Source organism: Neomonachus schauinslandi, chromosome 13 (assembly GCF_002201575.2).
Source record: "Neomonachus schauinslandi chromosome 13, ASM220157v2, whole genome shotgun sequence".
Lineage (NCBI taxonomy): Eukaryota > Metazoa > Chordata > Mammalia > Carnivora > Phocidae > Neomonachus > Neomonachus schauinslandi.
Window position 1 is genome coordinate 61,755,508 of NC_058415.1, and position 72,089 is coordinate 61,827,596.

The window sequence follows — 72,089 nt, forward strand, 5'->3', positions numbered from 1 at the left end:
CCAGATGGAAAGAAGGTGAGAATGTGACGAGTCTTTATAGAGAAAACAATATCTTCCCAACGAGCTCTACCTGGTAGGCTTCTTATATTTCACTGGCCAGAACTCTGTCACATGGTCATATCTAGGTGACAGGTGCCGGAGAAATTAAGATTTTTAGCTAGGTGAACTGCTTTCCCAAAGGAAATGAGGATTCTGTTCATAAAGTGAATGTAGGAATGAATATAGTTTAGGCAACTAACCATCTCTGCTCTCCATTTGGGAGAAAACTTTACCTGAGGGAATAATCCAAAAGGAAAAGCAAACAATGTACCTGGCAGGAAGACTAAGAGGTAGCATTGTGCAGAGGACAAAGCACAGGAGTGAGAGTCTCTTAGTCCTGGCTCTGAATCTGACTTGCTGGGGGCTGGTCCTTGGTTTCTTCCCTATTAAATCAAGACAGAGTAAACAAGCCTTTTTCAGAGCCTATAGAGACTGTGAAGGGAATTCACATTTACGATAGATTCTTCATGTGCAATAGCTCATTTAGACCTTACGACAAATATATGAGTCATTATCCCATTTCACACTGGGGGGATATGAAATCTCAGAGAAATCGAGTAGTGTGCACAGATCCTGCATGTAGTAAATGGTAGAACCAGCATCCCAGCTAGGCCTCCAAAGCCAGAGGCTTCTTTCCATTGCCCTCCCTTTCTCAAAAGGGGAAATCAGTACATGCATTTTTATTTATTGAATTTCAAGGTAACGCTTTCTAAACCAGTGTCTTTTAAAGTGTGGCCCAGTGACACCCACAGCAGAATCACGTGGGGACCTCCTTCAGATGAACTAATGCAGACTCTCTAGGGCTGACACCTGACACCCAGGAAGCTGCATTTTTAAAAGTTCTCCAGTGAATTTGGAGACATGTTAAAGTTTGAGAACCATGATTTTAAACTTATAATTTACTGTTCCATTCCAACGTAGTTTATTTGTGGATCCATGGCTCATGGAAATTTCTTCCTAATATCAGGAAAATAAAATTTAAAAATAGTCTGTTCCTCCTTCCTGTTCCTCAGTGTTCTAATGAAGACACTCAATTCCATGGAAAATGTTAAGGAACTGGAAGTGTGTCATAGAAGATAATCTAACACTGATTAACTGAGGTTCCGTAAGGCAAAGGCGCAGATTAACAGAACATGAATGCTGATTAGAATCAAACAGAGCCTGAAGGGGCTGGGCAAAGGAAATGGCATTAACTAAATATTTACTATGTTCTAAAAAAATGTATTTACTATGTTCTAGACGCTGTTCCAGATACATTACGTCATCTAAGGGGCCCAAGACATGTGATTCAGTCCCTTTTATTTATAAATGGGGTAGGAAGAATATTTCATTTTAAAGGGGCACCTGGGTGGCTCAGTCGTTAAGCAGCTGCCTTCTGCTCGGGTCATGGTCTCAGTGTCCTGGGATCGAGCCCCGCATCGGGCTCCCTGCTCTGCGGGAAGCCTGCTTCTCCCTCTCCTGCTCCCCCTGCTTGTGTTCCCTCTCTCACTGTGTCTCTCTCTGTCAAACAAATAAATAAAATCTTTAAAAAAAATATTTCATTTCAGAGATGAAGAATCTAATGAGAGAATCTGATGAGAGAAAGACACTTCACTTGTCTGAGGTGAATCATTCATTCATTCATTCAATAAATATCTCCTGAGCTCTCATGGAAGACACTGAGAATAGAGCAGCGAAAGAACAGTCTACAGACCTCAGGTATCATTAGGACCCTGACTTACCGTCCACATCTCCACTGAAAAAACTGGAACCGAGGGAGCAGATTAGGACTGGAGCCAGCCAGAAGCAGTCTTTGCCTGCCTTCTGGGCCCTGCGGCAGGGAGCAAGAGGAGAGCTTGCTGCTGATGGTCACCAGCAGCCAAGAGAGCACAAGAGAGCAGGCTATGCCATGTTTTTGGTAGTAGCTGCATCCCTAGGTGGGCAAGTCAGTGTATACCCACCCTCCCTTACCTGTCCAGGTAGGAGCAGTTGAAGTGTCTGGAGGGAGGGCCTAGAAATAGAACTTGAAAGAGCAGGAGGGGAACCCCCAAATCTTATATCCTCTCACTGACCGGGGGATATATTATTTCCATTTTACAGATGAAGACATGGAGACTCAGAAAGGTTAATGGACTTGTTCAAATGAGGGTCCTACACGGGAGGGGAGTAAGGCAGGTCTCAGATCCCAGCTCCAACACCCCCACCCTGCCCTTTTACAGCTCGGGAGGGAAGTCCTGGCAGGTAGGTCAAGAGCTCATGGAGGAGCAGCGCTAAAGTGATTTACAAATCGATGCTAGAGGGTGATTCTGATTCCTGCTACCAAGGTTTATTTAATTCCAAGCTCAAATCACACAGAAAATAAAATTTTCTCCTTAAACGGTTCTGCGGAAAAATGTTCTCTGTTCTATGTAACAGCCTCCTCGGCTGTGTTTGTGTCTGAAGAGAGGACTAGTCTGACAGGAAGAATTACAAATCTGGAGCTCATTTTGGTGTCCCAGAGGGAAGGTGGGTGGAGCGTCTCACAGTAAATTAGGAATTCAGAATGAAAACGTAGACGAGTTTATTTGGGTTTCTAGTGACACCTCAGAATTATTGTGCAGGCGTGTCAGAGGCAAGTCAAAGTATTGACTGCTCCCCCTCCGCCAAAGGAGAAGTGCTGCGAGCTAAGAAGGGAAGTCCTACTCCTTTGGGGGTTGGGGGTGGGGACCTTCCCTTTCCCACCTGGATCAGGAAGAGGTCAGAAGGAGAGAGTGTGGAGCCCCTTTCTGGGTCTGCTCCTTGTTCCGGAGGGAGAGAGGCTATTCCGGGAGGGGGAGGCGTGTCGGAGCTCAGGATCTGATTGAAGTCTGAGGCCAGGATTTCAGGACTTTCAGGGCCTGGAATTTGGTTGGGGTTAGACACTGACAGCGGGAGGAAACAGAAGACGTGAGTCTTATATGGAAGGCACTGAGGAAAGATTTGGGGGAAATGTTCAAAGTTGAGGCGTGGATCTGGGAAGTGGAAGTTGAAGCCTGCGTGACGATGCCGCGGATCTGGGTGAACGTGTTGGGGATTGGTGGTGCAGGGCTGTGAATGGGGGTCGGGTTGGGATTGGGGTCAGTACTAGATCTTAGGTGCTTGGAGAAGGCTAAAGAAAAGAGCGTAGAGCGGCCACAGCCTTTTTCCGAAAGCGACTCACACCCAGACACACCCCTCGCGTAACCCTAGCCCTCCCGGGCCGAAGGCTAGGCCGGGTCGGGGCGCGCTAGACCCTGACCTGACCCGGCCTCCTCCTAGCGCGGAGCGGCTCTGGCTGGGGCAGGGGTCTGGCAGCACGGCCCCTGGGGAGTCTGGGGGCGTGTCCAGAGGCCGGCGCCCGCAGCTGCGGATTGGCTGTCCAGCGGGCCTGTAGGCGGGGCTCCGGGCTGGGTCCCGCTCGGCCGCTCGCCGACAGCCGGGAGGCGGGGCCGGCGGGAGCCCGGCAGCCAATGGACGCGCAGCCCCCGAGCAGTTACAAAGGGCCGGAGCGAGGCCGCCGCGGCGGCGGGAGGTGGGGCGAGGCGAGGCTTGCTGAGGCGAGGCGGCGGCCGGGCCGGACCGAGCCACAGGCGGTGGCGGCGGGACTATGGAGGCGGCGGCCGCTGCTCCGCGTCCCCGGCTGCTCCTCCTCGTGTTGGCGGCGGCGGCGACGCTGGTCCCGGGGACGACGGGTGAGCGGCGGCGCGGCAGGGCTGGCGGGCGGCTGCGGGGCGCGCGCGGGCCGGGCCCGGCCTCTGGCTCGCTCCCTCTCTTTCTCAAACATGGCGCGGGGCCGGGGGCGCAGGTGGCGGCGCCGGCCCGGGGCCGGGCTGGCCTGGCCTGGCGGCCGCCACGCAAATCGCGGGCGGGGAGCGCGGGCGGGGCGTGGGCGTGTGTCCGAGCGCTGGTGGACGTGGTCTGCAGCCGGCAGCGGCCCCTGCTCCGGGTTCCCCCGGGGGAGGTGGCATCGGGCGGAGCGAGCCGAGGGCCGGGCTGCTTTCTGGGGAGCGAGGGGGCGCGGACCGAGGGCCAGGGGGTGTGCGGCTGGCCGGGCCTGGCGGAGCTGGGGCGCCGTGTAGCGTTGTCTGGGCACCCCACCCGGAGCGGGAGGGTGCCCGAGGCTCCCGGGGCCCGGGGCGGGGTTGGGGTCGCCAGAGGCTTCCCGGGCGGGTTAGGAACTCTGAGCCTGCCGGGCGGTGGGAGCGGGCGACGTGTGGTGGAGACCCCCGGGTCACAGGGCCGCCCTGGCTGTGGGCGCCGGCCTGACCCCGCCGAGAGGGGCTGCTTCTCCAGCCAGGGGTGGCTTTGGAAGGGGAGCCGCGAAGCTTTGTGTGAGGAGGAGGCACGAAGATGTGCGGAATGTTTCTTCTTTGGTGCGTCTGGGAAGTGTTGAAGTGAATCCAGTAACCAGAAGGCTACAGATTGTTTTCGTAGTAGAAACTTGAACGTTTGCTCACTCTGCGGGGTTTGGAATGTTTGAATGGGAATGACTCTGAATTGATCAAACGCTTTTATTTCCTCGAAGGAATATCGCTAGTGTTCCTTTTCTTGAGTGAGAGTAGTTTGAATCAGTAGTCTCTGTGTAGTTGGTTTTCAAGGGAGAATGTTTGCTCCGTTTTCCAAAATACTAAATCAGGATGGGGTACGTGGTCATGACCAATCTCCGTGGAAAGAACAGTGAAAAACTGTTAACTAAATCCAGACTAAAATACTAGAAACTGAAATATAGATCCTTAGTGTTAGAAACTAAATTACAGTGAAAGTACATTTCTGTCTCTAAAATTGAATACCAAATGTTTTAAAAACCAAAAACCTCAAGAGTGAGAGTGCCAGTATCTACTGTCTGTTAAGAGCTTACTATGATGTAGATGCATAAAGTACACCAAAGTACATTATCAAATGCTCACGATGAAACCCTCAGGGTTAGTGGCATTTGCCCCATATATAGATGAGAAAACTGAGTTTAGAACAGATTAAGTACTCAGTTACTAAGGACAGGAGTTAGGATTTGCGCCCAGAGTTCAGTGTTTCCAAAACCTATATATTAAAGTGTGTGTGTGTATACACACCTCAGTCTGGCACAACCCATATTTCTGTTCAGTCCACCAATGAGCAATTGGTCTTTATTATTCATTTTTTTATTTTACCCTCACAATATGAAAATCAGTTTGGCTTCCTCCTGACTCCTAGTACATTCCTGGAGTCCCTTCATATTGGGCCTACAGTAGAGGAAACTGGATTTTTGACATTGGCCTAAGGCGTGGGGGCAAGGTAAATACGTGGACAGGTGAGAGAATCAGTAGTTATGTATCAAGCAAAAGTAACATTTCTACGCCACTCCTAACTGTAATGGCATAGTTAACTCTTTTCCACTTAGCCAGTCACACTAAGTGTTCGTGTATTCAAGTAACAGTATTAGACTTAACTGATGTATGGAACATTGCTCAGTCCCTGCTGGGGAGAAGCTTATAGACTACACTGGCATGCATACAATACACAGCTGATCCAGGTGCTATTATTCTTAAGTCTAGACTACCTCAACTGGTCTGCCCACGCTTGTTTGTTATGTTGATGTTGATCTTTCATACATTCTGAAGAAGCTCACATGCACTTTTAAATTTATAATTTGGCTTCTTTTTTAAGACCTTGCAGTTGTTCCTTATTGTCTGGGTATCAGTTTTGTATTTCTCTGCCCAGCTTCTCCTCTTTCTAACATTGATTTCTCTAGGGAAATTGGTTCCCTGTCCCTAATACACAGATTCGTACCGTACCGTACCAGTTTGTCTACATATATATCCCATGTGAGAATCCAGTTTCCTTTCTGCCATCATGTAAGTTTTTTCTTTGAAAACATGCCTAGAACCCAACTCTTCTTTATATCAATGCCTCTTGAATGTCTCTTCCTTTCTTTGTATGCAGCCATCAATTTAGTCCTGCCTGTTATCCCTTGAATCTAGTTGCTTTCCAGTTTCTCTCATCTAGACTTTTCTGTAGGCTACTGCCAACCTAATCTTCCTCAGCCACCCTCACAAAGGGTTTACAAGATTTTCCATTTGTATTCAGCACTTAGAGCAGCACTTGAGGCTTATGATTAGAGCCATCTCTAGTATTCAACCAAAGATCTCACTTCTTGCTGCTACTGTAAACCCTCAATTCCAGCAATTTCTGTTTTTCCACGGACTCCTGATTTTTTTTAGCCTTTTAACTACATACTTAATTTTGCCCCTTTTGGGAGTATGAGGAGAGAAGTTCTCAGTTCTGGCTTCATGTACTGGTTTAGTTCCTAAATTCCTTATTTCCCCGAACTGTATAGCACTTAGGGTTTCAGTTTGTGTTGTTTATTTCTACCATCTTGCACTGTCATTTATCTATACTTTTGAATGTGTTATAGGTCCCCAGAGGGCAAAGGTATGTCTTTTCTTTCCTTTATGCTCTCAGAACCTAGCACTGTGTTTTATATTCTGTTCCACTTACATGTTTGTTGATTAAATGAATTCCATTTGAGCATTCCTTTAGTATTTCTACTGTTTTATATAAGTACAGTTTATGCAATATTAATTGACAATTCTGTGTATATAATATGGGAAAATTGTGTAATGTGATGAAAAAAGCAGTTGGTTATTAGATTTGGTTATTAGTCCCAACCTCACCTCTAGTTATGCAGAAAATCTAGATGGTACCTACTTTTCCTAATTCATGAGATCTTGAAGACCAAATGAGAAAGTTGTATTGGAGTTTGAGATTGCTATTTTGTATTGATAGTAATAGGTAGGGCTGGTGTTCGTCCAGCAATTTCCACTGGACCACGTGTGTTTTGATTGATCAGATATCCTTTCTGATCATTTGGTACCATTGTGGAGCCAGTGGTTAAATATTTTAATATCACCCCTACAGAGAGGCATCAGCATTCAAAAAGGGACATGATTAATGTAGGCTGATGTGATTGGGGGAGGCTTTCTAGACACTTTAGGACTTAAGCTGACTTTGAAGGGTAGCTCGAATTTAAATAGGCAGAGAGGGGGGATTTGATGAGTGGTAAGGCTGTCCTGGGGCCTACTCTAGGGCAGAACCAAAACTTATTGACTGGATGGCAAGTTCCTCTTTAGAGTTAAGTTCATTATTCTACACTGTGGAGTTTGGATTGGATGTATTACCCACTATTTCTTTCCCCCAATTCTGAAAACTCTGCAATATGTGACTGGAAACAAAATAAAAAGGTAATCTAAGTGGGATGAATAAGGGAAGATAATATTATGGGCTGCCCACCAGGGGTAGGCATTCGATTGGTGAAAGTTCTAAGTCACTTCAGTTGACAAGGGAAAAAAATGACATCAGAGGTTAGGTGAATTTCTCAGGGTCAGGCAGAACTAAGACAAGAATTTAGATTATCTCATTCCAAATCTGTGCTTTAAAGAATATGAAGGACTTGGAGGGGGGGAGGGCAGGGTTAATGGAGTGACTTACCTAAGTGAAGTTATCTTGAATTTCACAGAACTTATGAAAAGTGACTTCTGATGGACTGTGGATGCGGAGAGGTGGTGGTGGTGGTTGAAAGGTCCTCAAGAGAATGTCAATATCATTTTTATATTGTTGATAAAAAGCCCAGGTGTAGAGCTTATTGACTGAGAAGAGTAGGCTTTAGTAGTTTAAAAGATGGTGAAACTGTTTGGGGTTTAATTAAAATGGATGTAATTGAAAGGCCTTGCAGTTCCATGGTCTAGGTTTAGAATTTTAGATGCTCTCCTTAGTTATTGAAATTAAATAGGGAACTGACATGATCAAAGTAATCAAGAGGGAGATAAATCTGTTCCTCTGGGGAGGGCTGCTTATATGGAGAAGACCTTTGCTGAAAGGTTCTTCTAAGCCTGTTGAAACAGTTAATCTGAACTCAGCACCATTCTGGTAGTACCTTTGTAGTGCATCAAATATGTTCATTTCTAATGACCTGGGTTTTGAAAATGCCATTATTTTATGGATGGCCCTTTTGAAATGTGAGAACATGTCTCTTCAAACCACAGAGCCCTCTGCACATGTCAACAAACTGCCTGCCTTTTGCTGTTCTTTCTCGGTCGTGGCTTACGTGATGCAAGTTCTCTGAACAGATGGACTGTGCTTTATTATCATGTGATTGGGTCACATCTTTGCTTCCTGCTTCTGGAATTGAGGGCAGATGCTGGCATGTTTCTCAGGGGTTTGCATGCTTTGTCCCATAGAATTGGCTTGAGAAAACTTTCGGAATTTTCTTTAAAATTATGGTCTATCTTGACCCAGCCTAACTCCAATACTTAGGATAATTAATGCCTTTCTTAACTGAGTTTCCTCAATATCAAATCCAAGCATTATTTATAAACTTTAAGATTTGTTGCTACTTTGAAATAGATCCAGTATTAGCTGTACAGTTTTGGCCCAGATAATGCAGGTAGGTTTCTTATGGTTACCTTTTTTTTGATATGGACTTATGATTGGTTGATTTGTAGGCTTTTTGCCTTAGAAAAACACTTTCTCAAACACTATGAAGAGTGAGAGTGGAGTAAGTCTGGATTCAATTTGTATGGGTCCAGTTTTATAGATCAGATCTGGCCTTTTGTAAAGCTACTCTTATTTTGGCATTCCAAGAGAATACACATTATAAAGAATGATTTCTAACTTAAAAAAAATATGACTTGGAGGGGATACACACAAGTTGCTTTGACATTTCTTGAAGATTCAGTGGTCCATGTACCATTTTATCAATCTGAAAAGAATATATTATAAGAATATGCCAGGGGCGCTTGGGTGGCTCAGTGGTTTAAGCCTCGACTCTTGGTTTGGGCTCAGGTCATGATGTCCGGGTTGTGAGATGGAACAGGAGTGCCGTGTAGGGCTCCACACTCGGTGCGGAGTCTGCTTGGGATTCTCTCTCCCTCCCCCTCTGCCACTACCCCTGCTTCGTGTTCTCAATAAATAAATAAATAAACAAACAAACAAAAAATTCATTCTTAAAAAAAAAAGGAATGTGCCAGGATTCTATCTGCCTTATGTCATTTAATTCTCATAACCAACCCTGGATGGTAGTTGTATAATAGCACAAAATCTTCTTATGTACCAGTTAATTTCCAAAAGATTTTTTAAAAGATGTATTTATTTTAGGGAGAGAGAGCATGTGAGAGAGCACAAGCAGGAGGGGCAGAGGGGGAGAGAGAGAGAATCCCAAACAGAATCCTCACTGAGCGTGGAGCCCATCGTGGGGCTCCATCTCATGACCTGGATGCAGATCACGACCTGAACTGAAACCAAGACTTGATTCTCAACTGACTGCATCACCCAGGTGCCCCATTCCAAAAGATTTTTTTAAAGTCCATTTGTTACTAGGTCCAGGTGACCAGTGCTCAAGAGGTAACTGTAGGTTTGATGACATTGGTTCCAACCCAAGATTCTTTTCAGCTCTCTTAGATGTTATCCAAAGACGTTAATATTCTTTCATCTTTTAATCATTAATATATTTATTAAAAAAGACACTGCTTCAGATAGAATAGAGGTCTGTAGACTAACAGTAGTGTAACCACCAAGGTTCAAATGATTGTGCTTGGGTAGGCAGAGTTAACAGGATTTTTGCTCAGATTGGAACCTAGTTTGTTATCTATGAAAGTTTGTAAAAAGAAGAGCTCCTGTGTTTCCATTTTACAGACCAGGAAACTGAGGTCATGATGTTAATAAATGGTGGAACTTGCACTTGAGCATTTCAGAGGGTGTACTCTTTCCTGTACATCATGCTACTTTCATATACAGTAAATACCTTGTTTTGGTCACCATCAGGAAGGATTTTTCTTCTTCTTTTTTTTTAACCATGAGAATTTGCTTCAGCTTGTCTTAATTATAGTTTGCCTCTTCACAACTGCAAGTTACTCAGATGCTTGCAGTCTTTGGATTATATTTTTAGGTAATTTGAATCTCTCTGATGAGTCTAATGATAGTTGATCACTCACTGTTTATATTGATTTATATATTTTCATAGCAAACTCTTTGCTTTTCAAAGTAACATGAGCTCAGACCTGAAAGTAGCTGAAAATTTGAATTGAGAAAAGAAAAAAGCTATCACTGTCCATCATGAACACTTTGGCTTGTTCGACCCCCCATGCATTTTTTTAATATGATAAAACCATTTTTTAATCATTCTGTCTCTTTCAGTAGTTTATCAAAGCTAATAAAAGTGGTTTTTTTTTAAGATTTTATTTATTTACTTGAGAGAGAGGAAGTGAGAGAGAGCAAGTGAGCGCACAAATGGTAGGGAGCGGCAGAAGGAGAGGGAGAGAGACAAGTAGACTCCCCTCTGAGCAGGGAGTCCGATGCGGGGCTTCATCCCAGGACCTCGGGATCATGACCTGAGCTGACGACAGACACTTAACTCACTGAGCCACCCAGGCACACCCTGCTAATAAAAGTGTTTTTAAGGGGTGCCTGGGTGGCTCAGTTGATTAAGCATCTGCTTTCAGCTCAGGTCATGATCCTGGAGTCCTGGATCGAGCCCCACGTCGGGTTCCCTGCTCAGTGGGGAGCCTGCTTCTCCCCTTGCCCCTCACCTTGCTCATGCTCTCTCCCTCTCAAATAAATAAATAAATAAATAAAATCTTCTAAAAAAAGTGTTTTTAAGTTGGCAAAGAGCTTCAGTTTTGTAGAAGAAATAGCTCACTTAATCTTAATGAATATTTAGTAATGACCAACACAATGGGAAGTAGAGAAAGAGGCTGACTTGCTTTCAAGAAATAGGATGCTTGGGAAATATGATAAATACAGATTCAATAATAGCAACCACAGGCACTGCTTTATAGAAGTGGTAGGAATTGATCTCCTGCCTTGTGGGATGGTTAGAGTTTAGAGTGGATGAGGGGCAGAGAGAAAGCTCTCCTAGGCAGGGGAAGATGATGCATATGGAGAAGGAGCATGCTAAGTTTCAAGAATATTAAGGGGGAGGAATAGAAGTTCGTGATGTAAAGGGTGGCTTCAAAGAATTATGGGACTTGAAAATCAGGTGAATGGTTTTGATGTGCAAAATGAATGTCTGAGTGCACCACACAGGAAATGGAGCCAGGTGACTACCTAGGAGATTTTGGAATTTGATGATGGCATTGGGAATGGGAAGGGTGGCTCTATGACATTTCAAAGAAATCGGAGGAGCTGGTAGTAGGGCTTTTGCATGGCTGTCACTTTGCCTCCATACCTGCACAGCCTCCTCCCTCACCTCTTCCATATCTTTGCTCAAATGTTACCTTTTTCTCAATGAGGCTTACCCTGACCACCCTTTTTAAAATTGCCATTATCTTACTCTGCTTTTTCTTTTTTGTAACATTTACTACCTTCTGAAATCCTTTATTTACTTACCCATATTTACTTATTTTACTATGTCTGTTGTCTCCTTCTTGCTACTAGAATATAAGCTCTATGACAATGGATATTTTTGTTTTGTTCACCAGTGTAAAGTGCATAGAAAGTACCTGGTGCATCATAGGCTCTCAGTAAATGTTTGTTGAATGGCAGTAGGTCTTAGTTGTAGAAAGTTGAAGTACAAAAATTAAGGACTGCATGAAATCAAAAAAGAATGACCAGGATTTTTACACCGGATAATGCCTTTAACTAGTAATAAATTAGCTGAAAGAAAGATTGAGGGGAAATGAAATCTGGCTTGAACATGTTGAGTTTGAGGTGTAGGTAGCATAGCCAAGGGGAGCAGGCAGCAAAGATGTTAGACTGGAACATGGTTGGAAATGGGAGAGAATCTTAGGCAAAGAGGCAATTGTCAACATTTGCCTTCCACCTCATTCTCACTCTCTTTTTAATTCTGGTGCCCTAAAAAGCCACCTTAAGTGGAGTATTTATTTTGACCCTGAACTCCTAGCTTAGATCTGGGGCCTTGCTCCATTCACTGAGATATTCTTCTGTCCTGAGTTACAGATCCATGCTTTGTTCCCTTTACCCCCTACAACACCAAAGAAGTATGTATTCAGAATTATTTGTGATCTTCTGTTTGTACTGACATTAGCCTTCAGGCTCTCTTTTGACCTTTGGGAATCTGCTCTGGTTCCTGGATGAGGTAGAAGAGAGGCCAACATAGGTTCTCAACCTCCCTAGCATTCATAGCTTTGAGATGAGCACTATTTTGTAACTTTCTCATATGGGAAAAATTTATTCGCTGATTGGCTTGTGTACTCTGGCTGTTTTCCAGAAAAGGATTTAGGAAACTTGAAATAAAAACATATGCAGTAAAACCAGAACTAATGATCAGAAAGATAAGAACCAATAAATAAAAGGGGAAAAGAAAGAACAATTATCCATAACTTTTAGCTGAGGAAAGCTTTTGTAGTTGAACACAATAGTCAGCTCTGAGTTTTCTAGCAGTGAGAGCAATAAGGGAACCTGATAGTTTGCATCTCGTTGTCTATTACTGAGCATTTATGGGACGCTGCCACCTTCCTTAATAATAAGGAGCCCCAGACACAAAGATGCAATGCAGGGAGAATCTCTAAGTGGTAAGGGGTTGCTGGACCTCAGCCCTGATTCTCCTTCTCATTTTTCCTCTTCAACATGTATTGAGGAGCATGCTACCATTTTTCTTCTTCATGCAAACGCTGTGATCCAAGTATGGACACACTAGTCTTACCGTAATGCCAGTGGAACAGCTGATGTAAGGCTGCAGCGTTTAAGTCAAGCTTTGCTAAAAGCTGGAGGACAATGAATAGAGAAAGCAACATGAAACTGTTCAAGCTGGCTTACGAAAACATTTTCCTCATGTCCTTATCTTTTGGCCTGTCTCCATTTGGCAGACATCATCTGAGTGCTGCCACCAGAAGTGAATAGAGCCAGGCATTTATCTTTCTTCAAACAGGGCCAAAACAGCAAGGTCCAGAGAGTGTCTTCACTTGGGTTTCCTGTTTGAAGAGCTGCCTCCTTTCTGGGTGATGGATGTTGGGAACGATGACTTCCTTTTGGAGAGACCACACTTACTCAGAGAGTGTGTCCCTACACATGTAGGTTGCATGGTAACCCCAATATTCATATCAAAGATACGAATCTTTGTATGTGACCATGAAGGATATTCTTTGATTAGAGACATGCCGATTTCATTGGAAAAACAAGTTTCTTCCTGCTCTTGAGCAGAATCAATTATAGAAGTCTTTGTAAAAGGGGCGTGGGAAATCAAGTGAAGAGTTTGGGTTTATCACTCTCCATGACTTGAGTAGATTCACTTTCCTTTCTTATTCTGCAGTTCCAGTGTTTCCTTGTTCTAATCAATAGGGCTGAACCTCCTTATTTTTGTTCATTTGCTTCAGGATAACCATTCCATCCAGATTTCCTAGGTGTGAACCTCACTGATTACATAATAGTGTGTATTTATAGTTCTAGGACACCTTGTGCGGGCATCCTGTTACATTTCTACAATATAAGATCTTTAAATATGCATTGAAATACAAATAGCTCCCATGGAAAAAAGCAAAAACAAGTGGCTTTTTCTTTTAGAAGTGAGAACTAATATATATTTGAGAGTAACGAAAATGGAGGAGATAGTTAAGCATGAAGAGGAATGTAGAGATAGAAAGTCACTAACTATGGCTTTTCATTTATACAAACACGACAATATATGTATGGTCTTTGTTCTTTATTTTTTCCTTGATGTATTCATTCCCAAATGAACCATAATGTGCTCTAATTGAGTCTCTTTGTTTAGCACATGGCTGTTGATTTGAGTACTTTCTCCAATTGAAAAACTGACATTTTAATTTTGTTATTCAGTGTGCAACAGATTTAGATAAAAACACCAAGATTGTGTATTGTAGATTTTCTTCAACAATAATTATATGTAATTATTTTACCAAAATAAACAAGTTAAAGTAGTTTTAGCTGTTTTATCTCATTTTACGTTTGGAAAAAAAATTACAAATCAGGGACTAGAGTTTGCTTGTGTTTCTCAGTGAGCAAAGATAATTTCTGTTTGCTGGTTCTAGCCAGTTCCACCAAAGCAGTACAAAATTGATGCTAGTAAAAAGTACTGAAAATGTGAAGGGGAAGTGCAACTGGAAATAGGACAGAGTGGCTACGTGATACTAAAAAAAATTGGTAGTATTCATGAATGTGGTATCTCAAAAATTTTAAGGGACCTGTGAAGATTAAATGAGATTATAGCGTACTTCCTGCCACGTAGAAAACACAAAGTAAATGGCTGTTATTAAGAAAATTGTTTTTCATAGAAACATAGAGTTTCTAGGCTTCTAGAAAGGATCATAACTAAGGGGATCAGGATTATCATTTTGTCTCACTTTATTTTACAGATGAGGAAACTGGGGCTTAGAAGGTAGGTGGTATTTCAGGATAATCAGGATAATTTCAGGATAATAATTCAGCTAATGACTAAACAGGAATTCAGCATCTTCCTCACTTAGAACTTCACTTAGCATCCCTTTTCCTTCCCAAGTCTCCAATAGGGAGAATGATTTTTTTTTAATTTCCTAAATTTATGGAAGATCTCTTTAAATGCTGTCAAATCAGACCCTCAACAGATGGATACATAGATGGATAAATAATGATAAAAATCAATATAGCAAAATAGTAACAACTACAGAATTTAGGTGGTGGGCATATAGGTGTTCAGAAAAACTGAATGTTTGAAAATCTTGATAATAAAAAGTTGGTGGAGGATAATTGAAAAACATTATAATATCTCCTAATCCCAGATGTGTGTCTGTCACTGATCTCTCTAAATATAGACAAACCAGCAGTACTTGCTATAGCCAAAGGAAATAAAACAACCAGGGTCCAGCACCTCTGGGATATACATTCTAGGCCCTTTCTTTGACATTCTTCAAGGATTGAGAACCACACATCTGGCATGACTTTTTCTTTTCTTTTTCTTTCTCCTTTTTTTTTTTTTTTTACAAAGGATAGTTGTGCATTGCAAATTTGAAATTCCCTAATCACCAACAAACAAGCCAATTAACACAGTTATCACTGTAGATCACTTTCCTGTGAACAAATGCTCTACTTTTTTTCCCTTCACCTTTCCCATGGTAAATTTTAACTTTATTTATAATGCATTTATAAGCTTGGGTCTCTCTGCCCTCATGTAGTCTTTCTTCCAAGATCACAATTGTTTCTTCCACTTAATTCTTTAAAAAAAAAAAACCCAAAAAACAAAAAAACAGGGCTGCCTGGGTGGCTCAGTTGGTTAAGCAACTGCCTTCGGCTCAGGTCATGATCCCAGGGTCCTGGGATCAAGCCCCGCATCAGGCTCCCTGCTCGGCGGGAGGCCTGCTTCTCCCTCTCCCACTCCCCCTGCTTGTGTTCCCTCTCTCACTGTGTCTCTCTCTGTCAAATAAATAAATAAAATCCTAAAAACAAAACAAAACAAAAAAACATGGCCACATATTCTTTTAGCTAGGGACATTCCACCCTTTCTCATTGATCATTTAAGTTTTGTCAGTTCTAGCCTTCCCTTGCCTTATGATGGGAAAAGGGGAAGGAGGGAGGAGTTTCAATAAATTTGAATTTAGGAGTCAGGCAAAAACCGTAGGGGGTAGTCTTCAAGGAGCAACAGACTCAGAATTAGCTGGGCATTGCAAACAGATGGTATACTCTAAGGAAATAGCTGTTCTAAGCAGTTGGGTGTTTGCATCTAATTTAGCTTAGAGATCCTGGAACTGGAGAAAAAGTCTCATGGAGCAAATGGGTACAATCACCTATGAACCATTCTAAACCATAGCTAGGGCCTAGTAATTATTGACTTCTATATAGATGTCATCAATTCTATATATATGCTGCGTAATTCTATACAGCATAATTCTATGTTGTTATCTTCAATTCTCTGAAGACTAAATAACATCAAGCCCTGGCAGATCCTTATCTTTTTATTTTTATTTTTTATTTTTTAAAGATTTTATTTATTTGACAGACACACAGCGAGAGAGGGAACACAAGCAGGGAGAGTGGGAGAGGGAGAAGCAGGCTTCCCGCTGAGCAGGGAGCCCGATGTGGGGCTCGATCCCAGGACCCTGGGATCACGACCTGAGCTGGAGGCAGATGCTTAACGACTGAGCCACCCAGGCGCCCCGACCCTTATCTTTTAATAACCAACCCCCTACTAGAGGTCTTCTTCAGTAACCAAAATGCTAGGTAGCATCAATGCTAACAGCAATTTGAAACCCATATTCTCAAGCCTCTGGATGTTTGTATCATGATGTCTGAAAAATTTATTTGGTTGGTTCTTCTGAAAGGAGCTCAGACAACATTAGATACTCACATCCTCATGCCCCAAAAGAGGTCATGGATTTAATGGTTAGAAATATTATAAAATATTATAAAAACATGAATATTGTAAAATATTATACAAGTCCCTCCATTTGGCTGGTCTTTTCTGTCCTTGCTTGGTTTAATTTAGCCATATTCCTCTAGGAGACTGCACTTAGAATTGAACTGCTTGCTTTGATACTTTGTTTGACAAGGAAAATGAACATTTCAGGCTAGGGAAGTCAAGAAATTAAAACTTGTGTAACTATGTGTGGTTCATCAAGTTTCTGAAATTTCCCACAGTGTCTCTTCCATCCCTCTTTTAGCTAAATTCAGTAAGTTTTTGTTCTGAAGAGACTCAGTTAAGTATAGAAAGTGTGATTGCTTCTGTGGAGCGGGAAATAGGAAGGGCTGGGTGTTGGGGAGCTGCTATCTTCTTTTGTTGGGTGGGGTACAGTCTTGTAGAACTATTTGACACCTTAAACTCTATACATACATAACTTAAATAAAAATAAAACCTAAGTTAAAAAAATAGTGGTAAATGTATGGCAGTTAGTTGTCCATGAATGCTTAATAAAAATGAAGAGTTGAATTTCCCTGTTGAAAAGTCAGATTCTTAGGTTGGATTAATATGTACACAGAGGCCTTCAAACTTAGCTATTTTTTTTTTTTTCAAAAGACACCTAAAATCACGTGAAGATGTTGAAAACAGTAGATTAGAAAAAGGCAAATTTGACCCAAAAAAGGTAAATACAGTAAGATTAATACCCAACAAGATTCAAGCTACAAAAGCATTAAAAGGAAGAAAGAGGTATATTTTATATTGATGAAGTACTGTCTCTCAAGACATGTCATGAATCTTTATGCAATAATAGTGTCGAAATATATAAGGCCAGAATTGTTAAAAATACAAGAAGAAGTTGATAAATTCACTATAGATGAAGAAAAGAATACTTGAATAACATAATAATGAGGATCTAATGCATTCCAATTTTGTAATCATGAACAGTATTCTTTTAAAATACTTCTTTTTTCAGGAAATTGATGATATGAAAGTCTACAAAGAATACCCAGATTAGAAATTTACAATAACTAAAAGAAAAAGTCAAAATAAATAATATATTCACTTGGAAATATAAAATTATTCTTCTGACTAATCCCTGGGGTAAAGAAGAAGTTAGAGTTGTAATTACAAAACATTTAGAAATGAACATATCCAAACTAGTGGGAGTTTTGCTAAAGCAGTACCCAAAGGGAAATTTGGAAGCAAGATTTCAAGCTGGAGCAGGAACTAAATCCAAATCAACCTGAAGAAGGAACAACTAAGTGTGTATAAAGGAGATAAGGATTTAGAAAAAACTTCAGAAAAATAGATTTGATCTATAAAACACCAAACTGGTTCTTTTAAAGCACATTACTAAAATAGACAAATACTTGATAAATCTAAAAAAGAAAAAGACATGAATAGAAAAATGGTAAAGGAGAATGGTGTCTTTTTGACAAACTTAATGTATTTTAATGTAGTCCAACTTCCGTTATTTTCTCTTAAAGGTTAGGGCTTTTTGAATCCTATTTGATTAATCTTTCTCGACCTAATGTCTTGAAAATGTTTCCTATGTTTTCATGTAAAAGGCTTCTTGCCGTAACTTTAATGCTGAGATGTAAAGCCCATCTGGAGTTGATTTTTCATTATGGGATGAAATCTATGTATTTTTTATTCTTTATTTAAGTTTTAATTTTAATTCCAATTAGTTAACATATAGTGTAATATTTTTTTTCTCTCAAGTTTTACTTAAATTCCAGTTAGTTAACATACAGTGTAATAATAGTTTCAGGTTTAGAATTTATTCAATACTTAAATGCAGCACCTGGTGCTCATCACATCAAGTGCAGTCCTTAAACCCCCATCCCCCATCTAGCCCATCTCCCCCCCCCACCTCCCCTCTGGTAACCATAGTTGGTTCTCTGTAGTTAAGAGTCTGTTTCTTGGTTTGCCTCACTCTCTCACTTTTTTTAAATTGCACATGTGAGTGAAATCATATGGCATTTGTTTCTCTGACTTATTTCACTTAGCATAATACTCTCTAGCTCCATATACATTGTTGCAAATGGCAAGATTTCATTCTTTTTTATGGCTGAGTAATATTCCTGTGTGTGTGTGTGTGTGTGTGTATTTTATTATTTTTAAAATCTGTATGCCCAGTTGATCTAGCACTATTTGTTGGTAATACCTTCCTTTTCCCAGTGCACTGCAGTGTCACTGTTATAAATCAAGTAGTTGTATATGTGAAAATCTATTTCTGGAATCTCTATTCTTTTCCTTTGGTCTGTTTGTTCTTTTGCCAATACCACACTGTCTTAATTATTATGATGTTATGATGGGTCTTGATATCCTATAGTGTGAGTCTTCCAAAAGCATTGTTTTCTAATATTGCTTTGGTTGTTCTTGGGATGTTTTTCCATGTAGATTTTAGAATCAGCTTGTGAATTCACACACACACAAACACCCAGGATTTTGATTTGATTTTTTTTAAATCTACAGATCTCTTTGCAGAATATTGATATAGTATTGAATTTTCCAGTAAGGAGGCTGGCATGTTCTTCCATTTATAAATAAATAAATTGTATTTTATATCCTTTGTAATTTATGTCAAATAAGTAATGCTTTGAAGCTTCCCCTTTAGAGGTCAGGTCCTACATATTATTAGATTTATTTCTAGGTATTTGATTTTGGATGCTTTTGTAAATGATATATTTTTGAATTTTTGTTTTCTTTTCCTTTTTTTTTAAGATTTTTATTTATTTATTTGTCAGAGAGAGAAAGAGCCTGCACAAGCAGGGGGAGTGGCAGGCAGAGGGACAAGGAGGCTCCCTGCTGAGCAAGGAGCCCGATGTGGGACTCGATCCCAGGACTCTGGGATCATGACCTGAGCCAAACGCAGATGCTTAACTGAGTGAGCCACTCACGCGTCCCGAATTTTTGTTTTCTATTTATTGCTGGTTTAAGAAAAGCTGACTTTTTTTATGTAGCGACTTTTGTGTTTTATCATGAATAGGTGCTGAATTTTGTTAATTTTTTTTGGTTTTGTTTATGTCATGATTTATATGATCTATTTACATTTTCCTAAACTACTTCAGTCTCTTATTCCTGAAACTATGTACAGTATCTTTGTACAGCATCTCCCTGGGAAGACTTTCCTTTCTTCTTTAGTCTTCTAAGCCTCAGGGGAGGCGCCATCTTTGAGAGAAGTCTCCCTTCTCTCTGCTCTCTCAGACTTTGTGTGCGTTACCCTCTATCCGTAACATGTTGGCTCTCCACGTTACATGGTGAGCTCCTCGAGAGCAGGAATCTCATCCGAGGTATCTCTGTCCTCCTAAAGGTGTATTCTTTGTTCTTACACAGGTTGCATACACCGTTCTTCTCTGGTAAAAGATGTTTAGGCCTTACTCTGTGCTTCAAAAATGACGAACTGCTTAGTGCTACCGGCTGGTTTCTGCAGCTGTGGCTCCAGTTGGCCTTTCGCTGTTTGCAGGCCCAGGTGTGACCCTCCTCTTCCTTTAATTCAAAGGCAGCTGGTGGGTGGTTACCACTTCCTTCTCTTACCGCAGTTCTGTTTCAACTTCATTCTAGCCCAGGATGATTTGCCACTTTCATTTAGGTTCATCATTGTACCTCAGTACCTGTGCAACCAAGTCACATCACCTATAGTCACTCTTGCTCTCCAGAGGGCAAGGCTTGAGTCCTTCATCTTATCCTACTTGGGGGAAATCACCATAGATTTTCTAACGATCTTTTTTTTCCCTGTGCTTTCAGAATATATCTAGATTATGTTGATGTAACTCTTTCGGCACTTCTGTTCCCTCATCTGTAAAATACGAGGTTAAGATCAGGTAATTATCAGGTTCCTCTTAGCATGAACATTTTATGAGTTTTTGGGTTTTTTTTTTCCCCAAGGGAGGCTCCACTCTCAGCATGAAGCCCAACACAGAGCTTGAACTTACAATGCTGAGATCAAGAGTTGGACACTTAACCGACTGAGCCACCCAGTTATGATTCTTTATTAGGGATATGTGCACACTGGATGTGTTCCAACGCTTTGTTAATTTGGGTTGGAACTGAAAATAAACTTTCTTGTAGGTACATCTCATCCTGCTACAGTCAAGTTCTTGGGCATAACCCTGTTCAAAAAGTCGTATTGCTGAAAAACTCTGTATGGGTATCTGCGAGTGGAGGGAGATACAGAAATAGCTACTGGGAATGTTCACTGCTTTATGTGCACACTGTTTACATTATATATTGTGTGTCCGTGTTGTCTTCTAAGGTTGTGTAAAGGTTTGCTCTGATTCTCTGTCCAGCATAGACAACGGACTGACACGTGGTCGGTGCTATTAAATACCTGTTGAATGAGTGCATAAATTAATTGTTGAGCATTTTATGTGCCAGGTACTGTGCTAAGTATTTTTATATATGTATATGTTGTCTCAGTCCTCACCTTCTGAGATTGCTATTGTTACAAATTTAGAAAACAGGCTCAAAAAAGTTAAGCAGTTTTCCCCAAGATTACTTAGAGGCTGTCTGGCAGAAATAGGATTTGAGCTGAAATCTTTTTGTTTCTGAATTCCATTATATTAACCATACTCTTGTAATACCCACTAGTCAACATAAAATATAATGAGAAACTATAAAAGTGTGTTTAGATTGGGGAAAAATAAGATATTCAGTTATTGTTTTAGCATTAACCATCAGAAATAAAAATGTCTCCATTCTTTTTAGGGGCTAGGGTAAGTTACAGTGCGTACATCTGTTATGTATACCAACGTACCCCCTCAACTTGTTGACGTGGAAAAAAACAAGACGATCACCCCACAGCGATGAAATTGTAATCACATTGTATATGGTATTAATAGTATGACCATTTCCCTGTCCTTAGAAATGCTTCTAAAGTATCAGCTTTAAAGTCTGTATAGTATCCCATTTATGATTGTATCATAATTTATTTTGTCACTGCCCTTGTCATTCATATAGGTTGTTTTCAACCACAAAATACTGTATCAAACATCTGTGTGCTAATATCTTTGCTCTTATCTCCTGTTACTCCTTTAGACTAAATTCTAAGAAGTAGAATTACTGGATTAAAAAGAACTAGGCTTTGGGACACCTGGGTGGCTCAGTCGTTAAGTGTCTGCCTTCGGCTCAGGTCATGATCCCAGGGTCCTGGGATCGAGCCCCGCATCGGGCTCCTTGCTCAGGGAGCCTCCGTCTCCCTCTGCCTGCCACTCCCCCTGTTTGTGCTCTCTCTCTCTCTCTCTCTGACAAATAAATAAATAAAATCTTAAAAAAAAAAAAAAAGAACTAGGCTTTAAAGGCTCTTACTATATCTTGGCAAATTGTTTTCCAGAAAGAACTTTAAAGTTTTGAAATCAGCAAGAAGTGTCTGTATTCCATAGAGTAAATATCCTGAGTTGGAGTTTTGAAGATAGTATAGGGGAAAGGGATGGAGCATGGAAAGGCATTTTTAATTTTTTTGTAACTTTGAATAGATCTAATACACTCATATTTTTCTAAATTCAAAATGTATAAATAAGTGCATAGTGAAAAGTCTCCTCCCATCCCTTTCTTCTGGGTACCCAGTTCCCTTCCTTGGAAGCCAGTGTTACTTATTTCTTTGTTTTTCCAGAGAGATACTGTAATATCTGTGTGTGTGCATTTTCCCTCCTCCTTTCCTTCCTTCCTTTGCTTTTTAGCGCAGATGTTACTATATCAAATACACTGTTCTGCACTATGCAGATTTTCACTTAATACATCTTAGGGATCAGTCTACATTAATACCTAGAAAACATCAATTTTTTTTTTGATATTATGGTCCTCCATTTTATAGTGGTACCATCATGTTATTTTACTGGTTCTATTGATGCATAGGCAAGATTAGAAACAATCTGGTATAAACTCTTAGGAAATTAATAGCCATGTATGTAGGGCACTTTACACATGTAAAGTATATCTATAGGCTACATTCCTTCTGGGTCAGAGGGTATGTTCATTTGTCATTTTGGAAAAGTGTCAGATTACCTTCCATTTATATGGAGGAAGAGGTTATTCTGTATAATGGGATATCTTATATCAAATGGGCTCAAGGGAGGTACCTAAGTGAGAATTTTGGACAAATGAAAGGAGAGCATTGAGAGATGGGAAAAGGTCTTCAAAAATGAAGGTAGTAAAGGATAAAAGGATAAAAGAGAAAATTTGCTTGCTTGGCCATTTTATTGAGGACCTTGGTGGTAGCGACCACCCACATACTAAAGAGACACTCCTGGGATGTTTATGCAAGAAACATACTGGATCCTTTCCTGTGTGCCAGGATCTAGGAATGCAGAGATGCATAATGTACTCATAAAATACTAACCTAGGTCCTGACCCCAGGAAGTTCACAGTTTAATGGAGGAAATAGATGAACAATTATAAAATGAGATGCACTGCCATAATTTCTGTACCTTCAAGATGTCAACTTAAGTTCAATTAGTCAAAAAATGAAAACATGAATGTTTAATATTTGATGTAACTTATAAAATAATAGAACCTTACTTTTTAAAGAATTGTAGAGACACCTTTGGGTGGCTCAGTCAGTTAAGTGTTCGACTCTTGATCTCAGCTCAGGTCTTGATTGCAGGGCCGTGAATTCAAGCCCCATGTTGGGCTCCATGCTGGGCCTCACACTGGGCTTGGAGCCTACTTTAAAAAAAAAAAAAAGAATTGTAGAATTTTAGATTAACCTTTTACTTAGTGCAGGAGATCCCTACTTCACAAATTCTGACTATTGGTTATTAAGCGCCTGCTAAGTATCTCTAATGACAGAGAAGTCATAATCTTCTGTGAGGCAGTTAATTCATTGTAGGGAGGAGCTGTAGTTAAATGATTTTTATGAAACAAAACTTACCACATCTTGACATCATGATTTGATTTAATATTGGAGTAAGGTAAATTGACACTACATCTATAAAATGAGGTAGTTGTCTCCACAGCTAGGATACCTTTCAGATCAAACTTTGTTGATCTCATTCTTTGATTTTCTGACTCATACTTACATGGCAGATTGATGTTCAAGTAACACTTACTGATTACTTATTATTTGGACATTTGTGGAATTTTGTGCCCAGTTCTCGAGACTCTGTCTCCCCCATCACCATGGCTACAGTTAACAGTCAATGCTGTTGACTCTTCTAAATCTGTTGTTAAACAGATTCCCCAAATCTGCTAAGCAAATCTTTATCCTGTACTTGTGCAGTTTATTTTATTTTGAGCCTAAATGAAAGCCTTTGTATTAATTGCCCCTATTAAATCTCATCTTGCCATTTAGGCAGCCTATTCTTAGTGTACATTTCTCTGATACCATTTAACATTATATCAACTAACTAATTCCATGGAGCTCAGGAGACTAGAAAATGGAGGTGTTGTGGAAAAACAAGTGATTAAGAATTTAGGTGTGCCCCTGGTCTTCCAAGTTGGAGTTGTATGAATCAGAATGATGTTTCTTAAGTGCTTGGACTTTCTGGAGAAATGTCTGGATAAACCATATTTTTGTTGTGAAGCCCTAAATTTGAGAGTGCAGTGTTATCTAGACTAGACTAGAGAATTCACTTTCACATTGTATGGTCCTTGGTATTTTGACAAGCTGACTTTGACATTACTGCTGCCAGGTAACCTAAAGGGATGCAGTTGAGAAGAACCACTGAGTGCTTTGAAGAGCAAAACTCAGTTGGTGGTCAGGGTTTTAGCCTTGTTTACAGAGATTTGCAGCATATTTAAAAAAGAGGAAGAGAACATATATATGCTTTCCCCAGAGCTGAAACAGGGAGAAGAGGACAAGTCTCCTTGAGAGAGGGTGTGGCATTGGGAGTAGTGGGAAGAGGGGAAGGCAGAGCTGGAGTAGAGACATAGACTACATTGTAATGGGGTTGCCCGTAGTACCTGAAAGGATTTGTTACAACTTCTTACTTTTTTAAAATTTTATTTATTTATTTATTTATTTATTTATTTTATTCTTATGTTAATCCCCATACATTACATCATTAGTTTTAGATGAAGTGTTCCATGATTCATTGTTTGTGCATAACACCCAGTGCCCCATGCAGAACGTGCCCTCCTCAATACCCACCACCAGGCTAACCCATCCTCCCACCCCCCTCCCCTCTAGAACCCTGTTTGTTTTTCAGAGTCCATCGTCTCTCATGGTTCGTCTACCACTCCGATTTCCCCCGCTTCATTCTTCCCCTCACGCTACCTTCTTCTTCTTTTTTTTCTTAACATATATTGCATTATTTGTTTCAGAGGTACAGATCTGAGATTCAACAGTCTTGCACAATTCACAGCGCTTACCAGAGCACATACCCTCCCCAGGGTCTATCACCCAGTCACCCCATCCCTCCCACCCCACCCCCCACTCCAGCAACCCTCAGTTTGTTTCCTGCGATTAAGAATTCCTCATATCAGTGAGATCATATGATACATGTCTTTCTCTGTTTGACTTATTTCACTCAACATAATACCCTCCAGTTCCATCCATGTCACAACTTCTTACTTTTGCCTTCATCTTTGCCAACAGTGGTATGAGCTTCTGTTTTTAACAGAAGAAACATTTAAGAAAACATTTAAGAAAACCCTGTCAGGACAACTTTCTCACCTTCAACTATTGATCAGATTTACATATTCTCCAAGTTCTGACTTGGATGTCCTGTGAAGCTTTTCTTGCCTTCCCTTCTACCTTGGCAGAGTTGAAGCACTTTGATCATTCTCTTCCAGACTCTGGGTTTTAATGATCTGTTTAATGCCTTACTCTTCCACCCTGCTGAACTCCTTCAGTCCAGCTTGTCTTATTCATTCCTCCACCCCACAGCCTGTGCAGCATCTAGCATATGGGTACGCTCAGTGAAAAATGGCAGAATTAAATGAAAGAGGCAAGTTGACGAGGTTGGTGTTAAAGGATGCTGTGGGGTGGGGTGGGAAGAAGACATCATTGTATATCTTGGTTAGGGAGAAATTTTGCCCTGTACATGCATTTAAAAATCAATAGAAACAACAACCTAATTAAGAAAGGGAGATAACTAGGGGTCAGATCTATCTATTAATAAAATAAATTTGAATTTTTAAAAAATGGGAATTAAAGTTCATGAATGCATGGGAATTTTTAAATTGTCTTATTTGGGGCGCCTGGGTGGCTCAGTTGGTTGGGCGACTGCCTTCAGCTCAGGTCATGATCCTGGAGTCCCTGGATCGAGTCCCGCATCGGGCTCCCTGCTCCGCAGGGAGCCTGCTTCTGCCTCTGACCCTCCCCCCTCTCATGTGCTCTCTCTCTCTCATTCTCTCTGTCTCAAATAAATAAAAAAAAAAAAATTGTCTTATTTTTCCCCTAAACTATATTACTGCATCTCATACATTTAACAGCAATCTTGTATTCAGTTTCAACTCTGATTTAAAGTGGTAAAATAGAATTTTAAAATTCCCTCAAGAAATAAACCCTTACCTGGTTAAGCTTTATGTTAAGTAATGTTTATATTTGTCCAGTGACCTGTTCTTACTGAAAGACTCTTGTTAAGAGAAGCCCTTTAGCCCTGACTTTCTCAAACTTGCCTTATGCAATGACTCCTTTGAAAGGAAACGTACGGAATGTATTTTTCATGTTACTTAAATTGTGTAGCTATGAAACTAGATATAAAATTTTTGTTTTTGGTTCATTTACAACTATAAACCAAGCCTGCAAATTAAATACAAAGACAACTACAAAACTAACAAATTTCAAATTAATACAATTATTCAGTGTGACAGATGATGTTTAGGTTTCACAGTAGAAAAAAAATAGCCTTAGGTCTCATTCCATTTTTTTTTTTTTAAGATTTTATTTATTTATTTGAGAGCGAGAATGAGAGCGAGAGAGAGCACATGAGAGGGGGGAGGGTCAGAGGGAGAAGCAGACTCCCTGCTGAGCAGGGAGCCCGATGCGGGACTCGATCCTGGGACTCCAGGATCATGACCTGAGCTGAAGGCAGTCGCTTAACCAACTGAGCCACCCAGGCGCCAGGTCTCATTCCATTTTAAATCTGTTTCTGTATTTTAACTTCAGTGATACTAAAAGCTTCAAGTACCCATTCTCCATAAGTAATGTTGTGCAAGGTGTTATTAATGACTTCAGGCTTTGTTTGCATGTTCAGGGTAGTCAGACCTCATATCTAACCAAAACACTTGCCAGCAAGCATTCCTCAGATACCAATTTCCGAAGGCAGACACCTAACGACTGAGCCACCCAGGCGCCCCCCTCAAATACCGATTTAATGAGATGTCAGCTGTGGTGTTCATTTGAAGATGAGGTTAACGTTCTGTCATTACTGAAGTCTTTATTAAATGGTTCTCTACACTAGCTCATGCTGGAAGTGAGAACGGAAACACGTCTTTGGATACTTCCAACCACATTTACTTCCAATGAACTTTTGCAATTGTACTACAAAGATAGGATCCATGTAATACTTGTATCATATATATGGTATTAACTGTTAGACTGTTGGCTTTGGATATACCATGCCTGTCTTGTCATATGCTCTGATGATTCTAGTTGCCTGTATTTTTCACTGTTGGTTACAGTTACTGTGAGAGCTTTGCTTGTACAGTGTGCCCTCAGGACATTTGGCCTGAAGGAGATTTTAACACAACTGAAGAAGCGTCAGTGAAAGCCTACTGACAGTACTTGTTTAGATTGTGGTTACTTATGGTTCAGCATTTTTATCATTCATTTTAGATTATCTTTTAAATGAAAACATTAACAAAATTTTGTACACAGTTCTTAGATTCCCCTTCTCCAAACATACTTGTGACCTCCTGTTTGGGAAACACTGTTTTAGCATATATTTTTGTGATCACTAAGAGTCCAGGATTCAATGGTGGGAAAATAAATTAAAAAAAAACTTGGCCCTTCTTAGTGTAATGAGAGACACTTTAACAGCAAACTATATATAGATTTGTTCTATCTTAAAGGTATACAGAGAGGACTATGGGAACATATTATAAGGACCTGCCAACTTATCTTAAGAGTAGGGGAGGGTTTAGAGCCTATCATGGAAAAGATCTTGTTTGAATAGGGTCTTAAAGGATGAGAGGTGGTTTAAACTAGGCAGAGAGTATGTGTAAAGACCATGGTCATGAAAGACATGATTGTTATAATGGTGAGGAGCATGTGGGCCCTAGATTGCATTTGTAATGTGAGTGGTAAGTTGAACCCCAAAAGTAAAAGTCTTAATTGTTAGACCAAGTGTTTAGGTCTCATTTCATATATAGGTCTCATTTCATATATGCTCAGGGAGAAGATGAAGGTCTTAGAACTGAGAGAGTACTCATGGCAGTATTTTTTTAAATATAGCAATTACCACATTGGATTATGGTATTCTCCTTCTGTAGGCCTTGGAGCTCTTCAAGGGCTGTGACCATGAATTATCAATCTTTGTACACTAAGCTTTTGGTACAGTAACTGATAGAGCTAATGGTTAGAAGATATTGGTTGAATGACTGACCATGAGTAAAGGGGATTCAGGAGAGAATGATGATAATCTCCTATGGTGGTGGTTTTAATTTGTGGGTGGTAGACCCCTTTGTGATTCTCTTGAAAGCTGTGAACCTCCAAAATGGAAATACATACATTTGACAGTTTCATGGCATTCATGTATCCCTGAAACCAGTGCATGGGTTTCTTATTCAGAATTCCTCCTTAGGAAATTGAACCTATAATCACCCCTACACCTCACCATGAATAACCACCATCTCTTTTAATAATCTTTAAATGTTAATATGATTTCACTCGTGGAATTTAACAAACAAAACAGATGAACATAGGGGAAGGGAAGGAAAAATAAAATAAGATGAAAACGGGGAGGTAAACCACAAGAGACTCTTAACTCTATGGAAAAAAAACTGAGGGTTGCTGGAGGGAAGGTGGGTGGGGGAACTGGGTAATTGAGTGATGGGCATTAAGGAGGACACTTGGTGTAATGAGCACTGGGTGTTATATGCAACTGATGAATCACTAAATTCTACCTCTGAAACTAATACACTATATGTTAGCTAAATTGAATTTAAATAAATTTTTAAAAATTAAAAAAAATAATTTTTAAATGTTAGACTATGATTGTGTCTCTTTAAATACTCTTTTTGAGTTCTTCTTATGTTTGGGAGGAGTTAATTCAAATAGTTGAACCATCTCAGAAGAAAGAATTTTTATAATGATTAAGGTAAAATTTGCTGGTCTGGAAAGGTAATAAACAAGTATATTAATTAAGCCAGCAACCAAAAAGCACTTGCTTGAGGGGATCCTGACATTGCAGGTTTGGGTTTAGCAAGTGAGTCGAGGTCCCCAAGACCATCCTCAGGCTATGAGTGATTTGCTAGAAGGACTCACAGGACTCAGAGAAGCTGTTGTACTCATGGTTATTGTTTATTACAGTGGGAAAGATACATATTAAATCACCAAAGGAAAAGGCGCCTGGGGCAAATCCCAGGAGAAACCAGGTGCCAGCTTCCAGGTGTCCTCGGCTAGCGCAGGAGCACAGGTGCATGCCATAGCTCAGCAGTGGTGTGACAGCACATGCGCAGTGTTGCCAGCCTGGGAAGCTCAGCAGAGCCTTGGTGTCCAGGGTTTTTACTAGGGCTCAGTCACACAGGCTTGTAGCATTCTTACCAGGGGGAATATCTTAAGGGCTCAGAGCTCATTTCCTAGGGATTGGCCAGGGGCCAGGCCTGAAGACAGGCCTTTCTTGGGAGTGTGCAGGGTTTGAGCAACTCAAGCCTGCTGAGTTAACCCTTCCTGCACAGCAACTTAGCTGTGCAGAGTTGGCTTTCTTCTGCCCTGCCTGCCTAGCTATTCTTTTTCTAGATACACAGTTTCTGTGGACCTCCTTGGCCTCATCGTAAGTAGCCATTCTACATACTACATACCTGGACTGTAACTTTTTCCTTTCCAACAATTGGCAAGTTTGTTTGGACTTAAGGACATATCTGTGTTTTGCAGTTTCATGAGTTTGTAGTGGAATGTAAGTATCCATTCTGTCATTGACTTAACAAAAATCATTTTTGAATGCTGGTATGTTAAATATGGATTTATGGAAATGATTACTGTGGATCTCTGCCCTCAATGAGCTTATAGTTTCATAGGGGAGAGAAAAAATTAGCAATCTGGTAAGCAGTGTGTGCTTTGGGCAGCATTTAACCTCATTGGACAGCATGGTGGAGGGTGTGTGTGTCTGTGTATATGGGAAGGGGTAATTAGGGGAAGACTTCCCTAAAGGAGTCACCTCTCAAGTTGAGCCAGAAAGACCAAAAGATAAAAGTGGGCATGGAGCTAGTGTTTCTCCAGTCTATGGTTGGGTGTGTGATTGGAGCATTTACGTATTACTGGTGCAGTCTCCTTGGCTTACTGAGCAAGTACACTAATCCTAGCTAGAAGATATATGTCTTTCTTAGGGTTTGCATAAGAGGAAAGAGTGTCTGGCTTAATACAAATCTATTTCCATTTTACTCCGTTGCCATAAATCCACCCAAATGACATTTCCAACCTACCATGAGTAGGTAGAAGTATTTTCACACATTGCTTCCCAATGGGGGACTATGTGAATACATAGCTTTGAGCTGTTAAGAATAACAATAAAAAATTTAAATGTACTGTGTTTCAAATAGGAGGCAAGTGCTTGCCTTAACTTAATTAAATTACTTGTAAGAATTTTTCTATACTTGGAAGCAAAAAAGTTTTAGAAAAAAACGTGGGTCCAGATTTTATCATATTTGACTCCTACGTATGTGTGGTTCTCAACAGAATTTAGAACTTCTTTTTTTTTTTTTTAAGATTTTATTTATTTGAGAGAGAGAGAGAGAGAGAGAGAGCAAGCACACGAGAGGGGGGAGGGTCAGAGGGAGAAGCAGACTCCCTGCTGAGCAGGGAGCCCGATGTGGGACTGGAGCCCGATGTGGGACTCGATCCCGGGACTCCAGGATCATGACCTGAGCTGAAGGCAGTCGCTCAGCCAACTGAGCCACCCAGGCGCCCGAATTTAGAACTTCTGAGAGTAGTAAGAGTTTTGTTTTTTGAACAGTGCAAAGAAATTGTATGATTATAATAGGATCAGGAATGTATTATTTTAGTGAATATGGGATAATTTCAAATTGTTAACTTGGAGAATTTTTTCTAATAGAATCTTGTTCTCTTTTTCCAGCATTACAGTGTTTCTGCCACCTTTGTACAAAAGACAATTTTACTTGTGTGACAGATGGGCTCTGCTTTGTCTCTGTCACAGAGACCACAGACAAAGTTATACACAATAGCATGTGTATAGCTGAAATTGACCTAATTCCTCGAGACAGACCATTTGTATGTGCACCATCTTCAAAAACTGGGTCTGTTACTACAACCTATTGCTGCAACCAGGACCATTGCAATAAAATAGAACTCCCAACTGTTGGTAAGTTGTTGTATAAGATTTTTTTTTCTTAATACTACAAGAAAAGCTGATTCTGACTATGGTTTTAGAACTGGAAGGGATCTTAGAACTTTGTCTACCCCAGCTCATTCAGTTCCGAGGCAAGAAGGAACCTGTCCATAGTTGTAGAGTTACAGGAGTAGCCAAGATCCCGACTTCTGGGTGTGTGTTGTTTGACAACGTGGTTCCAATAATAGACTTTCTCTGAGGTCCGTTAGGGCCTAAAGGCTAGCCTCTTAAAGGCAAATTCTGACAAAGCTGCCATAGCAGTATGTCCTCAGGGGGTCCCTACTTTGTCCTCAGAGTGGATTTCTTTTCCTTATATAATGCTCCAGCCTTTTAAAGCAATTGATAATGGGCAGGAATTGAGAGCAGCACTAAACAGTCCAGATGCCTTCATTTTGTAATGTAACCTTGCTTTATGATCTTTATAAATCATTATATGTGATTTCTAGGTTTTGGTCCTTTGCCATGGTTTACATTTTACAATGTCCTGGCAGAGCCAGGAATTTGAAGGCTTTATACACTCTTAGGATTAGTTTAATTTTCAGGTTCTGGTTTAAGATGTTAGTCTGAGCACAAGTATTTACCTCCTCCATCACGTTCCTCGAATCCCAAATTTCTACTGTCATAATCAAAGGAATATAAAAATGTGGGAAATCTATATTCATGCTAGCCGAATTGATGGAAGAACACCACCCTCATGCCTGTGCTTGTGAGAAACTTCTGTAATTTGTAGTGCAGATAACTTCAGGCTAGTGAAGTTTGACTACCCATGTGAAAAGCAGGGAGTGAAAGGACCTCTTACAAAATCCCACCAAACCTTAACCTGAGGGGCTTGGGGTGAGAAGGTTACAGGAGCAAACGGTCATTCTCCTTTAGGAAGAAGTACCTGGTTTCATTGCTCAGGGAGGCAGACCACAGTGCTCACTCTCCACTCACAGTTGATCCAGGCATCATGCTAACTGAAGTCGGAAGCACTGCTGTGGCCGAGCAGAAAAGGGCCAAGTCCTGCAGGCTACAGAGGGAGGCAGTCCTCCTCTTCATTCAAGTGATAATAGCAAAGTAAAACGAGATCTTCAGCATTATAGGGAAGCTTCCCCATGGCAAGTTTCAAATGACTAATTTTTCTGACTTCTGTTTAGGGTATCTGCAATTCTAATATGACAAAGAAAATTATAATTCCGGAATCCCCATTTCCATTGTTTGGGCTTGAAATATCTAAATGAAGGCTTATAAAGCCTTGTGAAGCACTTACTTCATTTCTAATGCTAAACATACATAAATCCCTCATTCCCAGGTCTCTGTTAAGCAAACAGTCAAAAAATTACCAAATGAAAAGATTCAGTGGTTCAAAAGAAGTGAACTGAACTGGGTAAATCAGAGTAGATTGGTCCTATGAAAAAGACTTAACCTCATGGTAAGGAAGAACTTTCAGACAGTCCAAAGTCCATTTTCAGTTAAAGATCACTTTTATTTTTTTATTTTTTATTTTTTTTAAGATTTTATTTATTTATTTGAGAGAGAGAATGAGAGAGAGAGAGCACACGAGAGGGGGGAGGGTCAGAGGGAGAAGCAGACTCCCCGCTGAGCAGGGAGCCCGATGCGGGACTCGATCCCGGGACTCCAGGATCATGACCTGAGCTGAAGGCAGTCGCTTAACCAACTGAGCCACCCAGGCGCCCTAAAGATCACTTTTAGATGAAAAGCTCAACTGATGAATTATTTTTTAAAATGTAATATTGAAAGTGAGTAGCAGACTGGAGACTGATATTTTATAGCCTAGTGTGAGACAAGCTTAAGGCAAGACAAGCTTGAGAAATTGTGTTACAATTCAGGGAGAAAAGACAGTGGGCAAATAAAGAGATGTAGAGGATAAATCTAGGTGATCCAGTATGCTTACTACAGAAATTCCAGAAAATGACATACAAGCAGACAGAAAAGAATGTGCTACCAAAATTAATGAAATTAATGAAAAAATACTTAACCAAATACATATAATAAAAAAGTGTCAGTTTCAAGAAGAAAAAAATTGTTTATGCATTCAGCCCAAGGTAGCACCGCTTACCTCTAAAAGGGAGAAAAAGTTCAGATTTTCTTCTTTTTTTAAATACCAAAAGGTGGTGGAACATCGTATATTAATTGTTACCCAAAATTCTTTAGATCAGCCAAGATTTTCCATATATAAAAGCAATAGCCATCTTTAGATAATTAAGTATTCAGTGTATAAGGACCCATGTACTCTTCTTAAAAGAAATCACTAGAATTAGGATTCTATCATAAGAAATCCAAATAAAGATCTCAAGAATGGGAAAGTTACTTCCTTAGATGAAGGCTGAAGAGCAGAGGAAGAGTAAGTGGATGTTGACTGAGCTGGTGATCATGAAAGGGGGGCCAGTGGGTGAAGACTGGATGATTCACTTGTTCTGGATTTGAGCCTTACGAGCTTCTGGAATGAGGTTCTCTGACTAATGGGAGTAGTGGCCAAGTATAGGAAATGTGGAGGATTAGGAAATTGTGGTTGCCACCTTCAGTGTTTTTGCTATTGTTGATGTTTATTTCATTTGAGGCTCTTTTTCAGGAAAGCCATCATCTGGCCTTGGTCCCGTCGAACTGGCAGCTGTCATTGCTGGACCAGTCTGCTTTGTCTGCATCTCACTCATGTTGATGGTTTATATCTGCCATAACCGTACTGTCATTCACCATCGCGTGCCAAATGAAGAGGATCCTTCCTTAGATCGCCCTTTTATTTCAGAGGGCACTACATTAAAAGATTTAATATATGATATGACGACATCAGGTTCTGGATCAGGTAATGGAATTATTTTTCCTTTTTCCTAAGAAATCTTTTAAAAGTTAACTGGATTATTTATTTTATTAGTTGGCTAAGCCAGTTTGGCTTAGTGTGTTTAAAACTTGGGATAGTGTGAATACAAATTCCAACTTTAAGCCCAATAAAGGTCTGACTGTGACTAGTTTAGCATAGACAAATTAGAATGTACTTTTACTGTTGAAATAAGTAAGTCAGCTTCATGTTTGTATAAATTTCAAAGCTTTCTCACCTTCTTATGACTCCATGAGATAAAAAGAATAAGGATAATTATTTTCTTATGGGTGAGGCTGAAGTTCATAGATACTCAAATGATCTGCGGCTACCCATTCTATTCAGGATTGTTTAGCAGCTTTATTTTTATACTTGAAAGCAAGCATGACAGAAAATGTGTTTGGAATTGTGAAGGTTATTTGCTTTTTTAATGTATGAAATTGCTGTCTTTAGCTCAGACCTAGTTTTTTATTAAACTAATGATGATTTTCTCACTTCAGAAAAATGTCTAACCACCTTATTATTGAATATAGCTTTATGGATTCATGGCCTCTGTGATGTTTGCTTTTCTCAGTTCCATTTGCTGATTCTTGCGGTGTCAGAAATAGACTGGTTAGTTGCCAGGATCATCCCTTGAAGTGGATTTTGGTATAGCAGTGCTTCATGTTTAAATTGAAAGGGATTTATTTTTTCACTTGCATGTGCTTTGAAAGGATGCTAAGAGAGGAAGACCCCTGTCCTCTACAATATTGTAATTTGACACTGGGCCAGGAATCAAGAGATCTAGAGTCCAGTGCAAATTTTGTCATTGGTTGACTCCGACCTTGGTTAAACTGTTTTTCTTCTTTTGGGCTTCTGTTTCCTCATCATAAATATGGAACAGATCCTGAGATATACTGTCTTTTGGAAAATATGAAACAACTTCAAAGAAAGCCTAGGTTTATAGATAAAATGAAGATTTGAAAATATACATAGTGGTGGCGCCTGGGTGGGTCGGTTGTTAAGCGTTGGCCTTCGGCTCAGGTCCTGATCCCAGGGTCCTGGGATCAAGCCCCGCATCGGGCTTCCTGCTCTGTGGGAAGCCTGCTTCTCCCTCCCACTCCCCCTGCTTGTGTTCCCTCTCTTGCTGTGTCTCTCTGTCAAATAAATAAAATCTTAAAAAAAAAAAAGAAAAAATATACCCAATGAAAATTTCGCTAATTTTATAATCAAGTTACTAAACGAACATTAAAGCAGAAGTTGTGACCGGAGGAAGAATATGACTGAAGCATGAAATCACATCTGATACTACAGAAAGTTCACACAATGACAAATGTCTACTTATTTTAAGGAAATGAATATATATTGATTTATATGCATATCTGTTGAGTCATATAAGTATGAAGAAACTGGATTCTTGGCCTGAAGTTGTCTGTTGACTTTGACCATGTATATTCAGTAAGTGACTTCGATCCATGACGCTAGGACACATATAGGCTTGCACCGGAACCCAGGTCTCTCAAGGCAGCCTTTAAGGATCCCTGAGACCATTGTGAGCAGGGAGGCAGTGAGAGGTTGGATTGAGATGGAACAGCCTTGGCACTGGAGATGTGACAGTCTTTGGGCTGGAGTGGTAGAGGAGTGGAGAGAGCTTGTTTTAGGGCTTCCCCAGGGTTTCCAGTTGATTCTGAGTTGGTCCAAAGGGTTCCCAAAGGAGATCGGGCTCAGTCTAGAAGTCATCCCTAGATCAAAAAAACTGTGATAAGCAAAGACCAAAGTCACAGGAAATCAGGGTGGCTACAGATCATTTGGAATTAATCCCTTGTTGCCAAACTTACACCCAGGGAAATCACAGCTGCTCCTGCCACTTGGCACAGTGGTACTCTAACAGGCCTCCAGGGGAATAAGCCTACCTAAAGGATTAGAAGAAATTGCTGTCTGGAAGGCAGCAGAGTTCTGAATAAGAATGCATTTATTTACTTTTTAAGATACAGACATGAAGTCAAGAATGAAATCACTCTTTTTCCATTTTATCTGTATTTTTAGATACACCAGGAACCACAGCTCTGTTGTCTGAAAGCTTCTCTCTCTCCTTTCTTTTATGCCTTACCCTGCAAAAACTTGTCTACATTGTTTGCTAGCTCTGTGGCTTCGGGCAGTTAGCTGATGTCTCATGCCCAAGTTATTTTATCTTTAAAATGAAAGTAAAGAACCCTGCCCTGTGCACGTCATTGGATTGTTGTGAGGTTCAAGTGAGACAAGATGTTTTGATAAATTGTAGTTCTGTCCAAATGACAGGTGTTACTCTTATTGGAAAGATATTTGGAAGAAAAATCTGACATATGGTATTAGTTTGCTGCATTGTACCAAAAAAACTTAGTTGAAGGCCTCCTTTCCCTGTCATAGTTCATTATGTGCTGAATGGCCTCCAAATTTATTGAGACAGAGGCTATCTTATGATGAATGATAGCAGAAAATGCCACCTGTTTCCCTTCTATTCATTATAAAGCCTTAATGCTGTCTCATGCATGGGGCTCATGACTATAAGTAAAATGTCTTTATGTAATACCCTTTTTAGTTCTTTTGCTTATTGAGAAAAGGTAAAACTAAACATTTCATGTTATGAATTCATATGTTTATTATTTAGTATCATGACCATAGTGGAGGAAAGGCCTGATCTCTATTTCTCAAAGACTGTATCTTTAACTTGGGAACTGTGGGCAGCTCTGTGCCTGAAGCTAACCTAATCCCTGTTGCATTAATTTGAATCACAGGTTGTGAGTGTGCCCTTATTTAAGCTGTCATTAGATTGTAAAGTGTGTGTGTGCATGTGCACATGTGCCAGTTTTTGAAAGAGAGTGAATCTCTTAGGCCACTGTTCATTATGTTTTGTTCATGCTTATAATCTCTTATAATGTACGCAGGTTGTTCAGGTCTTATTTCGATTGTTCACTGCACGCGAAGCTGCTCGGACCCTGTTTCCCTATTGAAGTTTTTCTTTCAAGCAGTTCTAAGGATACAGAAGAGGAAAGCAGAGAACATAGAGATTTGAATTAGCCCTATTTATTTTTCTCTTTAGAAGAAAATTATTACTTTTTAAAAATGCTCATGTATTCACGTGGGTTATGGTAACTAAATATAGATAATATGATGAATCTAGATTTGGCTTTGAATTTTAGTTTGGGATCTAGAATCCAGTGATAATGGGGAGACAAAAACTTTCCTTGTCCTGGTACCTTTCTTGACCATATCACTTACATGGGACCTGAATGTGTTAGACATTTTCAGACTTCCCATTTGTAATTCCCCTTTCTTCTGTACTCCTTGCCTTTCTAACTTCCAGAGTAGCCTCCTGAAGTTAACTCTTAAGTGTACTTTAAATCTTGAAGTATATCATATGACCCCATTCAAAGGCTGTAAGAAAATTTTACAAATTAGTATCTATACTAAACAACACAATTAAGGATATTCGTAATATTAAAAGAGCTCCTTGATTTAAATAAGGATTTTTCACAGATCTGTTTTTAGCTAACAGCCTCCTTATAAACATAAAAACAATTGTTTATAATTAGACTGCTAACTACTTTGCAGGAGGTGGAGAGGATAGAGAACAAGAAGAGGAAAAGGACCCATTTGAGAAACTTATAGATGAAAAGAGGAAAAACTTCTGATCACTTTAAAGACTTAACGTTTGAATTTAGAAGCATTTCACATCAGGAAACCAAAGACAGCACATAATTTCATTTACTACCATTGGGTTAATTTGGTCTAGCAAGGAACTCTGAATATAGATTATAAATTACACACATTTATGTGTATAGATTGTATGAAAAAAATACTAGTGTAGAACATGGTTTATAACTGGTATTTTTATTGTCAGGGTCAGTATAATTTAAGATGACACTTACTTAGTCCATGAGGGGATGTGATAGTAAGTGAATTGGAATAGTCCCACATACAGTGATACTTAAATGTTGTAGGTAGTGATAAATCCTTTTTTGTAAACAAGTAAGTGTGACAGTATTTTAAAAATTTATATACATATTTTAGAGTAGGGCACGTTCAGATGGTGAAATAATGCCAGTGTCCCATCACCACATTAAGTGACTTGGCATCATTCTTTAAGATACTAATGTTGCCTGCGCAGCCAGCCAGTTCCTAGTGCGTAAATTGCTTGTCTTGAAATGGTTTCTGTGATAATTTTTACTGACTTATTGAAATCAGTATGGATTGTACATACTGATTTTATGTTTCTTGTGTTCACATACTTTTCTCCTCCCATCAGTAAAACCATTACCAGATTCATCCTTCTGAAAGCAATTTTTAAATTGCTTCTCCTCATTCATGAACCTTTTCAGAAATTTTTAATAGTTCCTGTTTAATCCACAGCTCTCATTGGTCTTTTTTTTTTTTTTTTTTTAAGGATTTTATTTATTTGACAGAGAGAGTTGAGAGAGCACAAGCTGGGGGAGTGGCAGGCAGAGGGAGAGGGAGAAGCAGGCTTCCCACTGAGCAAGGAGCCCGCTGCAGGACTAGATCCCAGGACCGTGGGATCATGACCTGAGCTGAAGGCAGACACTTAACCGACTGAGCCACCCAGGCGCCCCTCTCATTGGTCATCTTGAGCTCAGCATTCAGTACTCTTCATACTCTGATGACAGCTTCCCTTCTCTTCCGCTGCTTTACCACACACATTGCCCTTCTGTTTAACTGAGCTGGTTCTGTAAACATTCATTCATTTCCCTCTTCTACCTTTGCTTTAATAGTCCTCCTACCTGAAAATCTTATTTCCTCTTCTCCTGTGGTGCTATCCCTTCTGTAAAGGAGAGTCAGATTCAACTTACTTTATAAAGCCTACCTGGACTCTCTAGGCAGGAGTTTCTAGATTCTTTTATTATATTTATAATCCTGTTTTCATTTTATTATGAATTACTATTTTTGCAAATGTAGTCTGCCGCTCCTTAGTGAGATTGTTAAGTTCTTTAAAGACAGAGCTTTTGGAGTTATTCTGTCACTCTTTAATGCCTATTTTTATCTTTAGGTTTACCTCTGCTCGTTCAGAGAACAATTGCAAGAACTATTGTGTTACAAGAAAGTATTGGCAAAGGTCGATTTGGAGAAGTTTGGCGAGGAAAGTGGAGAGGAGAAGAAGTTGCTGTTAAAATATTCTCCTCTAGAGAAGAGCGCTCATGGTTCCGTGAGGCAGAGATTTATCAGACTGTAATGTTACGTCATGAAAACATCTTGGGATTTATAGCAGCAGACAATAAAGGTCAGTAACATCTGCTTCTCCTTTGAGTATAATGTCTACTTGAGCCTTTCTACAAATATGGATACTAAACATTGCCAGATTTGATGAGAAATAAATGTTTGTCATACAGATTAGACCCATTAAGTCAAAAAGAATATATTAGAAACCTTTACAAACAGGAACTTCTTTTTTTTTTTTTTTTAAAGATTTTTTATTTATTTGACAGCAAGAGAGAGTACAAACAGGGGGAGTGGCAGGCGTCGGGAGAGGGCGAGGGAGAAGCAGGCTCCCCACTGAGCAGGGCGCCCAATGCGGGGCTCGATCCCACGACCCTGGGATCACGACCCGAGCCGGACGCAGAGGCTTAAAAAACAGGAACTTCTTAAAGATGTTCTTGACGTGTTTCTAAATCTCTGTTTTATAAGATAAAAGAGTTATATTTAAATTTAAAAGGGATGTGCTTTTGTTATTTTGGTTTTAGGCAGTTAGTAAGTTGAGTATAGTCATAGCATAGAAAAAATAGAGTTTTATAAACTCTGGTTGCTCAAAATTTTGAGATAAGTTAGAGCCCAGAGATCTGTTTCCTTTAAATTTCTTTTGACCTAATGACCATTAGGGCATTTTAATAGATACTAATGACCTTATTTATAGGAAGAGTAAAAATAACTTCTCAGTGTATTCTGTGTTTTAAGTTGGCAGGGGCTAGGTAATCTTTTAAATAAATAAATTTTTAAATCAACTCCATTACATAGAGAAATAGTTCCCCAGGACCACCGTGCCCATTGGTAACCAACCATCTAGACACTTTCTTGCCTGTGATACAGGTGCCTGGGGCCCTGGCTCAGTCTGATGCTGCAGGAGAGTCAGTGGAGAGTCAGAATGAGCGCTGATGGGGAGCAGTGGCTTCACTGGACTTCATCTGCTGTCTTGGCTTCGGCTCTTACTGTTGTGCCCATAGTTGCTGCTTTTGTAGCTTCATCAGAGACTCGGCGTTAGAACTCTCATCAGCCCCGCCCGCAATCAGATGCATTTCCCAGCTTTCCTATTTTTAAAAAATGCTATCATTTTCTCTTTGAGATTGGCCAGAACCATGGTCCTCTTTTTCCTCCTCTCCCTTCCCATTTTCTTCAACGATATTTATTTCTTCAGAATATTGTTTAATGATTTTCCCTTTTGCTTTTCTGTATTTTCAGATTTATTCTCAGTATGCATTTATTGGGGTTTTTTTAAGAGTTTATTTCTAGAAAATTTCCAATATATAGAAAAGTGGAGCGAGTAGAGTATAAAGAACACCTGTCACCCAGCTTCAACAGTGATTAGCTCATTGCCAATCATATTTGATCTGATTCCGCCTACTCTGCCTCTCTCTGAATTATTTGAAGCCAAAGATATGGTATATATCTTTTTATCCATAAATACCTTTCTTTTGTATCTTTAGATTAAGGAATCGTAATGCAGCATGACCAAATTCCTGTTGTCAATTTTTAAAATGTCATCAGTATCCAGTCAGTTTCACATTTCTGCAGTTGTATATTCTTTTTTTTTTAAACAATTGGTTACTCACTTTAGGATATGAAGTTCACACATGGCATTTGGTTGATATTTATCTTAAATCCCTTAAAATTGCTTTGTTTCTCTTCATTTTTTTTTTTCTTCTTGCAGTTTCTTGAAGAAACTGGATTATTTGTCCTGTAGGGCTTACCACATTTTGGATTGTGTTGATTGAATTTCTGTAGTATCTCTGAACTTGCTCCTTGTATTTAAAAACTGGTAGTTAGGATTAGAGACTAAATCTGAGTAATTGGATTGGTTTCCTGAAAATATTGTATGCCTTCCTATATACTGTATATTTTGTATTATATACTTGTATACAACATACTGTTTATTGTATATTATATATTGATATATATATCACATTAGGAGCCATCTAATATTTGATTATCTAGGTCTTTTTTTAAAGATTTTATTTATTTATTTATTTATTTATTTATTTATTTATTTATTTATTTATTTATTTATTTATTTTAGAGAGCAAGCGAGCGAGCGAGTGAGCACGAACAGGGGGAGGAGCAGATGGGGGGTGGGGAAGGGGAAAGAATCTCAAGCAGACTTCCCGCTGAACGCAGAGCCCCACCTGGGGCTTGATCCTCAGAACCCTGAGATCATGACCTGAGCCAAAAAGGAAGGGTTGGATGCTTAACCAACTGAGCCACCCAGGCGCCCCTTGATTATCTCTTTTTTGTGACTTAGGGCAATGATGGATGTGATGGCTGTAGGCAGTGATTTATCAGTGGCTATTACCAGTTTAGTATTACTTAATGTAAAAACAAAACAAACAAAAGCAGTGATCATAGTTTGACCAAGTCCTTAGTTTTCATTTTCTTCTGCCTTTGGCACCATTTAGCGTCCCCTCTAACTCTTAAAACAACCTTACAAACAATGTTCTGTGACTCTAGATTTTCTGTGTTCATTTCTTATTTCTTAGTAGTTGTGTTTGCTTTCTAAAACTCTTTTTACTGATTTGTATGAAGGCTCTAAGTCTACAAACAGTAATTGCTCCCTTGAAGGACTTAGCCACGTGCATAGTTTCAAACTCAGCTGTGGTGGTTGCTTTTAAATCTGTCATTTGGGGCTCAAACCTGACCCAGGTCCAACATGGTTTAGGCCTATTCCAAGCAAACACCCTGGCGCAAAATGCCCTTGCCTTTGTGCCCTGAACTTTCTTTTCCCATTTGCTCAGGCAGCAGCCAAGCTAAGCTGGTGCTGTCATCTGGTGGTCACCATGGGAACTGGCTCACCCTCTTGGATCTTCCCTACTCTCTTCTTTCTTTGTCAGGGGTTAATGGACTTTGCCCAGAATTTAGCCCATCCACTCTATTTCCCTTCTCCTTTATCTTTATCCTCCTGATTTAGTTAATTCCACCTCAGACAACCCTTTATATTACACAGCCTCTTAAATATCCTTCTTCTGCTTCTCTTGTTAATTACCTCAGAAAATCTCCCTTTCTTCCATCTGCCTGTGTTCCTCTTAATTTGTCAGCCTTTCAGAATTCAGTCATGATTAATAAGCATGCAGGTAAAAATAGTGATGCATTTGTATCAGGGAAAAGAAAAGGTACAAGTTTGAATAGAATCAGTTTATAAAGTTTCTGAAGAGTAAGCTTTGTTTATATATATAGTTTGTAAAGAACTAGTGTCATGAGTATCTAAATTGTTTTGAAAGGACCCAGAAACCCCCTCCCGAATCTTCTGAAGATACCTTTCTTAATCTCATCTAATCAGAGTTGCTTTCCTTCAAGTACCACTTTCAAAATTACAGAATCTGTTTTATGTTAATTGGGGTGGGGTTTTTTTTTGTTTTTACAACCAATAGGGAAGGAGACAGCCCATTTTAAATTCTTATGAACCATGCATTCCATTAAATGCTTAATCAGTTGTCCTGTTTTTTAACTCTTCTTAACAGTTTTGCAAAAGTAAGGTGTTCTTGCTGTGTAAAAGAAGAAACAGAGCCTCATTGGTTAAGAAACTTATCTGAGGTCACATAGTCAATAATAACTAGGCCCTGGGTTCCCCCCAGGTCAGAATGACTCCAAATGTGTATCTTTTACTGAATTGTGCTGCTTCCGAGTGTATGGTTTTCTTGCTACTCCTAGGTTAAATAGGCTTTTGTGGACCAGCCTAACCTAGAAGCCTAGCCAGAGTTTTTACCATGATTCCCATGGGAAAACACATTTCAAAGCCATGTATTAGTTTACAAACAAATTTTTGGAATACATATTCCTAGTTGTCGAAGTTCAGAATCACCTTGTGTAAAACTGGGTTCAGCCCCAGCTTTTCCCCCCCCCTGACATTTTAGTTTCTCTTCCAGCTTTACCATTTGTCAATGATACCACTATTTTTATATTTTTTTCTAAGCTGGAAACGTTGGAATAATCTCTTATCTGGCTTCTTTGTGAACTGAATGTATAGTCTGTGATTAAAGCTTGTATTTCTTCATTTAAGCTCACTTTCAGTTTTGTCCTATACTATTCCATTCCTACTGTGGCTACACTAGGCTCCAGATACTTCTCATCTTCCACCCACTCCCCTTTCCCTTCCTCCTTCCAGAAACAACTACTGAGCACGCCACCTGAACCAGACATTTTTCTAGCCACTCAGGAGTCCCAGCTCTGCTACCATCTGTGTAGATTTGAAATCACCATCTTTGAACTATGATTCCTTATCTCTTAAGTGGGATTAGTTACCCTTGCCTTATCTCAAGAATAGGGGGCTTACTCAGAGGATCTAAAAGATATGTATGTAAAAGTATAAGACAGTGAAAATATGAAGGAAATAATATTCAGACTTAAGGTACTGTCATGTTGCAGTTGTGGAATTCAGGATTGAGAGTAAAAAGTGGTAACTTTTGAGTAGATAAATTGATGTTCTACAATCCATCTGAAACATTGTTATTCTACTCTACAGATAATGGCACATGGACTCAGCTCTGGTTGGTGTCAGATTATCATGAGCATGGATCCCTTTTTGATTATTTGAACAGATATACAGTTACTGTGGAAGGAATGATAAAACTTGCTTTGTCCACAGCAAGTGGACTTGCCCATCTCCACATGGAGATTGTTGGTACCCAAGGTAACTCAAAGTACTTATGTTATTTAAGCTTTAAATTCCCATGAATCTAATGTCCGTTAGAAAATTTTTTAAGAAGTCAGACTAAATAAAGATGTTTAAAATGCGGTTTTTAATGAAATTATTTTATCTTTCTGTTGAAAATCTCAGGTGGAGTTAGGAATATGGGAATTTGTTTAGAGATTCTCTAGTCATTGTCACAAAACTGATACGTATGTGAATTCTTAAAAGTAGCATCTAGTCTTGTGATTTTTGAGGATCTCGACTTTAGAATTCAAGTCTGAAAGAATGTGTGTTTTTATGTGTAGTATCAAATGTAATGTGAAAAATGCTTTTTAAAAATCAGCATGCCACCTAATGTTATCTGGCAATCTAATAATTATATTTGACTCTGAGATAAGGAGACTTCATGAGACCACTTTGTAGTTAAAAAATTATATACTGAATTTTAGTTATGAAATTGTTATGGTATAATTTTTATGCCATGTAGGATTGTCACATGCCAATATGTCTCTCTCCTCTAGCGATTATCCTCTTGCCACCTGGTGGCTCCCTCACTCCCCACTTTACCACACACATGCTCTTTCACATCTTAGTCTCCCTCATCTTTGTAATTGTTACTGTTGTTGATAATAACAGTTGTATTGCGTTATGATTCACATATCATACAATTCACCCATTTTAAGTGTACAGTTCAGTGGCTTTTAGTGTATTCACAGAGTTGTGCATCACCACAGTCCATTTTAGAACATTTTCATCACTCCAAGAAGAAACACTGTGCCCATAGCAGTCACTCCCCATTTCCTCCCAAACTCCTTAGTCCTGGGCAACCACTAATCTACTTTCTGCCTTTATATATTTGCTTATTCTGGACATTTCCTATAAGTGGAATTGTGTCATATGTGATCTTTTGTGGCTGGCTTCTTTCTCTTGGCATGTTCCCAGGGTTCATCCATGTTATAGCATGTATCATCAGTACTTCATTCTTTTTTATGGCTGAGTAATATTCCATTGTTTGGATATACCACATTTGTCCATCAGTTGATGGACACTTGGGTTGTTTCCACTTTGGGCTTTTGTGAATAATGCTTCTATGAACATTGGTGTACACTTTGTGTGTGTGGGGGGGGTATATGTTTTCAGTTCTCTATTTATACAGTGGAATTACTGGATTATACAGCAACTAACGGTTTTGAGGCATTACCAGACTGTGACTCTTTTTTCCAAAGTGGCTGCACCATTTTACATTCCTACCAGCAGTGTAGGAGGGCTCCAGGGTTTCCACTGTTAGTATTTAAAGGTTGTAAATTTAATACTGAGTATATTATAGTTGGTAGGTAAAGGAAGTGGTGTAGATGCTTGGTCCTTGGACTGAAATATCAGTCTGTGACAAGAGTTCCATAAATAATTCATAAGATGTCAACAAACAAACATCTTTAACCCCCAGTCTTTGAGTTGTTAGACTTACAATTTTTGAGCACCATTTTTTAGAGCATCTTATTTTCTCTATTTTCTTTGAAGAAATGTAATTTCAGCAACTTTTGGTATAATGATTCACTTGAGGTTGTCTAGTAATTGTCCAGGTATTGTGGGTGATGTGAGCTGAAATGCTTTGACATTGGGATAGGAGTAGAGGCTTTGAACCTAAGGGGGAGAATTGTGATTGGTATCACTTTTTAAGCAATCACGTTTACTTTTGGTTTCTTTAGGGAAGCCAGCCATTGCTCATAGAGATTTGAAATCCAAGAATATCTTGGTAAAGAAGAATGGAACTTGCTGTATTGCAGACTTAGGACTGGCAGTGAGACACGATTCAGCCACAGATACAATTGATATTGCTCCAAATCACAGAGTGGGAACAAAAAGGTATGCTTGTGAAGAGTGTTTAATATCTTCTGAAATCAACTTTTTCATTTCCTTCTCATTTTTATGTACATATCTTCTGAAACTCAAACCTGTACTTTATTAGATTGCCCACAGGTAGAAGATCTCATGGTCTTGCCTGCTCTGAAACCAAGGTTACCTGACTTTTAAAGATGCCTGCTGATGAAAGGTGGCCCTTCCAGAAAATATTATCATTCGTTATATTAATTATAATAACAATAGTAGCTGATGCTTATAGGGTGCCCAGTATGTGCCAGTCATTTTAATGTGTCATATATATATGTAATCTCAGTTAATGCTCTCTTCAAATGCTATACTGTAGCTAGCCCAACTATTTTCTGATTTTTAGTTCCTGGAAATACACCTTTCTTTCTTCCTTAGAATTTCTGCATGTACTGTATCCTAGAGCAGACTTTGCCCTGCTGTTTCCCTGACTTGTACTCACCCTTCCTTTCTCAGAGGAAGCCCTTTCCGGACTGAGGTGCCCTTACCTAGGGCTCTCATAGCAGGCTGAACCTGGACCATTAGGGCACTTAGCACATTATAACTCTCCATTTATTTGTGTATATGTTCCATTGGATTGCAAGCTGCTTGAGAGCAGCCTTGCGTTTGTTGAATCCACAAGTTTTCTAAAGAACATGACTAGGTGGGTGACGTTGTCCTCATTTCACAGATGAGGAAACAGCCCCATGGAAGGCAAGTCACGGGGTCAGCCTCATACACATGGTAACCTGAAGAGCTGAGATTCGAACCTCAGCCTTTCTCACCCAAAAGGCCTTACTCTGTGTATTATCACAGCATGTTGCCACAGCATATCTCCACATTACTGCCTTGGCCTTGGATAGAGCCAAGCTTCATTCTGTCTCAGTGGTATTTATGATTTCTGGATTCAGCAAGGGCTCTCGGAACTCTTGACTTAGGCTCCCAGGACAGTGGTCGCTGCAGGTCTTCATGAATCCTGATGTATAACTTTAGTAGGGTTTTTAAAACTTCAGAACCCTACAACGTGGCATCAGTAGGAGGACTGGCATTCATTTTTTATCTATTATTTTGTTCCCTGGATTATGTCCTCATCCTTTCATCCTGTTTTAGTGAGAAGACTTCTAGATTAAAATATATGGTCCCCGCATACTACTTGACAAAGTAGGTGGTGTGTGTTAAGACATTCTTAATAGTCATGATTGTTACATATGTGTCTTTCATTAGAAGCTAAGATCATAAGGCAGATAGCATGAAATTGCTGTTTCAGCTTTTCATGGCATTTAGTTGACATCATTAATTTTCAAATCAGTTTGGATATTTAATATTTTTCTTGAGTTTAATATGGTCTCAGTTATATAATACTGGATATATATGTCTATATATGTATAGTGGTATCTGAAAGAATGTTGATCAAAGTGTTAACACTGGGTGGTAGTAATGGAATGATTTTTCACTTTGTACTTTATGAACTTTGGGAAAATTTTTATAAGAAGTATGAGTCATTTTAAAAAGTAGCAGAACCAGGGATGCCTGGGTGGCTCAGTTGGTTAAGCGACTGCCTTTGGCTCAGGTCATGATCCTGGAGTCCCGGGATCGAGTCCTGCATCGGGATCCCTGCTCGGCGGGGAGTCTGCTTCTCCCTCTGACCCTCCTCCCTCTCATGCTCTCTGTCTCAAATAAATAAATAAAATCTTAAAAAAAAAAAAAAAAGTAGCAGAACCATGCTGAAAGGGGCGAAAAGTCTTAAAGTTAATACCGATTTTTAAAAAAATTCTCAGGAAAAAAAGAAAATATATGAAACAGTTCAAAAGTAAAGTGACCACCATTCCATAAAGTAAATTGCTGACTTCTTTTTTAGGTACATGGCCCCTGAAGTTCTAGATGATTCCATAAATATGAAACACTTTGAATCCTTCAAACGTGCCGACATCTATGCAATGGGCTTAGTATTCTGGGAAATAGCTCGACGATGTTCCATTGGTGGTAAATTTCTCCCCCTCCCCCAACAGTTTATTATGAACAGAAGCTGTTCCGGGATAGCCTTTTTTTTTATTGAATGAAATTATACACATCAGCGGTCTAAAATTATGTTCACCAGGTGATCACTGAGAGTGCCAAAGAAAATAAAGGAGATAAAACCTGCAGTGAGGGGAAATGACATGACATGCTTATTTTAGTGTATTCTTTTTCTATTTCCATTTGAATCCTGGGAAGCATCAGAAACCAAGCCCTTGTTATCTTGGAATATAGTTATTTAGAATGGAAGACTACTTGAGAGGCCACCCAGGAAGCTGTTTCTAGCATGTACCTGGGTCAAACTCACCCGCCCCCGCCCCCCCGACCCCAAATGTGTGGTTATTTTGTCTAACTTCTTAGCTGGAAGTTGTATATACAGAATACAATTACATTGCCATTACACTACTTTTTAAACTAAGTTTATTTTAAGTTAATTTTAGATTGAGCACTTTGGATATTTACTTGAGCAATAGTTTCTCATTCTTGGTGGCCCAGGCTTGGTTGAGACTAGGGTCTCAGGTTTATATGGCAATAACAGGGAGAGTGTGTCTCTGTATGGTAGCAAAGAGGACAGATCCAAGTAGAGGTAAAGGACTTGCACCTCAGATTTGCCTGTAGGATTTACATCTCCGTGGTAGAGTGTATATCTCTATACCAAGGCTGAGCACTCACAGAATAAAAACTCTCATTTCTTGCACATGAGGGTTCTTTGGGAAAATATCAATCAGGTCATTACAGCTCATAGTTAACCATCATTAAGATAGCCTTTGCTGATCCCATAGTGATATTTAATTTCAAGGTGTGGGCCCAGTACCAACTCAGAGAGATGGGTTGTTGATGCAGATGTAGATGAGATAGAGCAAGCTAGAAGCCCTGTTCCACTTCACTAATTAATTAATGGAACCCTGAAATAGGATTCTTGGGTGTGCCTGGACAAAGAATGGTCTGGCATTATCTGAGTAAATTCTTCAAAAAATATATATATATTTTTAACCAATATAGGAATTCATGAAGATTACCAGCTGCCTTATTATGATCTTGTACCTTCTGATCCATCAGTTGAAGAAATGAGAAAAGTTGTTTGTGAACAGAAGTTAAGGCCAAATATTCCAAACAGATGGCAGAGTTGTGAAGTGAGTATTTATTTTGGATACTACACAATTTTCTAAACTGCTTCTGCTTGGTATGTGGAAATTTGCTGCTTTTCTTTAAGGAAAGTAGACACAGGAATTTTCTTTTCTTTTCTTTTTTCTTCTTTCTCTTTTTCTTTTTTTTTTTCCCCATGGCAGTTAAACCAGTGAATGAAAAACAGAGTAATTTGGTTTTCATGTTCAATCTCAAGGACATCAAAAGGGCCATGGAGCATTTGCAGTGGCCATCAATGTCTCAGAATAGTATTTAAATCTACCAATGAACCAAGGCACCTGCATTTTCATTTTATCTGTCTTTTACATGGAATGTTCATTCCATTTACATTTAATGCACTTATCGGTATGGATGGGTTTAAGTTCACCATCTTTTTTTTTTTTTTTTTTTTTAAGAAGTGCACTCTCTAATCCCCATCACCTATTTAACCCATCCCCCCCCCATGCATCTCCCCTTTGGTAATCATCAGTTTGTTCTCGGTAGTTATGAGTCTGTTTCTTGGTTTATGTGTGTCTCTCTCTCGCTCTTACTTTTTTTTCTTTGCTCGTTTGTTTTGTTTCTTAAATTCCACATATGAGTGAGATCATATGGTATTTGTCTTTCTCTGACTGACTGACTTCACTTAGCATTTTACCCTCTAGCTCCATGCATGTTGTTGCCAATGGCAAGATTTCATTTTTTTTTTTTTATGGCCAGTATTCCATTGTATATATACCACATCTTCTTTATCTATTCATCTATCAGTGGACACGGTTGCTTCCATAGTTTGGCTGTTGTAAAATAGTGCTGCAACGAACACAGGGGTGCATGTAACCCTTTCAGTGTTTTTGTATTTGGGAGGGTAAATACCCAGTAGTGTGATTCCTGATTCATAGGGTAGTTCTCTTCTTAATTTTTTGAGGAACCTCAATACTGTTTTCCACAATGGCTGCACCAGTTTGCATTCCCACCAAGAATGCAAGGAGGTTCTTTTTTCTTCACATCCTTGCCAATACTTGTTGTTTCTTGTGTTTTTGATTTTAGCCATTCTGGCAGGTGTGAGGTGATATCTCATTGTAGTTTTGATTTGCATTTCCCTGATGATGCACGATGTTGAGCATCTTTTCATGTGTCTGTAGGCCATCTGGATGTCTTCTTTGAAGAATTATCTGTTCATGTCTTCTGCCCACTTTTTAATTGGATTCTTTGGTTTTGGGGTATTGAGTTATATCATATAGTTCTTTATATATTTTGGATACTAACCCTTTATCAGGGATGTCATTTAAAAATATCTTCTCTGGGTGCCTGGGTGGTGCAGTTCAGTTAAGCATCCGACTCCTGGTTTCAGCTCAGTCATGATCTCAGGGTGGTGAGATTGAGCCCCCTGTTGAGCTCTGCACTCAGCGCGGAGTCTGCTTAAGACTCTCCTCCCTCTGCCCCTTGCCCCACTCTCTTCTCTCTCTCTCTAAAATAAATAAATTAATTAAAAAAAAATCTTCACCCATTCAGTAGGTTGCTTTTAGTTTTGTTGTTTACTTTGCTATGCAGAAGCTTTTTATTTTGATGTAGTCCCAATAGTTTATTTTTGCTTTTATTTCCCTTGCCTCGGGAGACATATCTAGAAAAATGTTGCTACAGCCAATGTCAGAGAAATTATTGCCTGGGCTCTCCTCAAGGATTTTTATGGTTTCAGGTCTCACATTTAGGTTTTTAATCCATTTTGAGTTTATTTTTGTGTGTGGTGTAAGAAAGTGTTCGATTTTGCTCTTTTGCATGTAGCTGTCCAGGTTTCCCTGGACAGTTGAAGAGACTTTTTCCCTTTGTATATGCATTCCTCCATTGTCAAAGATTAATTGACCATATAATCATGGGTTCATTTCTGGGTTTTCTGTCCAATTCCATTGATTTCTGTGTCTATTTTTATGCCAGTATTATACTGTTTTAATTACTACAGCTTTGTAATATAACAGTCTGGAGTTGTGAGACCTCTAGTTTTGTTGTTTTGTTTTTCTAAGATTGCTTTGGTTCTTTTTGTGGTTCCATACAAATTTTAGGATTGTTTTAGTTCTATGAAAAATGCTGCTGGTATTTTGATAGGGATTGCTTTAAATGTGTAGATTGCTTTGGGTAGTGTAGACATTTTAACAATATTTGTTCTTCTAACCCATGAGCATAGAATGTCTTTCCATTTCTTTCATCGTCTTGAACTTCTTTCATCAGTGTTTTATAGTTTCCAGAGTACAGGTCTTTTACCTCTTTGGTTAAGTTTATTCCTAGATACTTTGTTGTTTTGGGTACAATTGTAAATGGAATTGTTTTCTTAATTTCACTCTTACTGTTTCATTATTAGTGTATAGGAATGCAACAGATTTCTGTACATTGATTTTGTAGCCTGCGACTTTACTGAATTCATTTATCAGTTCCAGTAGTTTTTTGGTGGAATCTTTAAGGTTTTCTATATATAGTATCATGTCCTCTGCAAATAGAGGTCACCTACCTTTTATTTTTTTTTAAAGATTTTATTTATTTATTTGACAGAGAGAGACACAGCGAGAGAGGGAACACAAGCAGGGGGAGTGGGAGAGGGTGAAGCAGGCTTCCCGCTGAGCAGAGAGCCCGATGTGGGGCTTGATGTGGGGCTCGATCTCAGGACCCTGGGATCATGACCTGAGCCGAAGGTAGACGCCTAATGACTGAGCCACCCAGGTGCCCCCACATGCATTTTAAATGAATGTGTCCTTTTGATCAGGGCAGCCCAGAACAGTTGGATGGATCTGGACGGAAATTAGGAAGCCTGGATTCTAGAACAGCCTGGCCACCATTTCAGAGTCTGACTTTGGGCAAATCATTTCAGTTTTCCAGACCCTAACATGCCTTTTAAAAGGAGGAAGTTGGATAAGGTGATTGGGAGGATGGTTCTGATGATTTGACATCTTACTCATCTGATTACCTGTGTGACCATTCACCAGGAATGTAGGGAAAATGCTTTCCAGCAGTGTCTGAGATTCTCAACCCCAGCTCTTACAAAAATTTTAGAAATGTTTTTGTACTTGTAAATTTAAAGAATTTCTAAGACAAATTTTATTTAATCTATATGTAATTGTTAGCTGTCACTGTTATAATATTGGCAAGGCAGAGCATTTTTCTCCAGATGTGAAGTTTTATACCTGAAGAGGAATAAAAAGCTAGTGACTTAAGTAGTTGATTTTACATATCAAAATAATGTAGGACTCGGGGCGCCTGGGTGGCTCAGTCGTTAAGCGTCTGCTTTCCACTCAGGTCATGATCCCAGGGTCCTGGGATAGAGCTCCGCATTGGGCTCCCTGCTCGGCGGGAGGCCTGCTTCTCCCTCTCTCACTCCCCCTGCTTCTGTTCCCTCTCTCGCTGTGTCTCTCTCTGTCAAATAAATAAAATCTTTAAAAATAATAATAATGTAGGACTCAATGGTCGAGACTTTGAGAGAGCTCCTTAGCTACCTCCCAACAAAATCAAGTATCCAGGCCCAGATAAAAATACGTCTTAGTGTGCTCAGAGAATTTGCATGTTTAACAAATGAAATTGGGCTAGATTTTGTCTTTTACAGATTTGATCTTGATATTGCAAAGTGCAAACTCGAAGTATTCATGTATTCATTAAATAAGTAGAACACATTATTAAACAGATGGCTTTTTAAGCATGAGGAAAAGTTAACAGAAAACATTAAGAGTACACATGCAATTTGCAGTTACTATCACATCGTGCTGAATTAATGCCATTGCTGTCATTTTTGTTTTTTCTCCATTTGGTTAGTTTTCTATTTCACTTTACACTAATTCAGTCTTTCGCTTTTCTGGGGTTTATAAATCTCCTCTCAATAGTTGAAACACATTAAGAACATGAAACTGATAGAATAACTAAGAAGTATCTTCCAGAACCTTCTGATCTTTTCCAGTCTGGACTTGTAGCTCCCTAGGCCAACTGAGCAGCTTTCTTCTTGGGATATCCCTCACCTTTTGTCCTGGGATTCCCTTTGCCTCTGTTACAGTGAATCTTCCTTCCTGGACCCCATGACTTCCTGTTTCTTGATTTATTCAACTCCCACCATCTTTTAAGTCTCTGCTCAGATGTTACCTTATTAGTAGACATTATACATCCCTTTAAAATATCACCTTCTTTCCCTGGCATATTTTATCTCCTTCCCTAAATGATGTTTCTCCTTAGCACTTACCACTGACAGTCCATGTATTTCACTTGTTTATTAGCGATAAGCTTTGGCTCCCTAGAACATGAGCTTTATGAGGATAGGGATTTTGTCTGTCTGTTCTCTTTTGTATTCCCAGTACCTAGGATGAATTCTGGTAAATGGTAGGCTCTCCATAAATTTATAATGTTGTAGAATTGAGTATATGTATGTGTTGGGCATTTGGTTGTTTTTATATGGAAACTAATGTTCATTTCTAGGAAATGTCCCTGAAGTATTTCTTTGATTTGTTCCTTTCTGTTTTCCTCTGTTCTCTTTCTTCCACTCTAGTTTTGAATGTTAGACCCCTTAAGAGGCTGTCTCATTTTCTTATCTTTCCCCTCTTATCCATCCTTGATTTTTTTTCTAAACTTCCTGCAAGGTTTATCAACTTGTATCTTTTTTTAATCAGGTTTATTTTCCAATTCTTCTGTCACGTTTTTCCAAAGTCAAACAAGAAGCAAAAAACTGTCAGTGATGAATATGAGTATTTTCTTTATCTCTTTGAGGATATTAATAATAAATTATTGATATTTTCTTCTCTGTACAACTGTTTTGTCCAAGTTACTTTAGTCTGTTTGTATCAGCTTCTGCATTCATACTGCTTTCTTTGATGTCTGATCAAACTCCTATTCTCTCTCTCTTTTTTTTAATTATATATAATGTATTATTTGTTTCAAGGGTACAGGTCTGTGATTCATCAGTCTTACACAATTCACAGCTCTCACCATAGCACATAGCACATAAACTCCTGTTCTCTTTATGTTTAAAAACAGGACACTGGAAGCTGACAGAAGCTTTGTGCATATGAACAGCACTCACCCACTGTGACCTTTAGGGTGACCTAACTGGGTTGCTTCCATCAGTTGTTGGGAGCCACTGATATGTCCGTATCTTCAGGTCTTTCCTCTTGGGCTCACATTTCCCAGAGAAGACTCAGTCTCTTACCTGGAGGAATATCTACAAATTGCTGCCTGTGTTTTAGGGAGGAAACCTATGATCTTATCATTTAGTGAGTTGTTAGTATGGAACTTTGCCCCCATGTTCCCCAAGTCGGAAATCTCTGTTTTACCCTCCCAGATACAATCTCTAATCTTTTGCTGGGGTGAGAGTGGGACAGTCACCCAACCGTGTGAAGCTCGGGGAGGGGCAGGTATCTGGGGTTCCAGCTCTTTTGGCTGATCCTCATGTGTTTAGCTTGAACTTCACATCAGAGGAACTCAATGCAGTTAATTCCTTGGTTCTAGGGGAGTTTCTATGTGAGTGAGGTTCCTTTTTTGCCTTGACAGCTCTGGTTTAGGATTCAGCTTTTTCACATCTGCTAAGTAAGTTGGCCCTCATCCATCTGCTTTCCAGCTGCTGACACCAGTACCCCAATGATGGGAATTGAAGTCATTTCTCTTTATTTGCTATTACAAATAATGCGGAAATATAACAAAACAATTGAACATATGTCACTTGGAAAGAAGATGTACAGAATAAAGATCTTATTCAGATGAATGGAAAGCACTCATTGGCACTCATTAATTATTTTTCTTCTATTTTTTTGCAGGCTTTGAGAGTAATGGCTAAAATTATGAGAGAATGTTGGTATGCCAACGGAGCAGCGAGGCTTACGGCTTTGCGTATTAAGAAAACATTGTCACAACTCAGTCAACAGGAAGGCATCAAAATGTAGTTCTGCAGCTTTGCCTGAACTCTGCTTTTCCTTCAGATCTGCTCCTGGGTTTTAATTTGGGAGGTCAATTGTTCTACCTCACTGAGAGGGAATAGAAGGATATTGCTTCCTTTTGCAACAGTGTAATAAGGTCATCGAGAAACTCCCCAGGATTTCTTTGGACCCAGGAAACAGCCCCGTGGGTCCTTTCTGTGCACTATGAACACTTCTTTCCCAGGACAGTTACAAAATGTTGTGTAGTCTACCTTTATTTTTTATTAACACAAAACTTGTTTTTTTTGTTTTTTTTTTTTAAAGATGATTGCTGGTCTTAACTTTAGGTTAACTCTGCTGTGCTGAAGATCATCTTTAAGGGTAAAGGAGCTGGATTGTTGAGTTATACAAAACATTTCTTTTTTTTAAAGAAAGTGATTTATTCCTGGTTAGTACATTCTCAGAGGATTCTGAACCACTAAAGAGTTCCTTGATTCAGACTTTGAATGTACTGTTCTATAATTTTCAGGATCTTAAAACTAACACTTATAAAACTCTTATCTTGAGTCTAAAAATGACCTCATATAGTAGTGAGGAACATAATTTATGCAATTGTATTTTGTATACTATTACTGTTCTTTCACATATTCAGAACATTACATGCCTTCAAAATGGGATTGTACTATACCAGTAAGTGCCGCTTCTGTGTCTTTCTAATGCTTACAGTCTGTGTGTCTTAAAAGCTGTAGTATTTTAATTCAAAAAATTTATTTATCTGGGTAACCCAGACTTTTCTGTTTTGTTTTTTGGAAGGTTTTTTGTAGTATGTCATTTGGTGTTCCATTTTGAAAATGCCTTTCTCCTACCAAAATGTGCTTAAACCACTAAAGAAATGAAGTGGCATTAATTGATAAATGTTATCATGGTCATTTTTTAATATTCTCACATCAAGCTTTTGCATCTAAATTGTGTTGTCTAAGTATACCTTGAAAAAATAAAGTGGCACTGTAGATGCTTATAGTACTCTAATAATTTAAAACTTGTAGCATACAGACTAATTTTTCTAAAAGGGAAAATTTGTCTAGCTGCTTGTGAAAAGTTGTGTGGCATTCTGTAAGCCATTTTTTTTTCTTTATCTGATCAAAGACAGTGTTATTTTTTTAAGAAATGAATTACATTTAAAGTTAGGGTGTGTTAATGTTGAATAATAGACCTTTTTCTAGGAAGGTAAAGGTAGTTAATCATTTGAGTAGATAACAGGTGTGCAGGAGAGTCATAGTTGTTACGTAGGAGTCAGTGTTCGGTGGACTTTCTGTCTTTGTAACTAAGGTTAGAGTTAGCGTGGTTCTGAGGTCTCACTACACTTTGAAGAAGGCAGCTTCTAATTCAGTCTTTCCTTCTGTGTGCAGATACTGCAACTGCTTAATTTACATGGTTAGGTAATAAGTTTAGTACACCCTTGATATTTGGGAGAGTGGTAGCTAAAGAACATTCTGAGTATTGGTTCTCCATTTACAGATGTTCTTGGTCAAATTCTATGTTTAAAGCAAACTTGTCATGGTCTTCACACTAAGTTGAAACTGGCTTATAGTAACTGATTTTTACTTCCAGTGCTAAAAGTCTTTTAGGGCTTTTACGGTTTTCAGAGTTCTCTTTATCACTGTGATCTTATTCTGATGGGAGAAAAACTATCATAGCAGTGAGGCAAGACATTGACTTTATAGTGCTATCAGTTTCCAAATGAAAGGGTCAGAATAACCTTTATAGTATTTGGTCAGTAAGAGATAGTGGCCATTTACGCTGACTGAGCTGCATTCTGATCATGTCTTTTCTCTTATACATAGAATAAATTTGAAAGACTATTTGGTCTTAAAGCCAAAGTAATTTTAGAATGAATGACATATGCATAGGAATTTAGTGTCAGTTTCATGTGTTAAAAACATCATGGGGAAAAATGTGCTTAGAGGTTAATATTTTGACTCCAAATTTGAGTTTTTTTCTGTAGTTACCATGGTTTTGTCAACGCAAATGAATGACAGACGTTGAGGGCTTTGTTTTATAATTACGTTATATTTCCTCTTTAATAATCTCTAGCTCTCTGATTAGGTACTTTTTTTTTTTTTTCTTGGCCATTTCTATGCCTACCAGATCTGCTTTATGAAATCCAGGGGACCAATGCTAAAACCATTTTTATATAATTGTAAGAACATACCAAAAGTTCTTGTCTGATTTAAAATTGAGATACATGATTTCTCACTTTCATATAAGGTAATCAACTTTTACTGAAGATATTCTTTATTAAATCAAAGATTGAGTTGCAATTATACTATTCTTGCCTAAGTGGATAAAATGTACTTTTGGTGAGTCAGGGAATTTTTTTAAAAGTTGGAGTTTAGTTCTAAATTCGGTTTACATATTACTGCAGCAAATTCCTTTTCTGGCTAATGACAGTTTGATAAACTCCGATTAGTTAATATTGAAAATGGAAGTCACTTAAAAATGAAATAGATCATGATTACTGTGGCCATAACCGCAGATACGTTTGACTAGAGTATTGGTTTTCTCATTTAGATTCACAAGCCTTTGCTTATACTGCCTATCTTCAGATGCTCACCTTCCAAAATTAAACTTGGTTTAAAATATACCTTCAGACCAATTACTTGTCCACATCCATTTTGTCAGTACCCCAGAGGAATGGGGATGAGGGAGGTATGACCCGGTGGGGCGCAGGAATCCCTGGCCCGCCCTTCCTCACTTTAGCTTAAGTTTCTCTCAGCCTACCTTCCTGCTGGTCCCTGACTCAGAGATGAATTGCCTTGCCACCAGCCTTCCCCGCCCACCTCCCCTCAGCAGCCTTTTGACTGAATAGCTGCTTTGGAAATCCAGAGTAAAATGGTTGACGGAAGTGTGGGACATGGTTCCATTTCCTTGAGTCACTGGATGTTGCTGGGAGGGTTCTCCAGGTTTGGAGATGGGGTGGATGATGGCCCTGCTGGCTGCCTTGTTTTAACTTCAGCTGCAGCCAAGGAATGGGAAGGCAGCGAGGTAGCAGTCACGGCAGCAGCAGTTGTGCCAGGAGCAGCAGCACATCTGGTCCTGGAGGGGACAGGGCGAGGTCCGAAGCGCGGAGTCTGTGAGTCTGCTGTAGTGATAGTGCTCAAGAAGTGCCTTGAGTCCGTGCACAGTGACATCGTTAGTAACATCAAGAATTCCACATTTCAGTTCTTGTTACAAAATTTCAGTGGTTACTCAGCCATTTTGCAGCTCATGCATGAGCTACCTTCAGTTGCTCCTCTACATCTGAGAGCTGTCGCGTATAGAATATTTTATAAAACAAGATGGCATAGTGCTAATTAAAATGCAGAACAAAATCAGTATCCCCTTAGACATGTCTTATCAAGAGTTTAGTTTTATCCTTGCACTGAAAGAGTGATTGTTAAGTCAGCTGTTTCTTTTTGTTTCTTGACTGTGGCAGTGTTCTGGCTCCAAATGATGGAGATTCCAAATAATGGTTCTGTTATAGCATGGCAGGAAATGCCAGTTCAGATATTTTTGAGATCCTAAAGAATAGGTCTGCACATGTAATCTGTAGCTCCTTGTGTCTGTTTCGGAATGCTGGACTACCCATGGGCCCTCTCTCTGGGAATGCTGGAATTCTAAGACATTCTGAGGATTGTCAGTACACTTAAACTTTTCAACACCATTATGCAATCTTATTTGTAATTGTAGACTTTAAAGAATGTGTTTAATAACATTCAACCTGTTTCTTAAAGCTTAAAAAAAGAACTTAAGTGAATTTGTTTTTATTTTTTAACAAGATTTGTGAATTGAATATCATGAACCGTGTTTTGATATCCCTTTTTCACATTGTGCCAATGGAATGGGGTGTTTGATATTTCTTTATATGTCAAGGAGATGCTTCAAAATGTCTATTGCTTTAAACTTAAATTACCTCTCAAGAGACCAAGGTACATTTACCTCATTGTATATATAATGTTTAATATTTGTCAGAGCATTCTCCAGGTTTGCAGTTTTATTTCTATGAAGTATGAGTGTTATGTTGCTAAATTACTGAAATGGTACTGTATTGTTTATATTTGTACCCCTAATAACATCTTCTATAGTTTTTGTTTTCTGTATTTTATTGTATTTGTGCAAAATTCTTTTGGCTTTATCAGTGTGATCTCTGCCCTTTCAGATGTGTACAGAAAATGTCCATATAAATTTTCATTTAAGTTGAATGATTTGAGAAAACTGTAAAGAGGAAAGAAGAACAAAAATTGCAGTTCCCCATAAGTTTTTAAAAGTTGTATATTGTATTTGTAGTAATATTCTGAATGAGTTGTAAATAGGAAGTAGAAGAGCGATGCTTATGTCAAGTCCTAACACTACAGTAGAAAAATGGAAGCAATGCAAATAAATGACTTTTTTTCCCAAGTGCCAGTGGCATAATTTAAAATAAAGTGTGTATATTGGACCGAGCCATGCTGTTATGAAATGTAGTTGCTGTAGATAGATACTAGAATTTTTGGATTATTCCCCAGTACAAGTTACATCGTAATGTGGTTGAGAAGTGCCTACCTGCCCCAAGGTGCCTCCATGGGCGTGGTAGCTTCTTCCCACGTGTGCAGGGGTTGCTGATCTGACAGTGGACAGGATGGGACCTGCCTCCCTGTGAACTATGTTGCCTCTTGCTCAGCAGATTTGCTGAGGTTGTGTTAAAGTGATCTTATTACTTTGATTCTCAAAGTTTTGCAGTTATTTTCAAAGGAAATTTAGAGTGTTTTCATCTTTCCTAATTGAAGGATTTATGAGAATTGGCATAATTTGTAGAAATAGGCTTGGCCTTTTTTTTTTTTTTTTTTTAAGTAGATTTGAACAGTTAGTATGCTGGGAGTGGAAACTTGGCTCATGAGAAAACAGCAGATAGTGAATGAGGAGATGTGGCCCCCAAAACAGTTGGGAGTGGTTTTGTGGATTGGCTTGCTCTTGAATTACAGATTGTCACTTCCAAAGACTGGATTTAGGGGTTTTTTTTTTTTTCCTTCTCCATAATAAAGAAGACACATCACTAGGATGTAGAGCTTTTGTTGAAAGATGGGAAAAAGTGGAATTATTTTTAAAACATAGATTCAGAGAAACAGCAGAACCAGCTTTATACTGGTCTCTTCTAACTTAGAAAAAATGTTTTTACATATGTGGTCTCATGGACATATCTTGCAACTCTGCACTTTTTTTTGTTTGTTTTACAGTTGAAGATTTACAAAACAGTGGGGCTATTCTGAAATACGAGTAGAAAAACTTGATGTTATAAAATCTAAGGCTCAGTCATGCATGGTTCAGCCATGCATAATTTTTAAGAATTGGGAAAGAAACAAATACTATTAAATCATTACGGAAACAAAGGAGTTTTTATGAGAGCTAAAGAGAAATGGAAAAGGTAAGAAACTTAACTATTTTCTCTTAGAAAGAATAGAATTACAAAGGGGGATTGGCCACTTAAGTATTTCTAAGGGGAAAGAATCCATTGAGAGAGGTAAGAAAAATCGGAAGTAAAGGGGAGTACTCGTGTAGACCAATAATAAAATGTGCACATACTGTGGTAGGCAGCACGAAAACACTTGGGATCTCAATGTTGTAGTAGATGGTGTACAGGGAGGTCTGCTTCTTTGTTTAAAGGGAGATGTGATTAAGAAACTATTTGGTAGTGTTAGGCATTTTTATTTTTTTAAAAGATTTATTTTAGAGAGTACGTGCACGAGTTGGGGGAGGAGCAGAGGGAGAGAATCTTTAAGCAGTCCCCCTGCTGAGCCTGAGTGGGGTGCCTGTCTTGGCTCCATCCACTCACCTATGAGATCATGACATGAGCCAAAACCAAGAGTCGGATGCTCAACCAACTGAGCCACCCAGGTACCCCAATGTTAGACATTTTAAAAGGAAAAACTACGTGGGAAAGGTTATGAACATCAACCATAAAATAACACTAGAACTGCTGCTTGGCACCCCTGATACTCACAAGAGGAGTCCGGCGGTCATGGGATTCATAAGCTGAAATAGATGTGGGCACTCAGTGAGGGATGGATTAAATGCACGTTTGAGACTTAATTCCAGATGTGGAGAAATGATTGCACACTTGTCATTACCTAGTGTTTGAGTTTTTCCAAGTGCTTTCATATGTATGATCTCACCTGATTTTTGGAACTAGGACAGATGGTGGCCAACTGAGGGGACAGAGGACTGAGAGGAGCCTTTAGGGAATGGATGAAGGTGAACTGGGTGTGGATTTTTAGGGGTGAGGCCAGAGAGGGCAGATAAGAGGCTCAGGGGTAGCCGTCTCTCCTTCACTGGCCTTCCAGTTTGTGAGCTTTTTTCACTCCTGGCTTGTTCCCTGGGAGTCTGATTTGGGAGTTCAAAGCCTTGTAGCTTGGGAGGCCCAGTGGCAGCTGGGCAAGCCCCAGAGCCAGCCTTAGTGTTCACCTCAGTGTCCAGGAGAGAGAATGAGGCCTCAAAAATCTCTCATAAAAATAACAAAACCCCCTAAAACTTAGGAAGCTGAACATTCTAGATGTTCTCAATATGTAGCAGACCTACCTAGATCTGAACAGGCTACAGCAGTTAAAAACACTACAGGCAGAATATGCTATGGATGACCTACTGGCACACTTCTCTCTGGTTCCTGAGTAGGGGAGGCTCAGGGGGGGCACTGGGTACAGCGGAGCAGACTTTTATACACCAAGCTCAGATCTTTCCTTCCTTTTACCAACTACTGGATTCACAAGAGTGTAGGGGAGGTGACTCCTGCTGCCCCAAGCCCCTCTAGCCAGCTCGGAAGGGCTGGAAATCCACCCTGTGGTTTTGACTCAGATTTAGGGCCTGCAGATTCCGATTAAGTTGCCACTCTCCCCAGTAGGCCCCAGAGTGTCTGGTATTTCTACATCTAATCTTAAAGCCTGCTGAGGATAACAGTCCCCTTGGGAATCTCTGACTCAAGACCAACGGAGGGACTGTGGGTTCATGGGTGATGCTTGCACTTTCAGGAAGCTCGAGGGATTTTTGGTTGGATTTGGATACAATTAGCTTTGAAAAATGAAGGCAAAAAATAAGGTGGCAAACTAAAGAGATAAAAAGACTCCGTTTGCTGCCTGTGGATCTGCTTTCAAAGAAACCCTTCAGAATGAAAATAACAACATATGGTCACTCAAATCCACAGGATGGAAGGAAGACTACTGGAAATGGTAAATATAGGAGTAAATATAAAGGATTGTGTACATGTATTACTGACGTAACAAATTACCACAAATGTACTCATTTACAGCAATACCCATTTATGATCGCATGCTTCTGTAGTTTGGAAGTCCAAGTATAATGTGGCTGAGTTGGTTCTCTGCTCCATGTTTTAGAAGTTCAAAATCAAGGTGTTGGCTGTACTGCATTCCTTCTAGAGGGTTAGGATAAATTCACTTCCAAGCTCATTCAGGTTGTTGGTAAAATTCGGCTCCATGAGGTTGTAAGACTGAGATCCCCATTTCCTTGCTGTCAGAGGAGTTGTTCTCAACCTCTAGAAGCCACTCACAATTCTTGGCTATTGGTTCCTTTCTCCATCCTCAAAGCCAGCAACAGTAATGTGGGTCCTTCTCATACTTCATCTCTCTGATCTCCTCTTCTGCCTCATCTCGTTTCTCTCTTCCACTGCAGTTTTCTCTGTTGGACTCTTCTACCTCCCTCTTCTATTGTTCATAGGTTATATGTCATTACAGTATGATTACATTGGGCCCATCTGGATAATCTAGGATCATTTCCCCATTTAGTAACCTTAATTTCATTTGTAAAGTCCTTTCGTGGCAGTACCTTGATTGAATAGCCAGAGGATGGGAATCTTGGGGAGACATTTGCCTACACAATAAATATTTTTCTTTTTTAAATGGCACATTATTGTATAAAGCAATAATGATAACACTCTAACATAGATGCAATGTATTTTATAATAATAGCACAAAGGAGGGAGTAGGAAATGGAGCTATATTGAAACAAACTTCTATGTTTTATTGAAATTATGTTAGTATTAATCTGAAGAAGACTGTGATAAATTGAAATGCATATTATTGTAGTCCCTAGAGCAGGCACTAACACAATACTCAAAAAAAATAGAATTAAAAAATCAACAGAAATCAAAATGTTAAACAAAAGAAGGCGGCAAGAGAGGGACAGAGAAGCAAAAAGATATGACATTTGAAAAACAAATAACAAAATGGTAGCCATAACTCTATACCAATAATTTCATTAAATGTGATTGGACTAAATACTCAAAAGGTGGAAGTTGTTGGAATGGATAAAAAAAAAGCAAAACTCAACTATATGGTGTTTACAAGACACATACTTTAGATACAAAGACAAATAGTTTGAAAGTAAAGGTATGGAAAAATATATACTGTGCAAATGGTAACCATAAGAAAGCTGGAACGGCTATATTAATATCGGGCAAAGTGGGCTTTGAGACAAGAAATATTACTAGAAATAGAGGACATTTCAAATGATTTTAAAAAGGGTCACTATATCAGGGAGATATAACAACTATTAATGTATATGCACCTAACAACAGAGCCCCAAAATACATGAAGGAAAAAGTGACAGATTTGGAAGGAGAAATAGACAATTCGACAATAATATTTGGAGATTTCAATATCCTACTCTTAGTAATTGATAGAAGAACCTGACGAAAAAGCATGTAAGAGAACACTGTTAGTCAACTTGTCCTGACATTTGTAGACCACCACCCACCACTAGCAGAACACATTCTTTTCAAGTCCACATGGAACATTCTCCAGGGAAGACCATATGCTGTGCCATAAAATAAGTCTCAACAACAAAATTGAAATCATAGGAAGTGTCGTCTCCAACCATGTTGAAATTAAATTAGAAGTCACCAACAGAAAGAAATCCCCAAATATATGGAAATTAACACATTTTCTAAATAACTCATATTGAGGAAATCACAAGGGAAATTAGAAAATAATTTTAACTAAATGAAAATGAAAACATCCAAATTCATGGTATGTAGCTAAAACAGTGCTGAAAGGGAAATTTATACTTTTAAATAGCTATATTTAAATCCCACAAAGATAGATACAAAATCCTTAACACAATATTAACAAACTGAATCCAGCAACAAATAAAAAGGTTTATACACCAGGACCAAATGGGGTGTATCCAAGTGCTGCAAGCTTGTTTTACCATACCAAAAATCAATCTTTTACACCATATTAATAAAAGAAATGATAAAACCCATATGATCAACTAAATAGACAACAGGAAAAGCATTGGACAGAATTCAACACCCATTTATGATAAATACTCAGCAAAGTAGTAGAAGGCAACTTCAACCTAATGAAGGACTTTTCAATCTGTGAAAAACCACATCTAACATACTTAATGGGAGGAGAGTGCTTTTCTCCTGAAATCAGGAACAAGTCAAGAATATCCATTCTCAGTATTTCTATTCAACCTTGTGGTAGAGGTTCTATCCAGCTCCCACCCTCCTCCCCAAAAAGATTAAAGTCATTTAAAGGGGGGGGGGAGTAAAACTATATTCACAAATGACACGATCCTGTAAGATTTTAAGGAATCCACAAAACTATTAGAACTAGTAAATATAGCAAGAACTAGTAAATTTAGCAAGGCTATAGAATACAAGTCCAATACACAAAAGATCTATTGAAATCTGCTATATTAGCAAAGAACAATCCCCCCAAATTAAAAAAAAAAAATCCACTCACAATAGCACAAAGAGAACATAGAAACAGATTAATTTCACTGAAATTTACAAAATTCCTGAGTAATAAGGATCTAAATAAATGAAGAAACATTCCATGTTTGTGGATTAGAGGATTCTGTACTATTATAATGGCAGTTCTCCCCAAATGACTCCATAGGTTCAACTCAAACCCTATCAGTATTCCAGCAGGATTCTTTCTTTGTTTAGGAGTTGACAAACTGATCCTAAAACTTATATGGAAATGCAAAGTATCTAAAATAGAATCATTTTTGAAAAGAACAGAAAAAGAATATTTGAAGACAACCTTACCCAATTTCAAAACTTACTATAAAGCTGCAATAAACAAGACAGTGTTTTTTTGACATGAAGATAGGCAATATGGACCAATGGAACAGTATTGAGAATCCAGAAATAAACCCTTGCATATATGACCAAGTGATCTTTGACATATGTGCCAAGACAACTCAATAGGAAAAAGGACAGTCTTTTTAATAAATGGTGCTGGAACAATTGGACACCCATATTAAGAGCAAAGAAGGGAGAAAGGAAGTAATTTGGCCCTTCCTTCATTGTAGACCTAAAGGTAAAAGCAAACAGATAAAGGTAAAAGGCTATATAACTTCTAGAAAAAAAACAGGAGAAGCTCTTCTTGACCTTGGGTTAGGCAAAGATTTCAACTAACAGAAGCAAAAACCATTAAAAAGGCAAATTGATAAGTTGGACATCATCAAAATTAGAATCTTTTGGGCTTAAAAATCTTTGTCAATGAAAAGTCAAGCCAAAAGATGGAGAGAAAGAATTTACAAATTGTATATCTGATAAAGGACTTGTATTCAGAATACATAAACAAATCTTAGAGCTCAAGAAGACAAATGATCCTATTGAAAAATGGTCAAAAGATCTGATAGACATTTTCCCAAGAATATCTATGAATGGCTAATAAACACAATTTCTTGAAGACTGTTGATGAGATTTAGAACCATAATGAAAACCACTCCATGCCTGCTGGAATGGCTATAATCAAACAGACAATGCCAAGTGTTGGTGAGGATGAGAAAAACTAGAATCTTCATACATTGCTGGAATGTAAAGGGGTATAGTCCCTTTGGAAACCAGATGGACAGTTTCTTAAGACAGTCAAATATGAACCTGCTATATGACAATTCCATTTTTTACGTATCTACACTGAATGGGATTGGCAGATAAAATACAGGATGCCCAGTTAAATTTGGATTTCAGGTTAACAACAAATAATTTTTTTTTTATTTAAGTATGTCTCAAATATTGCATGAGACATACTAAAAAACTCACCTGAACTGGGTGTCCTATATTTTAACTTGCTAAATCTGGCAACCCTAATCCAAGAAAAATGAAAACATCCACACAAAGAATTGTGGGTGAATGTTCATAGCAGCATCATAGCCCCAAATTGAAGCAATCGAAATGTCCACCCACTGGTGGATTGATTTTTTTTTTTTTTTTTAAGGTGTTCTGTTTATGGAGTGGTTTACTCTTCGGGAAGAAAAAGGAATGGACTACTGGTGCATACTGCAACATGTTGGTAGATCACAGATCCCCTGCAACATTTCCCAGTCACTTCATTCCCATTTTAACCCGCATAGGATTTTCAGGACTTTTCTCTCCCTCTTTACCTTGAAGGAAGCACACCTTTCCCTTTCCTAGCACCTGAGCACTAACAAAACCGGTTTGGTGATTATTTGGAGGCTAACTCTACTGGGCCCTTCGCTTCTGAGGGGCATGGCATGATTGGGGTGTCCTGTCAGAGGCCCAGTTCTACTTGTTAGGGTTGTCTTCTCTGCAGAGCTCCCTGCCACACTCTCTTTATGAAGCCATGTCCCAGTGTACGCACCTTCCCTCGAAGGCCTTGTCCTTGGATGGCTCCAAGGCTGGCCTCTGCAGCTAGAAATGAACCTCCCCGCAACAAGGACTAGGTGGTTCACTGTGACCCTCTGAGGCCCAGCACAGGGTTTGGCTCACAGCAGGCCTCAAGAAGAGCTTGTCGAATGAACATCCAGTTTCAGGAATCCTGGATGGATATGAGCTGATCCGACAGAATGCAGGTATGGAGCTGGGTATTTACTTTCCAGAAGCAAAGTCTTCCACACTGGGGCTCCCCAGATGGAGAGCCTGCGAGCTCTTTATACAGGAATTCCAGCCTCTAGCTTCCCATCCTTCATCCTTCCTCGTGGCCCCACCAATCCCTGGCTTCCCTCTTGCTATTCTGTTTACTTCTTATATCAGCTACGCCCATGTCCTTTTCTTTGTATTCTTCTCTCACTTGATTTTTTTTTCCCTAAGACAGTGGGCCGTTTCTTAGAACCCAGCACCTTTTAGTAAGATGAAGTTTGAATTTTTGCTTTAAATTATTTAAAGTAAAAGAATATTTTTTATACTTAAATACTTACTGAACATTGACAATATAACAAATTCTATACATATCATTCACGTCTTCCTATTATTCTTGTACTGTCCTTCCAGATTAAAAAACACTCAGAATGCTTACTTACAGCATCCCAGAACTCAGCCCAGCTTATAAATGTAGTGAACCAGAGGATTTGGGAAGTCTTTCCAGTTCTAATATTTTGTGATCCTAATACAGTTTTTCCTTATGTTTCTTTTTTAAACTAACCAGTGAATGAAGTCTGCTTTAATCTTATTTGGATGTTGGTATTTTCAAACTTCACTTTAAAAAGGAATAAGAATTGGGCGCCTGGGTGGCTCAGTTGGTTAAGCGACTGCCTTCGGCTCGGGTCATGATCCTGGAGTCCCGGGATCGAGTCCCGCATCGGGCTCCCTGCTCGGTGAGGAACCTGCTTCTCCTTCTAACCCTCCCCCCTCTCATATACTCTCTCTCTCTCATTCTCGCTCTCTCAAATAAATAAATAAAAAATCTTAAAAAAAAAAAAAAGGAATAAGAATTTGGTTCATTAAATTGTAGGGCCTAGGTTTGGTTTTTTTTTTAATATTTATTTATTTGAGAGAAAGAGAGTGTGCACGGGGAGAGAGGCAGAGGGACAGGGAGAAGCAGACTCCCTACTGAGCAGGGAGCCTGATGCGGTCCTCAATCCCAGGACCCTGAGATCATGACCTGAGCCGAAGGCAGACGCTTAACCAACTGAGCCACCCAGGCGCCCCTAGGGCCCAGGTTTTTAAGGAATGTGTCCTAAATGTGGATGAGTGTGGTATGGAAATCCAGTGCTCGCTAAACACGAGTTGGGTTTGGTAGATGGCTCACCAGATCTAGTTTGACTCCTTCTGGACTCTTTGGTGCCTTGGGTTTGTTGGAGTCATTCCAAAAACCAGTCTGTGGATCTGTGTCTCTGGGTGTAAGGGGACTGGCACGGTACTTGACATATAGTAGGCACCCAATAGGGATTTATCGAATGCCTGCATGCCAGGGCCATGTAATCTAACTTCTCAGAAATGCAGACATTCTTTCTGTAACCTCAAGATGGAGGGTTACCCCGCCTCCCTACCCATTTTTAATGACCAGGGATGCATTCACTGTTTCACAGGACAGTGTAAGTTATTTTTAGAGAGGAATACTTATGAAAAGGTCCTTTCCAGTATGCTATCTCTCCTCGTCATTGGTCCCACACACCAAGCCTTTGCCCCAGGGTAGCCGTGTCAGAAATTGGAGACCATGTTGTCCCTTGGGCCAGCTCTTTGCTAGGCTGAACAAAACTCCATTTCTGGAACCATTGCCCATGGCTTCCCAAGCATCTCTCTGTATGATCCTGATTTCTTACTCATATTGCTAGTAGTCCATTGCTCCTGGTAGAAGATAGATTTCAGGTCTGTGCCGGTCTCAGGAGGTAATAAATATTATTTATAAAACAAAACAGAAAGCCTTCCCAACTCAGCCTATTCTCCAAGAAGTCTTCAGCAGATGGCAGTGTTGATCTTTCACTGGTTTTTGGACTGCAGAGAGTTTTGTTTTGTTTCGTTTTTACAAATTTAGAACAGCCAACATTTCTGTCTCACTTTAGATTGTGGGTTCCACAACATGTAGTTCTTTTTACTCAGGGTTTTTTGTTTGGGCCTTACCAAAAACCCCAAGTCCCTCAGGCAGGCTAATAATTAAGTAAATCTTCAAACTAATATTTCTATTTAAAATTTTGTAATCACAAAAACTATGCCTGCTTGTTAAAAATTCAAAAAGATACAGAAGTGTAGAAAGTAAAAGTGAATGATGGTTTTCCAGGTGTTTTACTGGACATGTAAAATACATCTATAACAATATGTATATATATCAATGGGGTCATACTATTCCTATTACTCTACAACTTACATTTGCTTCCTCACAGAGTGTGCATTCTTCCACATCAATACATACCATCGTCATTCTTCCTACTTTCATGGTTTATAACATTTACATTCTGTTCCAGAACCATAGTCAAGTCTTCCAGGCTTGAACCTCTGAATACTTAAACCCAATAAAAATAGCATTTACCATACTGTGGTTATGTAAATATTAATCACAGCAGAACAAAATGAAATCAGATCTACAGTGAAATAAAGAAAATCCCACGTACTTGACGACCACAAAATTGTCAAGGTTCAAAGCTGTCTCTTTTTTTTAATGGAATTTCCCACTTTATTTTTAAAGTTAATTAAACTGAATTATAGTTGACATACAATATCCTATGAGTTGCAGGTGTACAACATAGTAATTCGATATCTGTATACATGATGACTTGATCACGGTGGTAGGTCTAGTGACCAACTGTCATCATACAGAGTTGTTACTGTATTATTGATTATAGTCCCTATGTCAAAGCTGCCTTTTAATTTCATTTTTACTTTCCTCACTGTTACTCAGCTATCACAGTCCTTTATTAGTTTGTTTTAATCTCATGTTCCTTGCACTCTTGCATTCCTTTTGCTTTGCTGCAGTACCCCCTTGAGTGATTTGTGAATTTGAGTGCCGTCATCATAAGATTTCCCAGCACAGCTGACTGCTGATTTGGCTGAAAGTATAATTTAGGTTCAAGTTCATAGTTGATTGGAATTTTAAAGGTATGGTTTAAAAGTATTTTTGATGTGAAGTCTGATGTTAGTCAAATTTGCACTCCTTGGTAGCTGACCTATTTTTTTTTCTTTCTGGAAGACTTTGAGATTTTATCATTGTTCTTGGAGTTCTGAAATTTTGGTAAGTATCTAAGTCTGAATCTTGTTTTTATTTATCCTGCTTGGTACTTGGTGGGGGCTCTTTCAATCTGAAGATTTGTGTTTTCCCCTAGCTAAGAAAAATTTTCTGTTATGTCTTTGATCTCCCCCCCTTCCTTCTTCTTTCTTTCTTTTTTTTAAAGATTTTATTTATTTATTTGACAGAGAGAGACACAGCGACAAAGGGAACACAAGCAGGGGGAGTGGGAGAGAGAGAAGCAGGCTTCCCGCAGAGCAGGGAGCCCGATGCAGGGCTCGATCCCAGGACCCTGGGATCATGACCTGAGCTGAAGGCAGACACTTAACGACTGGGCCACCCAGGCGCCCCTCCCCCCTTCCTTTTTCTTTTCTTTTTTTATCTTTGTTGTTTTGTTGTTCTTTCTTACACTCCTATTGAATGAATGGATGTGAACCTCCTGGATCTTTCCTCCGTCTATGGACTTTTCTTTCATTTTTCACTGCTTTGTGTTTTTTCCTGTGTTGTAGATTTCATTGACCTCCTGATAACTGGTCTGGTTTTAAGTCTTGGCCATATTATTCCTTCTGTTTGCTGGATTTTTAAATTTTGACAGTCCTTTCAAATGTACAGAAATGATTTCTTGTTCTCCTGATGGCTCCCTTTTTAATGGCAGCTAGCTCTTGTTTTAGAGATTTAACATACTCTCAAATCTGTCCAAAGATAGAGTTTTCTTCTTGAACATTCCCTACTGTGTCTTGTTTTTTCCAAGGTGGCTCCTTTTATTTTTCTTTGTTTAGCTTTCCTGCTATTGCTTTTCCTCAAACATTTGGTGACCCGTGGCTGTCCATCCCCTTTTATAAATGAAGGACTAGATTAATCTGCCTAAGTAGCTGGTAAGGCCCATTTCCCAGGCGGCTTCTTTTTTGAAGGGGAGGGCTGGCTATAGGCTGCTGTGAGTGGTTGGGCTGTGTTGTCAGCAGGCTTACCTCTAGATTGCAAGCTGTGGATGTTCATACTTGCCACTGTACGAAGAGTTTTCAGTAACGGACTGGAGCACTTCACTATGTTCTCCTTTTGGACTGAGCAATACCCTACTCCCCTGACATAAATGTCCCTTGTGAATGTCTACAGAGTCTTTAAGCTCTATTCCACTTCTCTGTTGAGTTTTGACACCCATATTAGGATCTATCCCTTAGGATAGATCATCCACAGTTTTTGGAGAGTAAGTTTTGAGTTGTAGGGACCCAAGAAACACAGTTTCTCCTTATGGTTTGGGGGTAGGGGCAAGGGAGAAAGGTGAGGGCCCCTACTACGTGCAGTCCTTTGCTCAGTTATTCTGATGATGCCCTGTATTTCTGTTTTTGAGTTCTTGGGTCTGAGTTGGGAGCTTCTCTGGAACTCCCTTGAGAAGGAAGTCCTTGGTCCTGGAGTTAGGGCCTATGGTTTACCTTTGCTCTTTCTCAGTTAATCCATTTCCATCTACTTCCAGCTTCCTGCATTTTCTCAGACTTTCTGATCTGCTGCCACCCTCTCTTGTTTTCTAGCACTGATATGATTTAATTCTTTTAAAAATACCTTATATTTTATTCTAATGAGTCCATGGCATAGTGGAGAGGTGGATGCATGTGCTCAATTTGTGACCTCCAATGTAATATATTGTTGCAACTTAAAATTTTTCTTAATGCACATGGTTTGAAAGGTATAAGATGGATATATAAAGTGAAAATGTCCTCTTCATCCTAGTGCAAATAAAGACCACTAGTTGTCCCCTTCTGTCTATTCTTTCCTTCTTCTGTTAGAAATAAAGCCCCTAATTTTAGCCAGGCTCATGACTGCTCAGCTGAGGACACTTCCTCGGTGTGGCCAAGTGATTGAGTTCTGCCCAATGGTAGGTGAGTGGAGCAGCGTGCTTGACATTGTGGGGCTCCTCTGAAGGACATGGATGTGCCTGCTGATTCCTTGACTCCCCCTTTCCTGTTGGCCAGAATGCAGATGTGGTGGGGAGCCGTCCTTGTCTATGCAGAGCTGGGCAACACCGTAGGGATGGCAGAACAACAAAACGGAAGGAGCCTGGGAGTCCCTGACCCTTCATTGCCATTATACCAGCCCTGGTATGTGGGAGAGAAATGAAATGCTATCCTGTTTAAACCTTGTATCCTGGGGTCACTTTTTACAGCAGCCTATCCTATCTCCTAACTGAGACAATCTCTGGGCTACTCAATTCCCCTTGGAGGCACCCAGTGTGAACACACTGCTGGATCCTTCCAGGATATTTCATGCATGGACTAACATATGTATACATACACGCATGCATATATACACATACATACACACATACATATATATAGCCCCCTGTCCATTTTTACATAAATGATATTGTACCAAACAGCTGCTCTTTAAAAAAGATTTATTTATTTGAGAGAGAGCAAGAGAGAGAGAGAATCTCAAGCAGACTCCCTGCTGAGCGTGGAGCCCACTGTGGGGCTCGATCCCAGGACCCTGAGATCATGATCTGAGCCAAAACCAAGAGTCAGACACTCAACCAACTGAGCCACGCTGTTGTCCCCCAAACCACTACTTTTTGAAGAGGCTGCGCCCCGTTTGAGAAGGAGGATTGTAGGTGACGGCCGCCAGCCCGGCTTCTCTTCTGAGCTGGCAAAATGAGCTCTGCCTACAAATGTGCCCACGGCCCCCCTGGTGAAACCCAAACCCAGCCCACTCTACTCTGAGACAGTTTCTTACCCAAGCATGTCACTCAGATGACTCATTCCTCCTTCCCCTCTAAAAAAAGAGATTTATTGAAATCTTGTAACCACACAGAATAATCTTTGTGAGAA

The 72,089-nt window shown here is 39.5% G+C and overlaps 1 protein-coding gene across 2 annotated transcripts; it reads left to right on the top strand.

Moving 5' to 3' along the window:
- Positions 1-3,559: 3,559 nt before the first annotated feature.
- TGFBR1 (transforming growth factor beta receptor 1) lies at positions 3,560-55,380 on the top strand. 2 transcript variants are annotated; one of them, XM_021691624.2, is made up of 9 exons: positions 3,560-3,707; positions 30,508-30,753; positions 33,341-33,583; positions 38,616-38,846; positions 43,290-43,457; positions 45,164-45,320; positions 47,179-47,303; positions 48,339-48,469; positions 54,233-55,380. In XM_021691624.2, exons 1-9 carry the CDS (start codon positions 3,623-3,625, stop codon positions 54,356-54,358), a joined length of 1,512 nt encoding a protein of 503 aa, XP_021547299.1. In that variant the 5' UTR covers positions 3,560-3,622; the 3' UTR covers positions 54,359-55,380. The 2 variants fall into 2 exon arrangements, with proteins under 2 accessions (XP_021547299.1, XP_044776309.1); XM_044920374.1 differs by having other exon boundaries at positions 33,353-33,583.
- The last annotated feature ends 16,709 nt before the right edge of the window (positions 55,381-72,089 follow it).

Excerpts from the sequence above, each read along its gene's own strand:
- TGFBR1 (XM_021691624.2), top strand. The coding sequence starts at position 3,623 with ATGGAGGCGGCGGCCGCTGCTCCGCGTCCCCGGCTGCTCCTCCTCGTG. Across the intron at positions 43,458-45,163 it reads GGAGATTGTTGGTACCCAAG|GGAAGCCAGCCATTGCTCAT; the intron begins GTAACTCAAAGT and ends TGGTTTCTTTAG. Across the intron at positions 45,321-47,178 it reads CACAGAGTGGGAACAAAAAG|GTACATGGCCCCTGAAGTTC; the intron begins GTATGCTTGTGA and ends CTTCTTTTTTAG.